Source organism: Trachurus japonicus, chromosome 11 (assembly GCF_045865225.1).
Source record: "Trachurus japonicus isolate A0001 chromosome 11, Traja_1.0".
Classification (NCBI taxonomy): Eukaryota; Metazoa; Chordata; class Actinopteri; order Carangiformes; family Carangidae; genus Trachurus; species Trachurus japonicus.
Window position 1 is genome coordinate 242,097 of NC_140917.1, and position 71,642 is coordinate 313,738.

At 45.2% G+C, this 71,642-nt stretch overlaps 5 protein-coding genes across 6 annotated transcripts in view; 4 read left to right on the forward strand and 1 right to left on the reverse strand.

The window, feature by feature from the left end:
* The first annotated feature begins 6,551 nt into the window (after nt 1-6,551).
* On the forward strand, nt 6,552-14,186 carry LOC146977814 (protein NYNRIN-like). Its single transcript, XM_085790508.1, has 3 exons — nt 6,552-6,683; nt 9,903-11,840; nt 13,956-14,186. Exons 1-3 carry the CDS (start codon nt 6,552-6,554, stop codon nt 14,184-14,186), a joined length of 2,301 nt encoding a protein of 766 aa, XP_085646634.1.
* Nucleotides 14,187-24,312: 10,126 nt separating this feature from the next.
* On the forward strand, nt 24,313-25,569 carry LOC146977815 (uncharacterized). The gene has a single exon (XM_085790273.1). It carries the CDS (start codon nt 24,528-24,530, stop codon nt 25,455-25,457), a length of 930 nt encoding a protein of 309 aa, XP_085646399.1. The 5' UTR covers nt 24,313-24,527; the 3' UTR covers nt 25,458-25,569.
* A 1,726-nt stretch (nt 25,570-27,295) lies between these two features.
* LOC146977816 (uncharacterized) lies at nt 27,296-29,902 on the forward strand. The gene is made up of 5 exons (XM_085790509.1): nt 27,296-27,348; nt 28,705-28,851; nt 28,985-29,258; nt 29,359-29,536; nt 29,817-29,902. Exons 1-5 carry the CDS (start codon nt 27,296-27,298, stop codon nt 29,900-29,902), a joined length of 738 nt encoding a protein of 245 aa, XP_085646635.1.
* Nucleotides 29,903-40,767: 10,865 nt separating this feature from the next.
* Nucleotides 40,768-57,171, reverse strand: meaf6 (MYST/Esa1-associated factor 6). 2 transcript variants are annotated; one of them, XM_085790274.1, is made up of 8 exons: nt 57,001-57,171; nt 50,673-50,788; nt 50,489-50,576; nt 46,754-46,799; nt 46,460-46,652; nt 45,261-45,290; nt 41,245-41,278; nt 40,768-41,054 (listed from the first exon to the last, which is right to left on the reverse strand). In XM_085790274.1, exons 1-8 carry the CDS (start codon nt 57,088-57,090, stop codon nt 41,040-41,042), a joined length of 612 nt encoding a protein of 203 aa, XP_085646400.1. In that variant the 5' UTR covers nt 57,091-57,171; the 3' UTR covers nt 40,768-41,039. The 2 variants fall into 2 exon arrangements, with proteins under 2 accessions (XP_085646400.1, XP_085646401.1); XM_085790275.1 differs by lacking the exon at nt 45,261-45,290 and having other exon boundaries at nt 40,776-41,054.
* A 560-nt stretch (nt 57,172-57,731) lies between these two features.
* stpg1 (sperm-tail PG-rich repeat containing 1) overlaps nt 57,732-71,642 on the forward strand; it is a 14,841-nt gene continuing 930 nt past the window's right edge. Inside the window, exons 1-7 of the mRNA XM_085790510.1 lie at nt 57,732-57,765; nt 57,889-58,001; nt 58,496-58,597; nt 64,725-64,910; nt 65,798-65,909; nt 69,634-69,805; nt 71,243-71,499. Coding sequence (XP_085646636.1) covers nt 57,744-57,765; nt 57,889-58,001; nt 58,496-58,597; nt 64,725-64,910; nt 65,798-65,909; nt 69,634-69,805; nt 71,243-71,499 — 964 coding nt within the window. The 5' untranslated portion in view covers nt 57,732-57,743. The remainder of the gene's footprint in view (nt 57,766-57,888; nt 58,002-58,495; nt 58,598-64,724; nt 64,911-65,797; nt 65,910-69,633; nt 69,806-71,242; nt 71,500-71,642) is intronic.

The window sequence follows — 71,642 nt, forward strand, 5'->3', positions numbered from 1 at the left end:
AATTGTTCTTATTTTGAAACCTGGGAAAATACCGACCGACTGCTCTTCATACAGGCCTATTAGTCTTATGGGAGTAGACACAAAAATATTGAGTAAAATTCTTGCTAAAAGGCTAGATCCACATATCCCTTTTTTGGTACATAGTGATCAGAATGGGTTTGTACAGACTCGTCAGGGATTTCATAACATAAGAAGGGTCCTCAACATAATCCACTCTAAAAATAATACCAGGGATACGGGGAGCATACATCAGTCTGACTGCCCATAAGTCCGACGGCTCATTTCTCCGACTACCCATTCTACGGTGTTAAGGTTAGGTTTAGGGTAAGGTTAAGGGTTAGGGCTACTTAACTCGGAGAAATGGGAGTTCGGACTAATGGACGCAAAAATAAATAAATGTATGGTCGGAGAAATGGGTAGTCGGACGGACGTCATGCGCCCCAGGGATACAGCACTGTTATCTCTAGATGCTAGACAAGCGTTTGATAGAATTGAGTGGCACTATTTGTTCAATTTGTTACCAAGATATGGACTTGGGGAAATTTATGAAATGGATAGAATTATTATATACCAACCCTACAGCACGCATAATGACGCATAACAATTTATCAAGCCTGTTAACGCTAGAGAGGTCAACTCGTCAGGGCTGTCCTCTCTCCCCACTTTTGTTCATTTTAGCCATTGAGCCTTTAGCCATGTCTGTCAGAGCCGAAGCTAATTTGTCAGGAATAACAATCGGAGATCATGAACACAGGATATCGTTATATGCAGACAATGTTATTCTTTTTTTGTCAAATTTATCAAACAGTGTCCAGACATTATTACATTTAATTAATAGATTTGGTCAGTTTTCTGGATATAGTATTAATAATACAAAATCTTCTATACTTTTCCTGAACAAAGATGAAAGAACTAATCCAATCATAACAACACCCTTTTTTAATGCAAGAGAAGGCTTCACCTATCTTGGAATTAAGATTACCCCCCAAATTAATACAGTCGTTCAAGCAAACTATGACCCGTTGATGAGAGAGGTACAAGAATTACTTGAAAAATGGACAACAATGCCAATATCAATGATTGGTCGGATCAATATAATCAAGATGACTATCTTGCCGAAATTCTTATATTTGTTACAGTCACTTCCAATGCCACTGCCAAAATATCTTTTTTTAAGAAATTAATAATGCATTTTGTAGGTTTATCTGGAACAATCGAAAACCTAGATTAAGACTCAGATTATTGTACTTGCCATATGATAGGGGTGGTTTACAGATGCCCAGTTTACAGTGGTATTACTGGGCCGCTCAGCTGCGTAGTGCTATGTTTTATTTTGTCACACATTCTCCTCCAGCATGGGTTCATATTGAACAAGCATCAATATCTAAGCTGCCACTAAGCCTATATTTATATTCAACAGATTTTAAAACTTTGAAGAAAAAAACTACAAATCCCTTCCTTAAGAACTCTATTGATATATGGTTTAAAGCTCATAGACATATTGGTGATACACCTCCCATCTCCCAATTTTCACCTATTTGGAATAATGCACAGTTCACTCCTGGCCGGGCAGATGGTGGTTTTCAAATTTGGGCCAACAGGGGGGTGCAAAAAATTGGAGACTTGTATGTTCAGGGCACTTTACTAACATTTAACGATCTTTGTTTGAAATATTTAATTCCAAAAAAACACTTTTTAAATACTTACAACTGAAGCATTTCATTTCATCAAAGTGTCATCAGGATACACAAGAACCGCCGCTATCCTGCCTTGAGGACATCGTGTTAAAACACATGAATGGGAAACGCCAAATCTCTATACAGTACTTGTCTCACATGATGAGGAATCTAGTCATGACAGAAGGAGGGCATGGAGTTCAGATATTAAGGAAAATATTGAAGAAGCTGAGTGGGCGACAGCTTGTATGAAAGCTCAAACACAAACCATTAATACTCGCATGAAACTGCTGTAACACAAATGGTTAATGAGAACATACATAACCCCTGAGAAACTCAATAAATGGTCCCCTGACACTCCAGATACTTGCGTGAAATGTTTGACTGAGAAAGGTACTTTAATTCATTGTGTATGGGAATGTCCTAAACTGGTAACTTTTTGGAAAACAGTTGTTGTTTTTTTTAAGTAAAATTACAGGTATTCAGGTACCCTGTGTAGCAAAACTTTGTATTTTAGGCATATACCCAGATTGCTTTTCTGTCAACTCGAAGTGTAAGACTGTGATCAGCTTTGGCCTCCTGCAGGCCAGGAGGATGGTTGCTTTGTCTTGGAAAGACACTGAAATATCATCTACACAATCTTGGATTAGAGAGATGTCAATGTATTTTACACTAGAAAAACTATCTTATGTAATCAGGGGTAAAGTATAAGAATCTGAAGAAGTGTGGGCGCCCTTAATGGACTTTCTCAAGCAACAATAGACTATATTTATCTGTAGAGCTATTCTGTGTGTGACAATTTTATTTTATTTTATCTTATTCTATTTTATTTATTTATTATTGTTATTATTTTATGTATGTATGTTTGTGTGTGTGTTTATCTTTTCTGTATGTATGTGTATTGTTGGGACCTCACCCACATGTTCTCAAACAAAGGACCATAAAACCAGCAGGGGACAAGGAATGCGCGACAGCAGACAACGGCCGTTAAATCACATCTAGGTGTGATTCCAGCCAGACGTTCAAACTCTGGCCTCCCATTGGTCAGTACCTGGCGGAAGCCCCGGAAACCCCTGTGACGTCACCGAAGGCTTAAGTGCTGCGGCGACACGCCGCTCCAGGCTTTTTCCCGTGTAACGAAGTACCGCAAGGAGCTCCAGCTTCGCGCAACTAGTTACTCTAAAGGGAGCACATCAAACGTTTGAACTCAAGACCTGGGCCGCCGTTAGCTTGCTGGACGAGCATACTGCCCCAAGTTTCTTCTGAACCACCTGGATCCTGGGGAAGACCTCCGAGCAATCGCCGCTCCCTCTTCCCCACCTCTGCCGCAGTCGTGAGAGCCGCCTTTCTTCACGAGACGACGTCGGACTCCGCCGTCCAGAGTTAACTCCACCGGTCCTCCTCTCTGCCACCCTTCCAGAGGACGACTCGTTTGTTCCGCTGTAGGACGCTACAGCCGCGCCGCACGCCATCAGATCGACGGATCTATCGCGTCGGCAAGCACGCTTCTATCCAAAGTAAGAGAGCTTTTGTCTGGGCAGAGACTAGAACTAGCGTGAATTTGTGTTGCATATCTTTGAGGACCGCCGCGTCCGGTTATGTTGATTATGTTGATTTTGCTGTATGCTTATTTGTTATTGTAACTAGACAGTTAGTCACGTATGAACACAACTCTCCATATCAGCGCCAGAGAATCAGTGAGGACACCTGGGCGTTAGTTCTGTTGCCTTCACTGTAGTGCTGCATGTGGGATTGAGTTCATCTTAGACTAACGTGACCAATCGGTCCACTTTTGCCGTCGTTATCCCCTCTCTCTCTCTCTCCTTTTTCTCTCCCTACTAACTTACACACACGCGCACGTACGCAGATACACCACACACATACGCACACACACACACCCACACACAGATACCCACCTACCTAACACAGCGGGCCTCCTTTAGGGACCCCGCCATAAACACGAGCGTTTCGACACGAGGGTTCGTATTAGAGTGATTTGTGTGGGCGGCGTGGCTGTAGCCATTGTGTATATACCTGAGAAACACGTGGGGACAGCCACACCGTGTCCATTGTCTCACTCAAACGAGCGCGCCACTCGCGACGCCATCCGACGTCACTCGACGCCTCCCCCTCTCCCTCTTAGGCCACACACACACACACACACACACACACACGCCCACATACATATACACACACACATACACACACACACCTAGACCGCACTCACACACACACACACACACACACACACACACCTAGCCTACACACACACATAGCCTACACACACACATCCATACACCTACCATATGCGCCTCCTAAGCCATTGAAAGTGTATATCTGCTGGATTGTGTATTCCTCTGAATTCCTATAACTTGAGTGTGTCCCTCTTAGGCTATACCACACATACATACACACACACACACACACACACACACACACACACACACACACACACGCCCATAGCCTACACATACGCATAAGCCTATACATACGCATAGCCTACACACACACACACACACACACACACACACATACACATACACACACATACACCCACCATATGCTCATTCTAAGTTATTTAGAGTGTATGTCTGGACTGTTTATTGATCTGAATTCCTGTGACTTTGGTGTGTACTATCTATGATTTTCTTTAATAAATACCCTTGAACTAAAGTAGTTGTTCTGTGGTTGTTTGTGTGCATTCTATTGTGACGCTAAAGCTGGTTATCAGGGTTTGTGCTCGACTTCACGCCTTCATATTTAATTGATTTTTCTACTCCATAAGAGAATTCTATAATCGAGACTAATTGTTTGGTCATTGATCCCTGATTTCAGGGTGGTGCCCCGCAGTTATATTATTAATTAATTCACTTTAATTAGTAACATAACTATTCTTCCTTCTAGTAATTATTAGCTAATACCGTTAATCCTAATGTTATTAGTTTCTCTATTGAATTTGATAATTAATACTTAGTTAACCTGCTTATTAATTATTAATGTTTAATAATTATTGTCAATTACCAAACCCTTATGTAAATCCCCTACATAAATGACGCCCCGTGTGAGGCCCTGATAAACCAGCAAAGCTACTTTTGTCACAAATTTTGTACACAAACAACACTGAACTGTACAGTTGAATCTGCTTTGAACAGCATTCTCCAGAGCCCACCTATTAGAGTGGAGGTGTTATAGTACTGCCAAGTAAAGCCAGAGGTAATTGGTAAACAGTTACAGTGTGTGATAAGTAGTAGCATGTTGTCTTTGTGACTACCGCTTGCTAACAGTAGAAGTTATCCAAGTGTGAGGGAAATTAACACGGTAACACGACTAGTGCTCGCTGAGGTGCTAAACCCACCTCACTAACATTTAAGGGTTGTAATTGTGAGCGATTAGTAGAAACCCATAGGTTTGTAAGTCACAGGTTTACTCTCACCTGTGCATCAGCAACAGCCCACAACATAACTCGCCAACACAGTCGACCCACAGGTGTAAATTCTCAGTGCGCAATGAGTGACCAGGGTCCCAGTGCACAAGGAGCAGAAGCTCCCCAAAGTCCATGCGACGCAGCCCTGCAGGATGCGGTCGCAGGACTCATCCGTCTCTCCTTAAATGACAGAGAGACACTGAGTGCCTACCGCCTCGACACGTGCGAGGCAAAGCTCGAGGAGCTGGTCAGCTATGTTAATGACCCCACTGGGAAGCCACCGCGCTCCATCCCAGACATTCTGGGGCAAATTGCCCTGCTCTATCAGCGCAAGGCTGAAATTCAGGCACGAAGAGCCCAAGATGAACTCACTCGGTTGCGAAGTGAGAAAGCCCGCCAGGCACAAGAAGCCCAAGATGAACTCACTCGGTTGCAGAGTGAGACAGCCCGCCAGGCAAAAGAAGCCCGAGAAGAACTCACTTACTGGCAAAGTGAGAAATCCCGCCTGGAACAGGAGCTCCAGGATAAGGAGGACGAGATGATACAGGTAAGTCGTGTGCCAGAACCAGCCCTGAGACCTCCAATAAGCTCACAAGCTTACGCCCCCGAGAGATCTGCTGCGGGGCTGGCAGAGTACTCACTTGGGTACGACTCAGATGCTCCGGCTTATGGTCAAAGATCCAATTGGACCCGCACTCAGGAATATGACCTTGAACCATATAAGCCAGCCCGAGCAAGTAAGCAAACCGCGTCGGACACACGGCGGTGGGAGGATCCCCAGCCATATAGGCCAATCCGATCAGGTAAGCAAACCGCGCTAGACACACGACGGTGGGAGGATTCCCAGCAATGGGAACCATTCACTCCAAACTACACCACTGCCGCAGATCGGAGGAAATTTGGGCCCACTGTGTTGCCTGAGCCGTACCCTGGGGACTACCAATACAGTAGCACCCAGGGATACGCAGCTCCGGTCAACGCAGGAGCTGTGGTGAGCAGCTACCAACAGCCACCAACACTTTTCTATGAGGACTCAGGAGTCCCCCAATACAGCGGTGCCCCCCCCTCTGCACGCATTCGTACTGCTCAGCGCTTTGACGACCCAGTCTCGTCATCACAATGGAGAGAATATTATACTCCGACCCATCGAAATACTCGTGCTTTTGATCCTCGCGATTCCAGCCGTCCTCAGGCCGTTTCTTTCCGACGGTATAGAGATGACCGAGACGTCACCTCAGAAGACTCAGACGACGGCGTCTCAAAAGAACGAGGCCTGAGGACCCGTCAACTTGAATCCCTTGCTAGAGATGTCGAGCGTTTTGACCCGGGAAACCCAGAGGCTAGTGTTGATGACTACCTCCGGGAGGTCGAACGCTGCTTGCTAGATCTCCCTCGCCCCTCCACGCGGGAGAAGCTTAAGCTCATCTGGAAAACCTCATCCAGGAGCGTCCATGTGTTCATGGAATCCCCCTGACACCAGGGATACTTACTCGGCTCTTTGCCAAGCTCTGAGGGAAGAATACTCCCTCTACAATGATCCTACCGCCGCCGCCATGGGCGCCTACGCAGTCACCCAGAAGAAGACAGAACCACCGAGGGAATACTATCGGCGCCTGCAGGTAGCCTTCTTCCAGGGCCGCCACGCACCTGGGTTAGAGGAAGACCAAGCTTTCAAGTCCCTATTTGTCCGTAATCTCCACGAACTGGTAAGGTACGACGTCTCACTGATGTACCGGACCCACAATCCCCCTATGAAAGAAATCCGCAAACATGCGCAAATGGTGTGGGAATTGCGCCAGGAGACAGGTAAGAAACCCGGGGGTGAAGCCAGAGTCCTGGGAATCCAGGCGTCAGAGGATACAGACTTAACCCTTGAGGGCAGTGAAACCCCTCGGGATAGAGCCACCAACCAAGCAGCATCAGATGGCCGCCAGCACCCGAACCAAGGGGGCGGCCGGCAAAACTATAGGAACGATAGGTCAGGTAAGCCAAACCCACGCAACTTCCCCCAGCAAAGGGGGGGGTTCAACAGAAACAACAAACGAGGAGGTAAGTATAACGGTAGGCACCAAGGTCACCAAGGTCACCAAGGTTCCCAAGGTTACCAAGGTTACCAAGGTCACCATGGTCACCAAGGTTACCAAGGTTACCAACGTAATGAGCATCCAGGGTCGGAGATAGCCGAACTCATACAGGCCGTCACTGAAGTAGTGAAGAAGTTCCCCAGCCAAGTGGTAGCTGACCCTCCGCAGGGACCAGCCACAGAACCCTCATCAGCATGACTAAGCCGGGAAAAACCCCCCGCCGCTCAAGAAGTCTACTTCGTGAGCTGGGGGAGGGGACCGGGGGAATCACAGGGATTCCCCAAGATGACCTCCTCCCAACACGCTAACACACCATTCTTGACCTTCTTGGCTGATTTAGTGCGTAAGGGCAACGCCCGGCGCATCTACACCTCAGTTACAGTGGGAGGATGTGTCAAGGCCCTTGCCCTGCTTGACTCCGGGTCAGAGATCAGTCTGATGAACACCCGCATGTTTTCAGAGGTCACCGGAGCTATGCTTTCCCTTGGTAAGCCGCTTCAAATAGAGGCTTGCAACATCAGCATCACGAGCTACACACAGGACCAATCACCGATCACCCAACGTGCCTGGGTTAACATCACCTTTCAGGGGATGTCCCTCATACACCCTGTCTATGTCACCACCATAGATACAGAACCACTGCTTCTTGGTCAGGACCTGCTGGATAGGCTGGCCCCTCTCATCGACTGTCATCGCGGGCACATTTGGGCTCAGATAAGCAGCCCAAAGGCGCATAGCCAAGGAGATGGTCCGTCCACTCCTGGCCCCACGGTCTCTACCATTGAGTCCAAGGCTCCCTTGCCAGCTTTCACATCTCCTCCTGAGCCCGGGTTAAGCTCCGACGGTCCCACGCTCCCCGGTGACCCACAGCTACCAACCACTGGGAATACAAACTTGTTTGAGGGACATGAGTCATTCCTCTGCTCGCTGGAAAACGCGAACCCCTCACTATACAGTCCACACGTCGTCGGAGACGTGTACCTCAATGAAACTCTAGTCCCACAGGCGTTGGTAGCCCTTTGGTCAGAAAAGACCGCAATCCACCAAGATTTGTTTAGAACCTTGTGCCAACAAGACCCGGCCCCAACTTTCATACAACGCAGCCATCGCTTGTTATCTGCAGAGTCCCCGCAGACCCTAATCAAAGCTACCGGTGTATGTGCTCTTTCAATACAGATTAGAAAGAAAAAGGTGGTACACTACTTGAGTGTGGTCCCCGAACTCCAAGTCCCCTGTATCATAGGGGCGGATCTTCTTGTCAGGCTGGGCGTCCAGCTGGATACCATCAACCAGGTCCTGTGGTCCAGGGCAAGTGTTGAGAATCTCCCCCTCATACCAGATGCGGCACACATGGCATCTGGCCAAACCATTCCCCAAGCATGTCAAGTTGCCAGCGAAGTAAGCATAACCATACCAGAACGAACAACGGGCTTCCCCGTCCGTCTGGCACTCCTTAAAGGCCAAAAGATCTCGGCCCAACAAGCTTTCTTCCAACCCTTGTCTTACTTCCAGGAACTCAACTTGACAGTCTGCGGTAACCCCCTCCTTGAACTACAGAATCGGTCGGCATATCTCCTGGTCCAAAACTTGACCCAGGTCCCCATCTCCATCAAAGCAGGACAGCGCCTGGGTATCTTGATAGACAGCTCGTTTCACGACTTTGAGCTGACAGTGCCTGTCATAGGTAACCTCCCCCCATCTTTGATCAAGGACGGTGGATTGGACGACGTCCTGTTCTCCTTCCCACACAAAATGATCGCTACCGCTTGTCATGATATCCTTGGACAGAAATCCATCTGTGGTGCTACTCTGAACAACGAGGGAGACATGCTAGTACATGCTCTCACTGCCCAACCAGTCAACACAGACACGGCGGTTGACACGGCTGTACCCACACCAGGGGAACCCTATCCCGGCTTTGAAGCCGAGATTGATAAGCAGCTTGCAAAAGCAGATGCTCTCACAACCCAAGAGCAGCAAGACGCCCTTAGGGAACTCTTCCGCGAATTCCAATCAATCTTTTCAAGGGACTCACTTGATTGTGGGGTTACCAACCTCCATACGGTACGCATTCCCACTGACCCAAAGGCACCACCTACCTTTGTGCGTCAGTATCGAATCCCACTGGCTGCCTACGAGTCCATACAGGAAATCCTGGACCAACTGCTTGAGAAGAAAATTATCAGGGAGTGCAACTCAACCTACAACTCACCTATCTGGCCAGTCTTGAAACCAACAGGTAAGTGGCGTCTCACCATCGATTACCGACCATTAAACAAGCAGGTCCCACTTTCACGCTGGCCCATGATCCACTTGGATCAGGAACTGGCTAAAGTGAAAGGAGCTCACTTCTTCTCCACAGTGGATGTGTCCAATGGGTTCTGGACCATGAAAGTAGATCCGGCCGACCAGTACAAGCTAGCCTTCTCCTTTTGTAACCGCCAATACACCTGGAACCGATGCCCATTCGGTTACTCGAACTCACCAGCAGAGTTCAATATCTTCCTCCACAAGGCCATGAGCGACGCGGCAGCTCGTGGAAACCTTATCTACGTGGACGACATCCTCATGAGGAGTCGCACTTTCGAAGAACACTTGGCCGAAGTTCGGCATGTGCTCCAGCAACTGTCGGCCGCAGGAGCCAAGCTGGCGCTCGCGAAAGGCCAGTGGTGTCGTACCAAAGTTGAGTACGTCGGACTCACGGTCGGCACTGATGGCATTGAGCCTCAAGCAGCACGTATCCGTGCTATTCAAGACATCACCGCACCGACTAATGTGTCGGAGCTTAGAAGCTTCCTAGGGGTCTGCAACTACTCACGACAGTTCATTGAAGACTATGCTGAGATGGCAAGACCCCTCACAGAGCTGCTCCGCAAGGAGGAGCCCTTTCGATGGGATTCCTGCCAAGAGCAATCCTTTCGCCTCATGAAAGAGAAGCTTTGCACAGCACCTTGTCTGGCCTACCCAGACAAAGACAAAGAGTTCTACCTTGAGGCAAGCTTCTCCCCCCAGTCTCTCAGCGCCGCCCTAGCACAGAAATATGACGCAAACAGGCGAGTTGTCGCCTACGCCAGTCGTCCCCTAAGCAGCGTCGAGGTAAAGTTCTCTGACTGTGAAAAAGCTCTCCTTGCCACAGTGTGGGCAGTGGAGCATTTCCGTAGCTACATCGGAGGCCAGAAGGTAATAATCGAAACTTGTCACCAACCAGTCACTTTCCTTAATAGTCAACGACTTAGAGAAGGACGCGTGTCAAACAGCCGCATTGCCTCTTGGATGATGGCCCTACAGGGGTACGACGTAGAGGTAAAGTATGCGCAGAGTTTTAAAATGCCCCTGGGACGGGGTATCGCTGAATGTCAGCATTGTGACTGTGAAAGCCAGCCAAGTTTCCAGTCCCTCCTGACCACTACACAGACGCTCCCTTCCAACCATCACTACTACGATGAGAATGTCTGCCAAGGCATGATAGAAGTTTTCATTGATGGCTGTTCCTTCCACCACGAAAGCCAGCTCAGAGCTGGGGTGGGCGTTGTCTGGCCCGAATCAACAGTTGACTCACCAAATCATCTCCAGCTCGGCGCCAAAACCAGCCAGTATGCCGAGGTGGCAGCAGTGCTCATTGTGCTCCAGCAAGCTGCCGAAGGCTCGATACTGCAACTTGTGATCTGCTCCGACTCAAATTACGCCCGCCATAGTTTCGTCTCCCACTTCCCTTTGTGGAAGGCAAAGGGGATGAAAAACGCTCGTAACAAAGACGTCAAACACTCAGAACTATTCTTGGCGACCGATCAACTGGTAACAGAGAAGGGGATGGTGGTGTATTGGAGAAAGGTCAAGGGTCACTCTCAAATAGCGGGCCCCGACAAAATTGGTAACGATGAAGCAGACCGCCTAGCGAAGCTAGGAGCAGAACAGGGTACACCTTGGGAGTTCCAGGACAACTGGCTACCCCCTTCAAAGCCTTATGTGGTGAACGCTATCACCCGTCAACAAGCAAAAACACAGCAGAAGGAACCTTGTCAGGAGAGCCAGACTGTGTTCCTGAACCAAAAGCTAGAGGACTCAGACCTGGTCACCATGCAAGAACAGGATTCCACCTTGAAAGTCATCAGAAAACTTGTGGCCAGCCCTCCTCCAGATGGGGTGCCGAAAGCACCAAAGGGGGAGTCAAAGGAACTACAAGGTTTTTACCGAGAACTGCCAAACTTGAGGCTTGAAAAGGGTTTGTTGGTCTACACCAGTAAAGGTCAGGGACCTGTCCGTTGGGTAGTCCCGACGGACCACCGGGGAGTCATGCTGGCCCATGCCCATGACTGCCCTGTGGGCGGTCATCGTGGCTCAAAGGCCACTCTTCAAACCCTCCGAGAGGTGGTATATTGGCCTGCAATGGCCCAAGATACCACACTTTATGTCCAGAGCTGCCTGATCTGCTGTCAATTCCAACCTTCTCGGCCCATAAACCGAGCCCCCCTCCAAAAGAAAGGGGTCACTTTCCCATGGTCCCACCTTCAAGTGGATTGGATTGGGCCTGTCCCGAAATCCTCACGGGGTAATAAATACCTTCTCACCGTTACTTGTTCGTTCACCAAATGGGTTGAGTGCCTTCCCGCTCCCAACGACACCGCCGTCACGACCGCAGTTCTTCTGCTGAACCATGTGTTCAGCCGCTGGGGTCTCCCTCTTTCAGTCGATTCAGACAGAGGTACCCATTTCACGTCCAGTGTCATGACTGCCCTGTACGATATGCTGGGAGTTGAGGTAAAATTCCATGTGGCCTACCACCCCCAATCATCCGGACAGGTGGAAAGGGCCAACCGCACCATCACTCACATGCTCAGGAAGTATGTTGGTAGTGGTGGCAAGGACTGGGACATAAAACTCCCTCTAGTGCTCATGGCCATTAGGTCCACCCCTCATCGTTCCACAGGGGTCACCCCCTTTGAGATGATGACTGGGCGAGAGATGACCTTGCCACTTCACCTCCTATACCATCCTGAGGATGTCAGTGTCGCTACCGCCTACACAGCTCACCAGTATGTGACTGACTTGAAGGAACACCTTCAAACTACTTTCTCCTGGGCCCAAAAGAATTTGGAATCCAGTGCAAAGGGGGCCAAAGCCTATTACGACCGAACCGCGTCCCACCGAGAGTACGAGGTCGGTAATAAGGTATTCTACTTCAAGTTTGCACAGCCGACCGGCGTCTCCAAAAAGTTTCTTCCACACTGGTCGGGCCCGTACGAGATTGTGCACAAGCTATCCCCGGTGGCCTATCAGATCAAGGTCCCGAAGCCTAGGCAGCCCCCCACTTACAAGTGGGTCCACGCGAATCAACCAACCGGCATCGTACTGCAGGGGTCACCAGGACTCCTTCTCACCCACTGTAGTCTCATCACCCATCGTATCTATGTGCGCTTAGATCCTTGGGACGCGTACCGTAACCACATACGCCTCCCCCTGAAGATAACAGAGGGTAGACTCAGCAGGACTCAGATCCACAACACCATAGAACATGCAGAACAAGCAACGGCCCATATTCTGGAACAGTTGGACAAATTCTTGGTAACGGAAAAAGATCTGAGTGAAAAGAAGCGACCAAAACGATTTCTTGGGGCTCTGCTCTCTGCAGCGGCAGGAATCGGCTCTCTGTTTTCCATTGGTCTCTCGGCTGCCAACTCAGTCAGTCTGGGAACACTCCGAAGACATGTGAGTGAACTCGAGGAAGAAATGCCTGAGATTCAAGAGAAGCTCGGCCGCCAACAGGGACAACTGCAAGGTATGGGGAAAACCCTTCAGGGGACTATAGTGAAAGTCAACCTGCACTCAGCTCTACTTAACAACACTTGGCATGCGTTAGATGCGCTAACAACCATCGTCCAGGATGATATAACCCATGTACGCATAGTCAGAGATTTTATGCAAGACCTCCTCAGAGAGATTAGCTCCTCCATAAATAGCCTTAGTGCAGGCAGAATCCCGCCCTACTTGGTCCCGCTGACCACGGTAGAGCAGATTCTTAGGGCTGCCAGTACCACAACCGTGCAGCCCTCCCAAGTACACCTGGCGTATAACCTTGGCAGTGCTATCCCAATCTCAGTCAACCCACAGAGCTTAGAGTTGGGGTTCATTTTAAACTTACCAGTCATTGAGCAGCAGAACATCTACAGATTGAAATCAGTTTTGAATGTTGGGTTCTGGGAAAGAGATACACATGTACACCTTAACACACCACCAATTATTGCCTACCACGATGACAATCCATCACTGTACCTTGTCCCCAATCTAAACATGTGCACAAAAATGAAGGACATCCACTGGGTTTGCCCTAGCAACCCTTTTATCAGAGATGTCACCAACTACCTGTGTGGGCTCAGACCCGACGCCCCGGAGCAAAAGTGTCAAGGCAGCATGTCTACCAGAGACAATGGTGCCGAAACTAGAGTAGAGAGAGCCGGTAATAAATGGCTCATCAGTACACCCGCCTCCCAGGTGGTGGTCTCTTATGACCGTCACAATACGGCCACTAAGTTAACTCTGCCAAACCAAACAGTATTCCTAACTGTCCCAGAGGGAGCCACAGTACACATTGACGATATAATTCTCCATCATCTCAGTCCAGACAGATACGACACTGAAATTGAAATCATGGATGCATTTGTCGGACACAATTTGACCATCGGTGACATCCTCCAACATGAGCTACTGACCGAAGGCACCAAACTGATAAAATTCAACTTAAAACCTGAAGGGCTCACGGCCATGTTGCCTAAGCATTTGCCTGGGCGATCTTACCAAGATCACCCAATCAGTATGGTGGCTTTGGTGCTTCTGCTTAGTGGGTGGATTATCACCGCGGTGATCGCACACATCATGTACAAATACATCCAGAAGCTACAGGCCAGATTAGATTCTATTCTAGTGGTGTCACCTCGCTTTACCAACCACACCCTAAATACACCACTGGCCAACCCAACCCCAAGGGGTGAAGGAGAAGCCTACTAACCCTTTCATTAACAAACATTCTCTATTCTCCTCTTTTCAATTCTTAGATGTGTTTTGTTTTGTGTTCTTTCATTTTCATTTTTTTTTTTTTTTCTTACTGTTATTACATGATAGAAGTGATGATGTGTTGTAGCATGTGATAGCATAGTGTTATTAGTTAAGACGTCCTGCCCAGACGAGCCTCTGCATAAATGCCCAGACACTAGCCTCTTGACCGGTGCTATATGAACTGTTTGAACTGTTGGACTGTTGAGGACTTTCTCCACGCAGGAAACATGCGGATTATTCAGCCCTTCTGTTGCTCCAAAGACTGGACTCTAACCCACTCTTCGGACCAAAGGGGGGATGTTGGGACCTCACCCACATGTTCTCAAACAAAGGACCATAAAACCAGCAGGGGACAAGGAATGCGCGACAGCAGACAACGGCCGTTAAATCACATCTAGGTGTGATTCCAGCCAGACGTTCAAACTCTGGCCTCCCATTGGTCAGTACCTGGCGGAAGCCCCGGAAACCCCTGTGACGTCACCGAAGGCTTAAGTGCTGCGGCGACGCGCCGCTCCAGGCTTTTTCCCGTGTAACGAAGTACCGCAAGGAGCTCCAGCTTCGCGCAACTAGTTACTCTAAAGGGAGCACATCAAACGTTTGAACTCAAGACCTGGGCCGCCGTTAGCTTGCTGGACGAGCATACTGCCCCAAGTTTCTTCTGAACCACCTGGATCCTGGGGAAGACCTCCGAGCAATCGCCGCTCCCTCTTCCCCACCTCTGCCGCAGTCGTGAGAGCCGCCTTTCTTCACGAGACGACGTCGGACTCCGCCGTCCAGAGTTAACTCCACCGGTCCTCCTCTCTGCCACCCTTCCAGAGGACGACTCGTTTGTTCCGCTGTAGGACGCTACAGCCGCGCCGCACGCCATCAGATCGACGGATCTATCGCGTCGGCAAGCACGCTTCTATCCAAAGTAAGAGAGCTTTTGTCTGGGCAGAGACTAGAACTAGCGTGAATTTGTGTTGCATATCTTTGAGGACCGCCGCGTCCGGTTATGTTGATTATGTTGATTTTGCTGTATGCTTATTTGTTATTGTAACTAGACAGTTAGTCACGTATGAACACAACTCTCCATATCAGCGCCAGAGAATCAGTGAGGACACCTGGGCGTTAGTTCTGTTGCCTTCACTGTAGTGCTGCATGTGGGATTGAGTTCATCTTAGACTAACGTGACCAATCGGTCCACTTTTGCCGTCGTTATCCCCTCTCTCTCTCTCTCCTTTTTCTCTCCCTACTAACTTACACACACGCGCACGTACGCAGATACACCACACACATACGCACACACACACACCCACACACAGATACCCACCTACCTAACACAGCGGGCCTCCTTTAGGGACCCCGCCATAAACACGAGCGTTTCGACACAAGGGTTCGTATTAGAGTGATTTGTGTGGGCGGCGTGGCTGTAGCCATTGTGTATATACCTGAGAAACACGTGGGGACAGCCACACCGTGTCCATTGTCTCACTCAAACGAGCGCGCCACTCGCGACGCCATCCGACGTCACTCGACGCCTCCCCCTCTCCCTCTTAGGCCACACACACACACACACACACACACACACACACACACGCCCACATACATATACACACACACATACACACACACACACCTAGACCACACTCACACACACACACACACACACACACCTAGCCTACACACACACATAGCCTACACACACACATCCATACACCTACCATATGCACCTCCTAAGCCATTGAAAGTGTATATCTGCTGGATTGTGTATTCCTCTGAATTCCTATAACTTGAGTGTGTCCCTCTTAGGCTATACCACACATACATACACACACACACACACACACACACACACACACACGCCCATAGCCTACACATACGCATAAGCCTATACATACGCATAGCCTACACACACACACACACACACACACACACACACATACACATACACACACATACACCCACCATATGCTCATTCTAAGTTATTTAGAGTGTATGTCTGGACTGTTTATTGATCTGAATTCCTGTGACTTTGGTGTGTACTATCTATGATTTTCTTTAATAAATACCCTTGAACTAAAGTAGTTGTTCTGTGGTTGTTTGTGTGCATTCTATTGTGACGCTAAAGCTGGTTATCAGGGTTTGTGCTCGACTTCACGCCTTCATATTTAATTGATTTTTCTACTCCATAAGAGAATTCTATAATCGAGACTAATTGTTTGGTCATTGATCCCTGATTTCAGGGTGGTGCCCCGCAGTTATATTATTAATTAATTCACTTTAATTAATAACATAACTATTCTTCCTTCTAGTAATTATTAGCTAATACCGTTAATCCTAATGTTATTAGTTTCTCTATTGAATTTGATAATTAAGACTTAGTTAACCTGCTTATTAATTATTAATGTTTAATAATTATTGTCAATTACCAAACCCTTATGTAAATCCCCTACAGTATGCAGCGAGGTTCACCTGCATCTCATTGTGCAACTTGTGTGGCATATGTCAATGTGCTTTGTATGTTCTTATTGAAAGTTAATAAAAACATTGTTAGAAAAAAAAAAAAAAGAATCGTAATTATCTGATGGGTGGTTGAGGATTATAATCTACAGTTACCAGGAAAGTACATGGTAATATCATTGAAACAAACCACGCTTCCTTTTACAGTACAATTCCACCTTTCTTACAGGGTAATTCACAAGGTTTTACCTGGTAACTACCTGTAATTAGAAAGTAATTACTTGGTAAATAGTTGCAAATTATACCCTCACTGGCACCACACAGGTTGACTGGTAATAAATAATCTATAATTCCTGGAGAAGTACCTGGTAGTTTTCAGTATATTTCTAGTAAATACTAGGTAACTAGTTGGTATTTACATATACATACTAGTTAACTACCACGTAAATAAGTGGTAGTTACAGGTAAATATGGGAAAAAAAAAAAATCCATTCAAATCAAGTGTGTTACTAATCAGCGCCCTCGTGTGGAAGGACAGGGTCTCTATGTAAACAAGGATTTTTAAACTATTACTTTGGTCCTTACTTCAAACAGACACCTGGATCAGAGTGAATTAGAAGTAAAGTCGCTCACGGGAGCAGTCTTGTTGAGGGGTGTGTGTGTGTGTGTGTGTGTGTGTGTGTGTGCGCGCGTGTGCGTGCGTGCCTGTGTGTCTGAGGCCACCTTATCTATATATATATATATACATATATGAGATTTAGAGTATTTTTATGTCACTATTTCCTCATTAACAGTCAATGGGGAAATAGTCGTCAATTCGCTTTTCTTTTAATCTGACATTACCAAGAAACTAAAAATTCCCCCAAATCAGTATTATTGCTAATCAATGACATGTCCAAGCCTGGTAAAATCCCCGCCCAACAAGTCCAGCTTGCATTCAGTATTTTGAAAATACCCCCCTTCCTGGAGAAGTACCTGGTAGTTTTCAGTATATTTCTAGTAAATACTAGGTAACTAGTTGGTATTTACATATACATACTAGTTAACTACCACGTAAATAAGTGGTAGTTACAGGTAAATATGTGATAATTTTTGAGTAAATACCTGGTAATTAGCAGGTAAATATCTAAGTTATTATCGCCCATTCAGTGGGTTTACAGTCTACAATTTGCAATTGCAGGATATCTACCTGGTAATTATTGGGTAAATACCAGGTAACTTGTTGGTATTTACCAGATAAATATCAGGTAAATATTTTTAACTACCGGGTTTAAAATCTACAATATACAATTACTATGTATCTACCAGGAAATTATTGGGTAAATATCTGGTAGTAGTCAGGAAAAATACCTTGTAAATACTGGGTAATTACCTTGTAATTACCTGGTAAGTACTTAGTAACTACACGGTAATTCAATTTAATTACCTGGTTATTACCTAGAAAATACATCTTATTACCAGGTATTTACCCAATAATTACCGTACTGTAAAAGGAAGGGTTACCAAATGGGTAATGGGATTTAATTTTATTAAATCCACCTCGGGGCACCAGACAGCCAATGTACCAAAATCAGTCTCATAAGGGTGTGCTAACTATTACTATAGAACCTTGTTTAATGATTAAATTAATAATTATAAACAAATTAACATTATCAATAGCTGCAAAGTTGAAGGATTTAGAAGTTCTACTGCGTAGAGGTTGGCATACTCACTATTGTACAACATTAACAGACAAGCAAAGTTTCAAGGAAGTTTATTGGACACATCTAGAGAATGGAATAACAAAACATGAAACTAAGACAAGCTACATACACTATGTACACGTGTGTGTGTGTGTGTGTGTGTGTGTGTGTGTGTGTGTGTGTGTGTGTGTAGTGTGTGTGTGTGTGTGTGTGTGTGTGTGTGTGTTGGTGAGAGTGTGACTAAGTGTGGGTGACCATGTGTCTGTGAGGTGTGAAGTGTGACCTCAGACAATGGAAAAGATGGAGGATGGTTGCCTTGTCCTGAGACAAAGGGGGTTACAACCAAATGGCCTCCAAGATCAACTACATGAGATGTGGGGGAGGTGAACAAAGGTGTGTCCTTTGTTCAACATTCAAGTTGCATGTTAAACATAGGTTAACTAAATATGAGACTATAGCTGACAACAACAAAGCAACAACAACAAAGCATGGTTGAAGTACTCTATGCTTAGTCAAGGTGCAAGGTAATCCTAACTAGGCCCAGTTACGTTACCAAGTCACATGAAGGCGAGAAGATCCCGGTGCTGGTGGGGATTCCTGCGGTTGCAGGGTTGCCGGTCCTGTTGCGGTTTGTCAAGTCCAGTGATTGTGTCTTTGTCCAGTGAACTACAGCCGTCCTGGCTGTGTAGTTTGAGTTCTGTTGAGGAGAGTCCTTCTCCTTGCAGAGTTGGTTGGTTGTTCTGCTTGGCGTTGTGGCTCCGTTCCTTGTTGACTCAACTAGCAGACCTTGTGTCGTGCTAGTTGGTTCTGTTCTTTAATCCGTTGGTAGGCGCTCGCGGCGCTACCAGTAGAGGCGTCTGCCTTGTGCAGGCCTCATGGAGGATGGAGAGCTGTAGCAGTAGCTCCAGGTGAGGAGCTGAGAGGAGCGGCAGCTCCTTCTGAAGAGCGGGCAAGAGAAGAGGGCGAAGAGAGGGGCACCTTCTCCTTTTATATGGCCTGTGACCTCACAGGTCCTGGGGCCATACCTGACCAATAGGGGGTCAGTAATGGAGGTTTCACACCTAGGTGCGAAGAAGTGAAGGATTGAGTTCAATGGTTTCCCTTTGTCTGAGAGACAAAGAAGCCATGCGGCCTTGTCCTCCATTTTGACTGGGCTGAGTCCCAACACTAGTTTCGTGGCACGGCGCAGGGTGGCAAGTGCAAGTTTTTGATCAGCGCAGCCCGGTGCACGGTCAATTTGCCAGTTTGGTAGACAGCACTGGCCCGAGATGGGTGTGGCAGCGCAGCAGGGGGAAGTGTCACACATTCAGCCGCAGTGGAAGTTTCGTGCCAAAAAGCCACGCCGAGGGTGCACTGAAAGCCCGCCAGCTCCAACCTGGTCTACTCTCAGCGCAAGGCGAAGTGCAGCCGGTGCAGTGGTAGATTGGTTCACCGGCGCAGTGCACACACGTCACCAAGACCTCACAGGCAGGTTTCCACAGTTCCAGGCACATTTAGATGCAATAAATAATTACAACCAGTGGCGACTGGTCATTAGGTGCAGGTGGGGCAGTCCCCCACCAGTCGTCACGAGTGGAAAAATGTGCCGGTAACACTTTATTTTAAGGGGTCCCTGTTCCTGTGTATCTACCTAATTAATTACAGTGTAATTACCTATGTAACCGTATGTAATAACATGTACTTACATTGTAAATACACAGTGTATTTTGGTGTACTTACAGGTCCTTGTTACACTTGTAATAAGAAATGCTTGTTACAATACCTGGTCAAAGTGGCCTCTCACTTTGGGGAAGGGGTACACCTGCAAGAAAAATGGGTGAAACCACAACCCATGTTGCCTGGGCAACCTTTTCCATCAATCTTCCTCCTGCCTCTTGAGTCTTGGAACATGTGTGCTGTTTCACAACTTAGTATATGTAACAGTTGTGTTAATACACCGTTGTTACACTTTGATACAGTGGAATGAGCACATTAAAATAAAGTGTACCTGCTGGGATATCACAGTTCTTACACATTAACTGCAATAATCAGTGTCTTCGATAGTGTACCACGTGTGCTGTTACACAACTTAGTATATGTAACAGTTGTGTTAGTACACACTAGTTACTCTTTGATACAGTGTAATAAGCACATTAAAATAAAGTGTACCTGGGTCGGGATACCTCAACTCTTATAAATTAACTGCGATAACCAGTGTCTTTGTACTACTGTCTTTGAGGGTTAAAAAAGTTAAAATGTTAAATTAAAGTTCATAAGTTGATAATTAAGCAGGTTTAAAAAGTATATGTGCTTTTGTTCAAAGAAACCACGTCCGAGTGAGTGGTCTTCTCTTTGGTTCAGAGAAACCGCGTCGAAGTGAGCGCTCGGCTCGTCAAGTCCAGCTATGTTGTGTTTTTTCTGTTGCATGCTCACTTCTCATGCTCGGGTGTAAAAGTGAGCACAGACGGCTAAACAGACTGCTAAATAATATTGTTGGACGCTTTTGCCTTGGGGAATGTCTATCTGTGAGTATAATATGTGAATAGTGTTACATGATTGTATATTTTTGTAATTAACACATGATTAGTTATGTTTTCGGTAAATATACCTTGCTAGTTTTCAGTCTATGCTAACTCTTGGATGCTAATTGAAGTGTAGGCCTATTCATGCAATGCTACTGTAAGTAGGCTACTGTAAGTAAATTGTGTTTCTGTGATAATTTCAGTTTTACGGAGGAGAAATAGAGGACTCCACTAAAGGACAGGAAAAGATCAAGCCTTGTGGTTTTTTGGGGAGTTTCTATACATTTTGTTGACTGACTGTGTAGCTTTGCAGGGCAGTACAGTCTTCTTTTTCCTATGGGCTACATGTGGTGAGCTTGAACAACAGGGCTACGTGTCAATTTACAGTGAAATTACTCTTTAAGTTACTTGCCTATTTTTCAATTTATGTTTGATGCAGTTCCATGCAGGCAAATTGCTGCACAGCATAACACAAGTTGGGCAGATGTGGTACTGATAATAACAATATTGTTCAAAATGCACAATAAAGGAACACTGGAATGCATTTTTTTGAGTGTGTGGTTCATGCATACAGATTGCTGATGATGTTTTCAGTTCCATATGAACTGAGTTATCCAGCATTGTCTCATTTTCTGAAAAAATGCATTCAACATGTTTATTCATTTTATTCAAACGGAACAATATTGTTATAGATTTAAAGCAGCGGGATAATTCACGTTTGTAATTAATTGAAATAGAAATCTATTGTTATTGTTGTGTTGGATCTCTATAGATGGTGAAGATTGTCATAAGGTTGTTGTTGTTTTTGTTGTCGTCATAAGGTTGTTGTCATAGAATGGATCTGTTCCCTAATAGTCGTGTGTGTCTCCCTTGTGGCCTTCAGTATGGAGCTCATTGCTGCTCCCTCCTTGTTCTCTCATTTGCTCTGAGTTTGGTTTTGTCACCTTATGATGTGGAATCTTAGCTTGTATTCTTCATTTTGACTTGTGTGATTGCTACAATGCACAGATCCCTGATAAACACATCACTAACAATAGAAAACAAATGTTTTTTCTGGTGTGCAGCCTTTCTATGAAATGGTGGTGCCCCACCACTTTTTTACATATAAAAACGCCACTGATTACAACAAACACTATTTAATGCAACTAACGGAATCAACAGGTGAATTCATATCTACGTATATAGATTGTCCCGTCACATCTTACGTCAGATCAAAGGCTGTTTGGTTGGGCTTAGGCAATGAAGAAAGGAGTTGGTTAAGATTAATAATAATAATAATAATAATAATAATAATAATAATAATTCATTAGACTTGTATAGCGCTTTTCAGGAACTCAAAGATGCTTACAGAGAAACAAGAAGGGGGGGGGGGGGACAAGCAAAAAGACAACACAACACTAACAGGTACAACAATGGTCACAGGTGATGCGGAGGGTTGGGAGGAGAGTATGGGGGGTGGGGTGATTAGGGATAGGAGAGGTTGTAGGCTTGTGAGAAGAGGTAGGTTTTCAGATGGGATTTGAATATGAGGAGCGTGGGAGAGTCGAGGAGGATCGGACTGCTCGGGAGGGGCGGTGGGGGATGAGGAGGTCAGACAGGTGGGGGGGGGGGGGGCAGGTGGTGGAGGGCTTTGAAGGTGAGGAGGATTTGATGGGGAGCCAGTGGAGGGAGTGGAGGACGGGAGTGATGTGTTCACGGGACCGGGTGTGGGTGAGGAGGCGGGCAGCAGAGTTCTGGACCATTTGAAGTCTATGGAGGGAATGGGAAGTGATGCCGGTGAGGAGGGAGTTAAGTGCCGAGTTGCATTGCACAATGTCATAAATGAACATTTATCTAAAGTGCCAGATAGTATTGCACCAGGCCTTTAAGTGCACATTAGTTTAAAGTGCCAGATTGTATTTCACGATGGCCAGCACACCCAGTTGCACATGCAGGAGTATGTAGATATCAGGGGCAGAGCAGGGCACCAAGATCAACCGGGAAAATTCTGACCGCACCGGCCCACCATCGGCCCAACCCGACCCCGACAGCCCCCCCTCCCAACACACACACACACACACACACACACACACACACACACACACACACACACGTCACTGTGCTAGTACTTACTTATGGAATAGAAGCTGACCACATCACAGTTCTTCCTCAGAACCATGTCTTGTCTGATCACTCCTTAAAGCAGAACTATGCAAGTCGGCCGGAAATAGCTCGCTCCTTCGTTGGTTTCTCTTTTTTTCCCTCTCCGGAGCTCCCCCACAATTCTGGGAGGCACATGTCACTGTCGTAAAAAAAAAAAAAAACTCGCCACTGCCACCTCCTCCACCCCCCCTACACGTGCTTGTGTTTACTGCTGTTTGCTAAGCCCTGCTAACACCGAGCTAACGCTAACACGGAGCTAATGCTAACACGGAGCTAACGCTAACACCGAGCTAACGCTAACACCGAGCTAACGCTATGCTAACACGGAGCTAACGCTAACACGGAGCTAACGCTAATACAGCCACACACAGGCACAAAGACACAGACATACACACACAGGAATAAAGGTTCCAAAACACGAAGGTGTGTGTGTGTGTGTGTCATGATGTATTACATTATCTTATAAAAGACCCATGGTGTGTGTATCTGTGTTAGCATTAGCTCCCCGTTAGCCACAAGCTGAACTTCATCAGTAAACATTTCATGTTTCCATGGTTTCCTCCGACTTTCCGAACTCAAACCAATCACGATTCGTGACATCATGACGTCATCTGCGTTCTTATCTCGTACTGCCGTAAGGCAGTTTCTCGCGATACTTCTATCCATTGACGAGATTTGTAACACCGAGACGGACGACTGATCTTGCAAGTGCGGTTTTCAGCCAGTGGGGGGGGGGTGAGCGCATTGGCCTAGACCCCATTCACTTCATAACAGGTCACTCAACCATCACAGTGACTCTGAGCCACAATAATTACAGCCCAAATCCTGCATAGTTCTGCTTTAAAGCAGAAGTAAGCGATCCGGTCGTTTTGGCTAATGCTGCATTCCAGGCAGGCTTTTGAAACCGCTTCAAGTCACGACTTACAACTTCGTAGTGTTCCAGGCAACCCGTAACTAGTGTTTTTCCGACCTGTTGCCTGTGAAAGTCACTATAACGGCCACTCGTAACTTCCGACCCGTGAACTCGTACCAGATCGAACTGGTACGACTTCACAGGTCGGAAAAACAGAATTCAAAATGTTCTAGAAAATTCTGTTTTTGAGATAAAATTCTGATATTTACCAAACTTCATCAACCATGACTCCAGAATATTCTCATTTTTTTCAGGAAGATTGAAAATGTATTTATCAAGAATTTGATGGTATATGTTTACAGTACTGTTTACAGCCAAACGTTTTCATGCACTGTACGGACGGGACTCCTCGAGACTTACGGTGAGCGTGTTACGTCATTTCCTGCCTGTACCTGCTGCACTGTTGCTGTGTTGTGTTAGACTTTCTCAATCCTCCGTCTAGTGTTCTGCTAATTTAATCACTTTAAGCACCAGTGTGCACCACGTTTTGCTACATTACACAACTTTCTGTCACTTGAGTCTTTAACAGGACTTTCTTTGTATTTCCCCATTCAACTTGTATTTGCCACAGGTCCGCTAGTTTAGCTTAGCAAACTAGCTTAGCATACTAGCTATGGCTTCCCCTCCCTCCTCTGTGTCCTTCTCCTGCTCTGAGTGTCAGATGTTTAGCTACTCCTCTGCCTCCTTTAGTGGTAATGGTATGTGTAATAAGTGTAGCTTGTTTGTAGCCCTGGAGGCGAGGCTCAGCGAGTTAGAGTCCCGGCTCCGCACCATGGAGGCTAGTCCAGCTATAGTAGCTTCACAGTCCAGCTTAGCCGGTGCGGAGCCACCTAGCCTAGCCGCCGCTAGCAGTTCCCTCCCAGCCCCCGTGCAGCCGGGAACTAGTCAGTCCGGCTGGGTGACAACAAACCGAGGGAAACATAGACGCAATAAGCCCGTGTTGGCCCACCAACCCCTTCACGTCTCCAACAGCTTTTCCCCACTCAGCGACACACCCGCTGAGAACGTAACTCAACATGTCGACTCTGTTGCTCACAGCCCCGCTGTGAAGTCGGCATTAGTCATTGGCAGCTCCATTTTACGGTACGTGAAGGTAGAGAAACCAGCGAGCATAAAGTGCATCCCAGGGGCCAGAGCGGGCGACGTTGAGGCTAATCTGAAGCTGCTGGCATGTAAACGTAAGGTTAAATACAGTAAGATTGTAATCCATGTCGGCGGTAATGACACCCGGCTTCGCCAGTCGGAGTTAACTAAGGTTAATATGGCTTCGGTGTGCAACTTTGCAAAGACAATGTCGGACTCCGTAATTTTCTCTGGCCCGCTGCCCAACCTAGTGAGTGACGATATGTTTAGTCGCATGCGTTCATTCCATCGCTGGATGTCTAGGTGGTGCTTAGATAACGACGTGGCTTACATAGATAACTGGACCTCCTTCTGGGGAAAGACTGGTCTGATTGGGAGAGATGGCGTCCATCCTACTCTGGATGGCGCATCCCTCCTATCTAGGAATATAGGGAACTTTATTAGCCGTGCTAATCCCTGACAAGCACCCAGAGTTCAGACCAGCAGGCAGAGCCGCAGTTTAACACGCCCCTCTGCTGGGTCCTTCGTGTTGTCACCCACCCAGCCTATAGAAACTGTGTCTGCCTCGAGGCTGTCTAAGCCTAAACCCCAATCTAGAGGAGTTGTTTACAGCAACTTAGTTAAAATCAAAACCACTGCTCCAGCAAGCCAAACTAATAGAACTATTAAATGTGGTTTGCTCAACATTCGTTCTCTCCCATCCAAGTCTCTCCTAGTGAATGACTTAATTACAAGTCACCATGTTGACATATTAACACTCACTGAGACCTGGTTGCAGCAAGATGAATATGTTAGTTTGAATGAATCTACCCCTCCTAGTTACATTAACTGTCATGTGCCTCGTAACACAGGCCGAGGAGGAGGAGTGGCTGCTATTTATCAGTCAAATCTGATTATCAACCCTAGACATAATAGTTCATATAATACATTTGAAAGCCTTACTGTCAGCCTCTCTCACCCAGACTGGAAAGCAGAAAAACCACTCTTACTTGCTGTAGTGTATCGTCCTCCTGCACCTTATTCTGAGTTTCTAGAAGAATTCCCTGACTTTCTGTCAAATTTAGCAATGAGCTCAGACAAAGTCATTATAGTAGGTGACTTTAACATTCATGTGGACGTCGATGATGATTGTCTGGCTACTGCATTCAAGTCACTTTTGGATTCAGTCGGCTTCTCTCAGAGGGTAAACAAACCCACTCACACTTTTAATCATATCCTTGACTTAGTACTTACTTATGGAATAGAAGCTGACCATGTCACAGTTCTTCCTCAGAACCCCGTCTTGTCTGACCATTCTTTAATAACATTTGAATTTACTTTAACAAATTATATCCTACCTGGGAAAAAATCCCGCTACAGTAGATGTCTATCTGACACTGCTGTTTCTAGATTTAAAGAGCTTATTCCAGCAGAGCTTGCTGCCACATCCTGTAACCATATTATGGGCAGTGATGCTGACTTCACCACATTCTGTAACCATACTATGGGCAGTGATGCTGGTTTCACCCCCACACAGGTGGACTATCTTGTGGATAGCACTGCAGCAGCACTCCTTGGAACACTTGATGCTGTAGCTCCCCTCAAAAAGAAAGTTATCAATCAGAAAAGAATAGCTCCCTGGTACAGCCCAAACCTGCGCGCTTTGAAACAGAAGACCAGACAGCTGGAAAGGAAAACACATTCCAGCCAACATGAGGAAGACCGTCAAACCTGGAAGGATAGTTTATTAAAGGAGACATATTATGCTGTTCCCTATTTCAGATCATGTGTACAATGTTATAATGCCGTATGTCTATGCTGAACCTCTGTGAAGTTGCACAACATGAGCTGTAGGGGTCCTGCTGTAATCCCCCAACGAGATTTCACCTGCTCTTCAGTCTCCCTGTATCCTTGGTAACGATATCTCCGCGAGATTTGTGCAAAACCTGACGTAAGGTTTTACCGTCCAATCAGGACTAATGTCCGAACTGCCAGGGTTCTGACCAGGTTCTGACCAAAACAAACCCACGACGCCCGCCCCCAGCCGGCATCTCTCCCTGCTTCTTCAAAGAAATTTTGAAAAAAGAAAAAGGATGTCTCGCCGAACAGTCCGTTATTGTTTTTTGGGTTGTGAAGGACATTCACAGCTGTTTTCCTTGCCCAAAGACAACAAAAGTAGAAAGCTCTGGGAAGGATTTGTTTTTGTTGACCAACGGCCTCAGCCAAATGTCGTGGTTTGTGATCGTCACTTCAGCGCTGACAGCTTTCTCAACAAGGGTCAGTATGACACCGGGTTTGTGAAACAGCTGATTCTGAAACATGGATCTGTCCCGTCAATTAAAGGCGTCAACGGAGGCTCGGAGCCACAAGCAGTAAGTGATAATAAACAGATACAAATCTGTTAATATACGTTACCCTGATATTAACATTATGGAATGTAATTATGTCTATGTCTAACTGACGGACGTTAAGATACCAAGTTAGCGACCCATCATTAGCACTAACAAGTGGCCATAAAACGTTTTCTGATAAACATAAATTGCTGTTGTTTCACGTGTGATGGGGTTTATTTATTTTGATGCAACCTGTTAATACAACACAGGCAGATAAGCACACTGGTGAAGTTGTAACGAGTAGCCTGTTAAACTGTAGCGACTTTGACCGGACTTCCTCTGGACAACAGTGGTCGCCATGACAACGGGACAAGCCGGTTACCGGGTGTGCTCAGGCTGCGAGATCGGCTCGGGAACCTGCACAAACACACACAGACAAACTCCCCCTGGTACAGACACTTCCGTGTCTTCTCAAAGTACTTTCCAAGCTACAACTATGTATTATATCAATATCTTCATCCATGGCTACAGCCTGCGGCCTCGTGCCTACGACCGAATCACACCCGTGCTGATATACAGTACAACAGCACTCCCTCCCGAGCCGATCTGGCGTGAATCCGAGCACATCTGTTACCTACAACCGTCACTCTACCGGGTTGCTACTGCCATCTATTGTTGTAAATAAGCAACTACTCTAGTTCAGTCTGAAATCAGGTGTGTCTACACAAGCAATAAGAGTAATCAGAAAAATTAAGGGGGGTGGCCCAGTTAATAACATAAATAATACCACTAAAACATCCAGGGTGCCACATTAACAGTACAATATCACTTTACCGTTAAATGTTTTATTTTGTATAGGAACACATGTTTGTAGTGTTACATGAGTATGAATTGTCTCTATTAGGCTACTTAAGACTAATGTTACTTTTCACCATAACAGGCTACCTCTGCCAGTGTTTGCACACATGTGCCTGTAGGGAAAGTCAGCGTCTCTACCCAGACACTCACCAGCATGGCATCCATAGGCACCCAGTGTAATCTGTCAGGTCTCACAGGACACAGATCCGTAGCCACTCAGTTGGCTTATGGAACATTAAAACATCACGTGAGAAGTAAAGCTATGTTTGGTGGGAACTAAAGAAAAATGTTTTTTGTTGTTAAATGTATGAGCAATGTTAGTAACGTACAAAAACATAATAACATCATAATATTGGCAGATTGCTACTGTTGAATTAACTTGTATACAACTACTAACTGTTGTTGGGTCTGTGTTCTATCAGGTACCCAGGCCACTGTGTCCTCTTTTAGTAGGGCCACAGAAACAGACTCCCACCCCCCATGGATGCAGCTAACATCTACCCCTGTAAAAAAGTCTGATGATTTATCTTGGAGCAGACCTGCAAAGAGGCCTCGCTTGGAGTTTCTGGAGGAGGAGGACAATGAAGAAGAAGAGACAGCAGAGGACAGTCTATCAGAAATTCAACAGACACTCGACTCCACATACCAGCCTGGGGAGTCTTTGTCAGGCACATCTAAAATGAGGTAAAATCACAGTTTGAGTCTGTGAAGCACATCATGTCTGAAAGAGGCTTTACTGAAATTTCCTACAATGTATAGTGTTTTGTGTTGCGTGTGTTGCGTTGAATGAGAACTGATTTTTTTTCTTTACATACAGTGAGACAGAATCTGCTGTACATCACCAGCCTAAATTCATTGTCTTCGAGAGCTGTCTCAGAGAGCTTTTTGAAACCTGCCCATTGTGTAAATGGAAGTGTGATCTGCAGCAACGTAAAATAGGCACCTATGTTGCCTTCCATCAACACTGCCCCAACTGCCAGTACACACGAAAATGGCAGAGTCAGCCAGTGAAGGGGAGCACACCAGTTGGTAACTTGGAGGTGTCTGCAGGTGTCTACTTCACTGGGGCATCCTTCTTTCAATTTGAAAATGTAGTATGAACATTTAGAATTTTGTATGAGACGACTTCCTCTCTCTGGTCCATAAATCCCCAAAACAAGAATGTCAATATCAACTCTGTTTTATTTTCAGATCTGCAAGGCCATCAATATGCAGCTTTTCAAATATGACACCTTCAGAAGACATGCAAGGACATATCTGGAACCTGCTATAAACCACAAGTGGAAGCAAGATCAAGACATCATACTCCAAAACTTAAAACTACAAGGCAAGCTGGCACTGGGTGGAGACATGAGGGCAGACTCACCAGGTAGGAAATGAAACCTGACAGAATCACATAACTACTTTTATCATGTCAAAACATTGTAATTTACAACAAACATTAAGCCTATAGATATTTATTTTTATGTAAAATATAATATGGCCATTAACATGTATTCTTTTTTTATTTTTTTATATAACACTTGTTAAAAATGTTTTTTGTGTTCATCTTTTTTGTGTCATTGTTGTGTGAGCTACTGGACTAACTTGAATTTCCCTGCTAGGGATGAATAAAGTATTCTCTTTCTATCTATCTTATTCTGTATTAGGTCACTCAGCCAAATTTGGAAGTTACACCCTTGTGAGTCTGGAACGCAACCAAATAATAGATATTCAGCTGGTGCAGGTACAGTAAATCTCTTCTTTGAACATAATGTTAATAGGATGCATTCTTATACATGTATCCCTTCTTTGCTACAGAGTAATGAAGTTGGTGGCAGTGTCCATATGTGTGGCGGCCTGGGAAAACCCGTCGGATGTCGCGGACGTTCGATTGTGGCAAATAGCCAAAATAGGTGGAAAAGTACTATTTCCACGCTTTTGATATTTTGTGTGATTCTGGTACTTTGAACTCCCTACTACATCGTGGTGAATAAATATTTTAAGAAAACAAAACGTTAAGTACTTATTTTTATGTTTTTGTGGCGAGTAAAGCGTTTCATTTTCACCTGAGACACAGAACAGCTGATCTGCAGCAGCAGCGCTAGAGGAGACAGGCAAGGCAAGGCAAGGCAATTTTATTTGTATAGCCCGTTTTTACAAACAGTTTGTCTCAAAGGGCTTTACATCCCATCATAACAACATCCTCTGTCCTTAGACCCTCACATCCACTGAGGAAAAACTCCATGGAAAACCCTTTTAACAGGGAAAAATCGGAGAAACCTCAGGGTGAGCAACAGAGGAGGGATCATCACCCAGGACGGACAGACGTGCAATAGATGTTGTTACAGACAAGAAAACAGTTTACAGTTTGTCACAGAATGTGCGAAATATGGAAATGTTAGCAGGAGTTGATGAAGGCAGTCTCTGGTGAGGGGGGGGGGGGGGGGGGGTGGGGCAGGGAGAGCTGGCCAGCTCGATGGGAGGACTGGGTGGCAGACTGGTCCATGGGAAGGAAGGGGAGGCCGGTCTAACAGCAGGGGAAGAGGTGGGAGGGGGGCGATGCAGGCGGCGGCTGGTGCAGAGAGATGGAGCTCCGGTGGATCTGAGGAAACACAGAGAGAGTGCGAGACACCAAGGCCAAACTACAAAGTACAACAGAAAATGACAGTTCAAAAATATACTGAGGAGAGGAGAGGGGAGGAGAGGGGAGGGGAGGGGAGGGGAGGGGAGGAGAGGAGAGGAGAGGAGAGGGGAAAGGAGAGGAGAGGAGAGGGGAGGGGAGGGGAGGGGAGAGGAGAGGAGAGGAGAGGAGAGGAGAGGAGAGGAGAGGAGAGGAGAGGGGAAAGGAGAGGAGAGGAGAGGAGAGGAGAGGAGAGGAGAGGAGAGGAGAGGGGAAAGGAGAGGAGAGGAGAGGGGAGGGGAGGGGAGGGGAGGGGAGGGGAGAGGAGAGGAGAGGAGGAGGAGAAAGGAGAGGAGAGGAGAGGAGAGGAGAGGAGAGGAGAGGAGAGGAGAGGAGGAGAAAGGAGAGGGCTCTGTGTAACCAGATGTGTCCCCAGCAGTCTAAGCCTATAGCAGCGTAGCTATAAAATGGTTCAGAGCTACCTGAACCAGCCCTAACTAAAAGCCCTGTCATAAAGGAAGGTCTTAAGTCTAGACTTAAATGTAGTTAGAGTGTCTGCCTCTTTGACCCATGGAGAGAGCTGGTTCCACAGTAAAGGAGCCCGGTAACTGAAGGCTCTACCTCCCAGTCTGTTTTTAGAGATACTGGGAGTCACTAACAGACCTGCGTTCTGGGAGCGGAGTGCTCTGGTAGGACAGTAAGGAATGATTAGTTCTTTCAGATAGGTTGGAGCTTTATCATTAAGAGCCTTATAAGTCAGCAGAAGGATTTTGAAGTCTATTCTAAATCCTACAGGAAGCCAGTGGAGAGAAGCTAAGGTGGGAGAGATGTGCTCTCTCTTCCTAACTCCTGATGATCCCTCCTCTGTTGCTCACCCTGAGGTTTCTCCTGGTTTTCCCTGTTAAAAGGGTTTTCCATGGAGTTTTTCCTCAGTGGATGTGAGGGTCTAAGGACAGAGGATGTTGTTATGATGCCATGTAAAGCCCTTTGAGACAAACTGTTTGTAAAAACGGACTATACAAATAAAATTGCCTTGCCTTGCCTTTATCTCCTATAATATTAACCAGTCCACCTGGACTTATTTTGTTTCTTTAGCTGTAAAAGTGTCATACAGTCTGCTATGAGTCTGTGCTTTTGTCCCTTTTTTCAGGACAACTTCTTCTTTCAACATCTGGCAGTTGTTTTTCTCTACTGTGTGATGTTTGCTTTTTCCACCAGCCTAGAGTGACAGGCAGAGGAGGGGGGCTCGCTGTTATCCATAGAAGTGCATTCAACTGCTCCCCCATCTCGCTGGGCTCCTTCTCCAGCTTTGAGTGTCTCAGCTTCTTTTTAAAAAATGAACTCCCAATGTTATGTGTCTTAATCTACAGCCCCCCCCCCCCCCCCAAATCCACTGCTGGTTTTTTACAGGAATTTTCGGATCTGTTATTTCTCATTATGTCACAACACGACAGAGTTCTGATTTTAGGGGATTTTAATATTCACGTCTGCTGTCCATCTGCCTCCTCGTTCACCTCTGATTTTATTACTCTTATAAACTCTTTTAATTTGACTCAATCGGTAAAGCAACCAAGCCATGTTAAAGGTCACACCCTGGATCTTGTCCTCTCCCACGGGTTCTGTCTGGATGGTGTTTCTCTGACTGACTTTGTGGCCTCTGATCACAAAGCAGTTCTTTTCCAGGTCCCCCACCTCTCTCCAGTCCCTAAACCCACCTCATATATCCGCTCTCGTCCTCTTAGCTCACTCTCTGCTCCAACCTTCTGCCATGCCTTTACTTCAATGCGTGGCAACCATCTACAACCCCCTCTCTCTGTAGATAAACTGGTCAGTGATTTCAACAACTCCTGCACTACTATTCTAGATTCCTTTGCACCCGTAAGAAATAAAAAGAGGACTACCTCTTCATGCCCATGGTTGAGTGAAGATCTCAAGCCTTTAAAGAGACAGTGCAGGAAGGCAGAGCGGCACAGTGGCTCCCTCATCTCCCTTAAAGGTCTCATGTCCTCATATCAGTGTGCTGTCAAAGTGGCTAGGAACTCGTATTTTGCTAATTTGATTGCCAGTCAGGGCCATAATCCCAGGGTACTTTTTAAAACCATTCACTCTGTGACCCAACCTGCACCCAGCCAGTTTCCTGATCCCTCCCCAGAGAAGTGTGAGGAATTTCTTCATCATTTTGTAAATAAGGTCGTACAGACCCGAGAGCAGTTTGACACCACTCTTTTACCATACGAGCCTGACCGCTGCCTGAGATCCGCCGGTGCTGCCCTGCTTACGGTTCCAAGGTCCCGTCTTGTCACCAAAGGTGACCGGGCCTTTGCTGTCCGTGCTCCACAGCTGTGGAACACCCTGCCCGGCCATCTCAGTGGCTTCTTTTAAATCTCTTCTTAAAACTCACTTCTGCCTTCTCTTAATTTTGTTTTCATTTTGTTTTATCATTATTGTATGATTACTTTGTTGTGGGTGGGTGGGTGATTTTATAATTTTAAGTCCAATTTTATTTCTCAGGTGGTTTTATTATGTTGTTGCCAGGAAATTGTATTTGACCTGTTTTATTTCTGTTGTTATTGTACAGCACCTTGTAACTTGTTTTTGAAAGGTGCTATATAATGCTATATAAATAAAGTTGTTATTATTATTATTATTATTATAAGTGTTATAACAGGTTGTAATAACAAACAAACAAATTGAATTTTTAGTGGTTTTTACTCAATAAGGCACTGAGAATATACATGGATAAAATAATTTGAATGTGCGAAATGAACTTTGAACTATAATACACTAGAAACAACAATTATGTCAATTTTGAACCAGTAGTTGTTTGTTTTAGGTCTCATTTTTGTGAGGTCCAGGCGTTTTTGGCCCTGCTGGTAACTTACTGCAAACAGCAATGCCTGTCCAGCTGTAAGCAGAGACCTACACTGCACTGCTGACATTTCCATTGAGTGTTTCTTTTGTAGACAGTGTACTGCCTTCTCCATCTCTCCAGTACAAGTAGGGACAGGGAAACAGCTGGCAAAGACTTGTAGTGTTGTTGATGGCTGTTCTTCAGAAGACATCCTAAAAGTAAAAGAAAATCAGATCAGAATCATCTCAAAGAACATTTTTGATATCAGCAATAGAATACAAAAAAGTAATACACATGGCAGCAGTGTCTAGAATCACAATAAGTAAGACACCTTCAGTAAAATAAATAAAACAATAAGATGCTATTCCACATTACATTGTTTGAAACTAGCAGGATAATATTGAAACAGCCACTAAGAAGAATATTGAAATTAAGTGTTTAGTGAAGCAGCAGAGATATAGCCTATATATATATATATATATATATATATATATATATATATATATATATATATATATATATATATATAAAAACAAAGAAAGAAACAGAAATTGAAACAGCAAAACATGATCAATCTTTACTACTCACCCAAATTCAGATGAATTTCCTCCATCTCTGAACGTGCTGGATATTATTATCTTCCCGGACGACCTCCGGAGTGACAGAAAAAATATATAGAAAAACACGGCGAAAAAAAACGAGCAAACACGGTAAAAACACGGTTCAAAAAGGCAAACCCATGGAAAATAACACAGCAAGAACACACGGATACAACACACGGTGAAAAACACACTAAAATACACGTAAAGTGCACTGAAGTCAAGCCAGCCCACACTTTGAAATCCTTGGTCACGCGTGCGATAAATAATAAAGTGCGATAAAATCTCACTTGTCAACACAGCTCCGTCACATTCAGTCACTCTCTCCTTCCTCATTCAAACCTCGGCTTTCCCGGGGCTGCTGTGGCGCTGTGCCTGGGATTACCGTAATGACCAGTATATCAGATGTCTGCTTTCAGAAACTGGTTTCCTTTCTTTTTGATTGCGCGAACCATCTAAGATTTACGGTAATTTAAAAAAACGTTGTAGAAACCTGTCACCGGCGGCAGTGATTGACATTACAGGACAGGACAGGACAATGACCACTGGGGGGGGGCACACGGGGTGGCCAATCAGATTGCAGGGGTGGCATGTGCTCCCCCCGCCTCTGCCGATGAGAGGAGGTGTGGCTGCTTTCCTCCAATCAACAGGTGACGTCAGGTGACTCACCTCTTTAAAAAAAAACACCGGTGCTGTGGTAAAGCTCAGAGAGAGCAGACAGACAACTACAGACTGATTTAATAATCCAAAACTATCATCACAGCTCAAGTTCCTTTCACAAATGAACAGTTGTGCACTTTGCCTTAATGATGAGCAGTGGAAGTTGATTCATTGTACAAATTCCTTATAATCTGAAGTACATAACGAGTAATACAAGTTCATACAACAAAAGTGTCCAAAAGTGCAACAGGTGAAAATGAATGAAACATAAGAACATTATGCAGTCTGCTGCTTCAATAAACTGCTGATAACAATGTTCAGATTATTTGGAAGGTGTCTTCTCACACTCACTCAATTTCATTCTTGTTTTCTTACCTTAACCAATGTTAAAGCCAATATATTTTGTAACATATTTTATCAAAATAAAAATAAATCTATTGCCATTTTTTCTCCATTGCTTTTTTATGAGGCAGCGCTGGCTGATGCAAAGATTCAGTGTGAAAAGAACATGAATAGGCCTAATTGTGAAGAAAAAAAACCTGATAAATATTGTAAATGTTTCATGTTGTTTGATTATTGTGAATGTATTTAGTTTGTTTATAAATCAGGCCAATATGTACATAAGAACATGGAATAAATGTATGAAACACGTTGATTTCTGATCAGAGTGACTGACTTCAGAATCAACTGACTGGTGCATTCATCACTTCTAGGCTACTGCAACTCTCTCCTGTCAGGATGTCTGAAAAACTCTCTAAAGAGTCTCCAGCTGGTCCAGAATGCTGCAGCGAGGGTTTTGACAGGAGTTAGTGTGGTATATTGATGTGTTGATGAAAAGAAGGGATCACCGCCGACACGTCTTACCTTGTATTTAAAAAGAAGTTTATTAACAACAAGAAGAACAGTGGACAAAAAATGCCGAATCCTGAAGCATCTCTGGTGCCAAAGTGAGATCTTCCTCCTATGGCTCAACACCATGATCATATACTTTCTAACTCCAAAACTCCACCTTCTCCCAACATAAGGATATATCTTACCATAATAGGCATTAAGTGTTCAACATTAACATGAACAATCCATGTATCTGTTAATCTAAACAATTGTGTTTAACAAACACAGTTCATGTTTTGCGTCTATGAACATGAGAGGATCTATAGAGTTTTACGACCTTGCATTCATACTCCGGACGAGGCTAAGACATAAACTTAAGCAAGGCTCTCACAGGAAACATGTGAACAACAGGAAAGACATTCTCCTAGGGTGCATTTCACATTTCACTACTCATTATCTAATCTATTACTGTTACTAAAAAACTAATGCAACATCTTTATAAATGTATGTGCGTCTTTCTCTCTTATAACATCTGCCTTCGATTTGTTTACTTCTAAGCAAAACATGTCCATGAAGTAAAGCACCAATTCACACTTTCCTTCAATTCCCAAAAAAGGGCACACATACAAAGAATAAACATAATACATGATGTGTAGCATACCCTCCGACAGATTGTGGACCCGACTGATGATTTTCTCAAACTGTCTTTATTTTCACAAACAGCTCCATAAACCACTTTGTAGAAAACCAACGTGAGAACTGAAGAAAACACAAAAAGCACAATTACATTTATGTTTCTACTCTGCGCTGTACAATACACCGTAGCTTCACCGCAGGGGAGCGAGAATTAGCTTAGCTTTAGCATAGTAACATAACGTAAATATGACTGTAACACACACACTAACCTTATACCTCCTGGGGGGTAGCTAATACCGTCTTTGGTGTTTTATTCTTGAGTTACCGTTGCTTTATCTCCTTATTTTCCTTAGTTCACCTTAAAACCTTTTACTTTTACCGTCAGCTCATTCATACTGTTCCTTGTTTATACCGGAAGACACAATACAGCCAGGAAGTGACAAGGTATGTTAGCGGTCTCTTCAAAATAAAAGCTCATTACAAATATAACCTTCAAAACGGACAATATGCACATAAAAACCAGATGAATGACATTTTACTATAATGCACTCAAATCATGAAATATATTTATGTAACGAAATCATGTCACAATGCATTTAAAGTAACTTAACCTTTAGTTTTTAAAGATTTTAACTTATTTAACCATTTGAGCAATACAAGGCTGCCCTCTTGTGGACAAAATGAGTAACAGCAATACATAAAACCAAAAAGTGGTCTGCTACATGATGTTAAAGCTAAAAGTTCAGGTGGATAATACACTACATTAGGAAGAGAGAACTGACGTATAAGGCTCTTAATGATAAAGCTCCATCCTATCTGAAAGAACTCATTAGGGCCACGGGCACTGGCCCCTACAGCTATGAAACAGCACATTAGAGGATGTTGTTATGATGGGATGTGAAGCCCTTTGAGACAAACTGTTGGTAAAAACGGGCTATACAAATAAAACTGCCTTGCCTTCCCATCAAACCACGATCAAGACAAAATAAAGTAAAATAAAAACCTTAATGTGGATTTTACACCATTCCTTTCCACTATTTTGAAAGAAGACATGTTTAGGAAGCAAAATGAAAAAACAATGTTTTTGCCTGTTGGTGTCAGATGAAGACAGACAACCCCTAGTTGATGTTTCCCTTAGAGCTCTAACTCCATCATTTCTCTACTTCCTGTCAGTTTTTTAGTATTTGTCCAGATTTCTTTAGCGTTTCCTCTTGCGGTTTTTTTGTTTTCTAAGTATTTTTTGGGGCATTGGCCTTTAATTGAAAGCACAGTTGAGAGAGAGACAGGAAATGGGGAAGCGGGGGGGGGGGGGGGGGGGGGGGGGGGGCTTGTTTGTCAGTAGATTTCTCCTAATAAACTCACCAGGAGTTAGTCTAAGCCATGTCATGTCAGGTGTCATTGTGAAGCTCTCTCTCTCCTGAACAATGATGTCATTTCCTTTGTATCATAGCAACAAATCCTAACAGTAGGATTGACAATAACAATCTCTGTAGTTTCACAGTCCAAGTCTTTAAAGAGTTTGTTCAGACTCAGACTCTGAGCTAGAAATCTCCACTTCAGCAGCTTCCAGACACCAAACCTTCCACTTTGATCCCTTTCTATATTCTGAAGGTTTTTACAGAGGGGATTGTTGATATATCATTCACAGCCTCATTTAGACAACATTTTATTACTACAAACATGGAGACATTAGATGTTTTAAAGGGCTGGTGACAGTATTTTCTCATTTACAGAGTGATAGAAAGAGATATCCACAATCCTCCTCTGGAAAAACTAAAGACTCTAATATGTCAACGAGATAAAACAAGGAAGCTTTATCCATTGTTCAGGTTTCTGTTCTGGAAATGTATGCAAATTAGTGCATATTTCATTAGATATTGACTCATTTACATATTCAAACATAAAACTTGACAACACTTTGTCTTAATGTGAGTGATAAACTTGTGATCTGTTAAACTTTTCCCCTATTGACCTGCAGTGTCTCACCATAAATGTTTAATATCATCAAACTAATTTTAATATTAGACAAAGATAAGCCAAGTAAATATAAAATCTAGTTTTTAAATGATGATTTAATTTATTAAGGGGAGAAATCTCTCCAAACATCTGGCCCTGTGGAAAAGCAAAACATTTCTGTCTGTGCGACGTTGTGCGATCACGGAATAATTTATCATCTTTGACCCAAAACAGGTTTAGTTTCCTCAGATGAGGATTTTAAAGAATGTGAGAGGAATGTTTGAGCTCAGTGTGACGGTCGTCGCTCTCCCTACACCTGCATGAGATCCTTGCTCCGCCTCCCACCCAGTCTCACCACAGTAATGTAAGGCATTACTATTTTTGACAGTGTAATATATTACTTTTTTGAGTAACAAGCCCCAACACTGGTTGTTATGACGCCATGTGAAGCCCTTTGAGACAAACTGCTTGTAAAAACGGGCTCAAAGACATCCTGAGTCGGGGGCCGACCCCTGCAGCAGACAAAGGGATGTGGAATATACCTGGGGGGGCGTTCCTCAGGTATAATAATAATAATAATAATTCATTTAATTTATATAGCGCTTTTCAATAACCCAAAGACGCTTACAAGGACACAAAAGAAACAGGGTAGAGACATACAGGGGGTATAAATGTATAAATGTATATATACATGTTTATGTCATCCCATTGTCTTTGTCTTTTCTTTACCATCACCCACTTTCATTCATTCATTTCATTCTTCACCAGCTACAGAGAATTTCCACAACAAGGTCTCTGGCTCCACCTAGTGGAAAGACAAAGACACTGCATGGTGGATTTACAGAGGAACAGAAGTTACTTCTGCAGGAACTGACTTCTGCTTCCACCGCACAAAATGTGACAATTGACTCAAAACAAAGTGATGTTGAGGCTCCTGAGGTTGAATCCATGTGGTTTACCAGCTGTTCCCTCAGCCTGGTGAGCAGTGGCTCATTAGCATTTAAAGGGACAGTGACACTCAGTACGTTTACATGCAGAGCTTCATCCAGCTCGGCTCAAAATTCGATTTTGGCGTCAAGTCGGACTTCTGTCCTTGTCTCAGTTTACATGCAACTGAGAAAATGTAATAACTGACGGGTCCATCGCCCCCTCATGGTGTCACCTGTTGTTTCAGCGGGTTAATACGCCCCCCTGTCCTGTTGACTTCTCTGTCACAGAGTAAAAAACTGAACATAAACAACTTATAAGCTTAATAATAATAAATTCTCAACTGCAGTTCCTGACCAGACGCGTCAGTCTGGGCCGGATTCACGCTGAGAATAGGATACGGGCTTCCTTTCTCTCTCTCTCTATCTTTTTTTAATAAAACCCTCTTGCTGGTGGCGCTGTGTGAAATGCATTGACTCGGTGCTGACGTTGGGTTTTTTTCTTTACTTTGCCGGGTTCAGGCGGCTTCTCTGCTCCACTTGGTGCCGTCTCTACGGTTGTGGAGCAGCGCTCATGAATTGTCCAGCTTCAGTCCGACTAAGGTGTTCTTACTGATGTGTTTATTGTTGTTTATTTTGTGCTTTTTAATGTTGTTTATTCCGTGCTGTGTGTTTTGTTTTGGTATTATTTATTGATGATTTATTCTGTGTTTTTTGATGATTTTAACTGCTGTAAAGTGTCCTTGAGTGGCGTGAAAGGCGCTTTCTAAATAAAATTTATTATTATTATTATTATTTACATGACGGAGAAAATCTAATTCCAATCACATTATCTGGGTTTCAGTCAGTCAGATTTCAGTCGGACTAAGGTGTTTACCTGCACTTCAGTCGTCCAGTTCTAGTCGGATTAAGGCAATAATTTGGTTTTTTCAAGTGTCATGTAAACGTACTGACTGAAACCAGCCGTTCTGAACAGAGAGCTGGGATGTTTGACCGCTCCACCGCTCCATGGGTTGACTTCTCACCGTCGTTGAGGAGGGTTAGAGACACCACACCTGGAGAGGACAGGGTTAAATCTACTTCTTAAAATAATCTATATATAATATTTCAATGTGTGACTCAGAGGAACAGACACAAACATGTTGTTCAAGTTACTGGTATTTTATTTTTTTTTGCAAAACAAAAGATGTAATAAAAGACTTTGGGGTCGTCATGACTTACACAAGTATGTGATGCTCGACAAAATCCAAAACGTTCTGACAATGAAAACAACAAAACGAGCTACATAATAAATACAGTCTTTTTAAACACTATACAAGGTCGTGTGACTGGAGGTGGGGAGGTGGCCCCTTCCAGAGCAGCTCGGGTCTAAACCCCTTCCAGATCAGCTCGAGTCTAAACGGCAGGTGGCCCCTTCCAGAGCAGCTCGAGTCTAAACCCCTTCCAGAGCAGCTCGAGTCTAAACGGCAGGTGGCCCCTTCCAGAGCAGCTCGAGTCTAAACCCCTTCCAGAGCAGCTCGAGTCTAAACCCCTTCCAGATCAGCTCGGGTCTAAACGGCAGGTGGCCCCTTCCAGAGCAGCTCGAGTCTAAACCCCTTCCAGAGCAGCTCGGGTCTAAACCCCTTCCAGAGCAGCTCGAGTCTAAACGGCAGGTCAAAAAGGTCGGAGGGGAATGTTTCAACGCACACAGTACAGGCTGAAATATGACAAAAATTTAAAAATAAAAAATAAGAAAAGGCCTATAAATCCAAAGTCCAGAAAATTGTGTTTCTCTAACGTATCCGTGTGTCCAGGTTTTCCAGTCCAGTCCTTTAAGTCGAATAATCCTGCAGAAGACCAGGACACAGAGAGGCACCGATGAGATCACGGTTACTATGGCAACATTTGCTTTAGAGATTAAGATGTCTGCAATATTAAAGCTGCTATAATTATCCATCAGATCACATCGAGCTCTGTGTCGATGAGTGAGGTTACAACTGAACATGTTAATGATCTTCTGTCGATGGAGAAACTTACAGCTCGTGGTTTCTTGTTCACCTTCATGTCAAACCTGCAGCAGAGAGAAGAAGCTGGTGAGAAGAGATCGAGTTAGGGGGTAGGGGGTAGGGAAGAGGGGTTTAGGGGTTAGGGGGGTAGGGAAGAGGGGGTAGGGGGTTAGGGGGTAGGGGGTTAGGGGTTAGGGGGTTAGGGTTTAGGGGGTTAGGGAAGAGGGGTTAAGGGGTAGGGGGTAGGGAAGAGGGGGTAGGGGGGTTGGGGGGGTTTAGGGGGTTAGGGGTTAGGGGTTAGGGGGTAGGGGTTAGGGAGTTAGTGGTTAGGGAAGAGGGGGTAGGGGGGTTGGGGGGGGTTAGGGGGTAGGGAAGAGGGGGTCGGGGGGTTGGGGGGGGTTAGGGGGTAGGGAAGAGGGGGTAGGGGGGTTGGGGGGGTTAGGGGGTAGGGGGTTAGGGGGTTAGAGGGTTAGGGGGTTAGGGTTTGGGGGTAGGGTTAGGGGGTTAGAGGGTTAGGGGGTTAGGGAAGAGGGGTTAGGGGTTAGGGAAGAGGGAAGAGGGAGGAGGGGGTAGAGGTTAGGGGTTACTCTGACGGGTGTTCAGGTGAAAAGCAGTGAAACTACTGAATGAAGACGTCTAAAGAAAAGCTTCAAAACAAGAACGGGTTCAATGACCACGTGTCTGTTCTTGTTTCTGCACAAATATAAAGCCAACGCAACTTCTGACAGAACCAGCAGCTCTACTGGACCAGCAGCTCTACCGGACCAGCAGCTCTACCAGCAGCTCTACCGGACCAGCAGCTCTACTGGACCAGCAGCTCTACTGGACCAGCAGCTCTACTGGACCAGCAGCTCTACTGAACCAGCAGCTCTACCGAACCAGCAGCTCTACTGGACCAGCAGCTCTACTGAACCAGCAGCTCTACTGAACCAGCAGCTCTACTGAACCAGCAGCTCTACCAGCAGCTCTACCAGCAGCTCTACTGAACCAGCAGCTCTACTGAACCAGCAGCTCTACTGAACCAGCAGCTCTACTGGACCAGCAGCTCTACCAGCAGCTCTACTGAACCAGCAGCTCTACTGAACCAGCAGCTCTACCAGCAGCTCTACTGGACCAGCAGCTCTACTGGACCAGCAGCTCTACTGAACCAGCAGCTCTACCGAACCAGCAGCTCTACTGAACCAGCAGCTCTACTGAACCAGCAGCTCTACCAGCAGCTCTACCAGCAGCTCTACTGAACCAGCAGCTCTACTGAACCAGCAGCTCTACCAGCAGCTCTACTGGACCAGCAGCTCTACTGGACCAGCAGCTCTACTGAACCAGCAGCTCTACCGAACCAGCAGCTCTACTGGACCAGCAGCTCTACTGAACCAGCAGCTCTACTGAACCAGCAGCTCTACCAGCAGCTCTACTGGACCAGCAGCTCTACTGGACCAGCAGCTCTACTGGACCAGCAGCTCTACCAGCAGCTCTACTGGACCAGCAGCTCTACCGGACCAGCAGCTCTACTGGACCAGCAGCTCTACCGGACCAGCAGCTCTACTGGACCAGCAGCTCTACCGGACCAGCAGCTCTACTGGACCAGCAGCTCTACCGGACCAGCAGCTCTACTGGACCAGCAGCTCTACTGGACCAGCAGCTCTACCAGCAGCTCTACTGGACCAGCAGCTCTACTGGACCAGCAGCTCTACTGAACCAGCAGCTCTACCGGACCAGCAGCTCTACCAGCAGCTCTACCGGACCAGCAGCTCTACCAGCAGCTCTACCGGACCAGCAGCTCTACTGGACCAGCAGCTCTACCGGACCAGCAGCTCTACTGAACCAGCAGCTCTACCAGCAGCTCTACCGGACCAGCAGCTCTACCAGCAGCTCTACCGGACCAGCAGCTCTACCAGCAGCTCTACCGGACCAGCAGCTCTACTGGACCAGCAGCTCTACTGAACCAGCAGCTCTACTGAACCAGCAGCTCTACTGGACCAGCAGCTCTACTGAACCAGCAGCTCTACCAGCAGCTCTACTGGACCAGCAGCTCTACTGGACCAGCAGCTCTACTGGACCAGCAGCTCTACTGGACCAGCAGCTCTACTGGACCAGCAGCTCTACTGGACCAGCAGCTCTACTGAACCAGCAGCTCTACCAGCAGCTCTACTGGACCAGCAGCTCTACTGGACCAGCAGCTCTACCGGACCAGCAGCTCTACTGGACCAGCAGCTCTACTGGACCAGCAGCTCTACCAGCAGCTCTACTGGACCAGCAGCTCTACTGGACCAGCAGCTCTACTGGACCAGCAGCTCTACTGGACCAGCAGCTCTACTGAACCAGCAGCTCTACTGGACCAGCAGCTCTACTGGACCAGCAGCTCTACTGGACCAGCAGCTCTACTGGACCAGCAGCTCTACCGGACCAGCAGCTCTACCGGACCAGCAGCTCTACTGGACCAGCAGCTCTACTGGACCAGCAGCTCTACCGGACCAGCAGCTCTACTGGACCAGCAGCTCTACCAGCAGCTCTACTGGACCAGCAGCTCTACTGAACCAGCAGCTCCAGCAGCTCTACTGAACCAGCAGCTCTACCAGCAGCTCTACCGGACCAGCAGCTCTACTGAACCAGCAGCTCTACCAGCAGCTCTACTGGACCAGCAGCTCTACTGGACCAGCAGCTCTACCAGCAGCTCTACTGGACCAGCAGCTCTACTGGACCAGCAGCTCTACCAGCAGCTCTACCAGCAGCTCTACCAGCAGCTCTACCAGCAGCTCTACCGGACCAGCAGCTCTACCAGCAGCTCTACTGGACCAGCAGCTCTACTGGACCAGCAGCTCTACCAGCAGCTCTACTGAACCAGCAGCTCTACTGAACCAGCAGCTCTACTGAACCAGCAGCTCTACTGAACCAGCAGCTCTACTGGACCAGCAGCTCTACTGGACCAGCAGCTCTACTGAACCAGCAGCTCTACTGGACCAGCAGCTCTACCAGACCAGCGGTGTTGGTACCAGATCGGTTCGGGGTAGCTAGCTCGGGGTAGCTAGTTTGGGGTAGCTAGCTCGGGGTAGCTAGCTCGGGGTAGCTAGTTCGGGGTAGCTAGCCTACTGCACTGGCCGATGACATCACACATCGTGTCACAAATCGTGATTGGTTGAAGCTCGGAGAGTTGGAGGAAACCATGGAAACACAAAATGTTCGGCAAAATCGGCTCGTGGTCGGAGAGCGGTGGTTGCTAAGCGCTGCTAACGTTGGGCTAGTGCTAACACGGAGCTAACGCTAACACACACACACACACATAAATGATTAACCACGAAGAACAAGGGTAGGACGGTGTGTGTGTGTGTGTGTGTGTGTGTGTCTGTGCGTGTGTGTGTGTGTGTAGCGTTAGCTTCGTGCTAGCCACGAGCATACATAGATATATATATACAACGAGCATAGACACGAGCCGAACTTTTCTAACTTTATTAAACACTGTTCAGCAGTACTACAAACATTTTGTGTTTCCATGGTTTCCTCCAACTTTCCGAGCTTCAACCAATCACGATTTGTGACGTGTGTGATGTCATCTGCCAGTGCAGTAGGCTAGCTACCCCGAGCTAGCTACCCCGAGCTAGCTACCCCGAGCTAGCTACCCCGAGCCGATCTGGTGCTACACCGGGACCAGCAGCTCTACAGAACCACTGGAACAGAAAGACATGAATGAAAACAGCCCATAATAAACAAGCAACAAAGGCAACGGAGTTCAGAGTACAGGTACAGGTACAGGTACAGGTACAGGTACAGGTACATGTACAGGTATATGTACAGGTGTAAAGGTACAAGTACAGGTGTACATTGGTAGTAGTTGGACATGCAGCACGATGAAGAACTACGGCTTCAACACAAACTACATGAACATGAGCAGGATGAGTGGACAGCAGGCAGGAAGTGACATCACAGAGCAGGAAGTGACATCACAGAGCAGGAAGTGACATCACAGAGCAGGAAGTGACATCACAGAGCAGGAAGTGACATCACAGGAGCAGGAAGTGACATCACAGAGCAGGAAGTAAAAGTCAGACTTACTCAAAGTCATAATCAAACATGGCAGAAGGGCTGGGGGGGGGGGGCAGCATTAGGGGGGAGAGAGCAGCAGCTGTTAGTTCACCAACCTAACACCTACAACTACAACTAACTAACTATAACTATAACTAATTAACTCATTAACTAATTAACTATAACTAACTAGTTAAAGCAGAAGTCAGGTGAATGTTTGTGTTAATCTAAGTCTTAAATAGTTGTATCTTCCCACAGCAATCACTTCTATAGAGTGTTTGGTCTGAAACACGGGTCTGTCAGTCACTCTGCTCTGCTCTGAGCCCAGGAGAAAACTTTCCTTGTATCCTACAACCTTTATCCAATGAGGAGAGAGAACGGCATAAAGGGGCAGTCCTCTCTGTGTGTGCAGCCAAGGGATGCGCCTGAATGTGGTGACGTAGGGACGAGGACCAATAGATCCATGACGAGGGCGGGGGCTGCTAACTCCGTCGGCTGACAAGACGTTATGGTGCGTTCAAGGCAACTCGTAACTGGTGTTTTTCCGACCTGTGAAGTGGTACCAGTTCGATCTGGTACGAGTTCACGGGTCAGAAGTTACGAGTGGCCGTTATAGTGACTTTCACCGGTAAAACAGGTCGGAGAAACACGAGTGGGTTGCCTGGAACGCTACAAAGTCCTAAGTTGTGACTTGAAGCTGTAATTTACGGTTTCAAAAGCCTGCCTGGAACGCAGCATTAGCCAAAACCACCGGATCGCTTACTTCTGCTTTAACTATAACTATAACTATAACTATAACTATAACTATAACTATTACTAACTAATTAACTATAACTATAACTAACTAACTAACTAACTATAACTAACTAACTAACTAACTAACTATATCTATAACTAACTAACTAACTATAACTATAACTAACTAACTATAACTAACTAACTATAACTATAACTATAACTAACTAACTATAACTAACTAACTATAACTATAACTATAACTATAACTATAACTAACTAATTAACTATAACTAACTAATTAACTATATCTATAACACCTGTAAACACTGACTGGCCCTGACAGGTACAGGTGTGTTACCAGTATCTGAGCATTCACCTTTATTTTGGTGCACATCTGCCAATAAGGTTCCAATATCAAAGTTATGTGAAAGTAACGGTAACGGCGTTGCCACGGCGGCGTTGCCACGGCGGCGTTGCCACGGCTACGGTACCTGTGTCTGTTCTTGTTCTTCCTCTTCTTGTGGCCGGCGTGGTGGCTGCTGGACGAGGACGAGGACGCGGCCTTCTGCGGCTTCAGGTCCTGCAGCGCCGCGTCGCCGTCCTCGCCGTCCTCCTGACTCGGCTCGTTCTCCTGGTTCTGCAGGTCGGGGGAGGCGTCGCTCTCCGTGCCGCTGCCCGCCTCGCCTGGCCAATCAGCACACAGCGTCAGAAACACAGCGTCAAACACACACACACCGACCGACCGCAGCAGCAGAAACTTCTCTAACGCTGAGAACAATACTCACGTTTCTCATTCATGTGGTCGGGGATTCCTCCGAGAGCGCACACCGCCTGTCAACACAACAACACAACAACACAACACAGAGTCAGAGTTAGTTTCAACACACACACAAGGAGGCGGGAAGGAAGCGCGTCACTGCCCGTACTTCGCTGTGATTGGTCGTTCAGGTTGATGATGTAACACGTCTGGTGTGTCGGTGCATCAACGTAGAACTGCAACTTCTAGAAGGAGCTCAGACGATGCTACGATCTGTCGACACCATCGACACCATCTACACCATCTACACCATCGACACCATCGACACCAGGGGTTCAAAGTGTGAGAGAGTGACCCCCCCCTGAATGAAAAACCTTTAGGAGCGGTATGCGGGAGGACACGCGGTGCTACAGCTGATCCAATGTATTTACTGAGCTTGGTCAGTGTGAGGCACCGGGCCGCTCTGAGCTGCTTCATATGAAGTTAGACCTGACGCTCTTCTCCACAGCCGACGCAGCTACTGTAGCGCTACTTTCAGCCGAGGCAGCTGAGCTCTGCTCTCCCTGATCAACACAGACCACTTTGCTCTGAGCGTCACATGTCGCCGCCGAGGGGATTGCATGGGGGGGGGCACCTTGGGCGTCAGTGCACAAGGCCAAAGGGCCCTGACCATTGAGACCAAGCGTCAGTTTATGACGCGTCGGGGGTGGGACTGTGTGTTGCTCCCTGACACATCAGTCGAGCATCATCGCAGCCTGTGTAGATCGTGTTTTATCATATCGCAGTATAATAATAATATATATAATTGCAAACTATAGGCTACTGCAAAAACATGAATCATTTAGCCCTCTGTGCAAGTGACATGTAACTCGTCTTTTGTTTGAATGTTTTCAGTTGTTCTTTTTCTCATGTCGCGCCCCCCCTCAAGCTCTCTGGCGCCCCCCAGGGGAGGCGCGCCTCACACTTTGAAAACCCCTGTTCTACACCACACATGGGCATTTTACGGCATGCCGTCTCAATCCGGCCCGCGAGCCGAAGTGCTATTATGATCACTGTTCCCTCTCAGGTGTTTTACTGCTCCACCTCTTTGCCCAGAAGACAAAAAAGTTGCACACTCAAACATCCCCGACTAGTTTAGTGTTTATTTCTCCCTCATGTGGCTTTGAACTGTGAAATGTAGCTATGACCTTAACTATGGTCTGTAGTGCAACTATGATTGAAGTTTTTGCTTGAGAATTATTATTACTGTTCATATCAAGATGCTTCTGTGCCAAGAGTTGATGACACCAACTTTCATATTGTTCATATGGCAATAAATGCAAAATCTATTTTGCCAAAACAATATTGTATTTTGTTACTGACCTAGATATGGAGCAGCCTAGGTGATGTTGTCAAAATAATCTGTTATTAATCATTATAGTAAAAGCCAATAGTATTGATATGTGGAGTTGGACAGAGGCCAGAGCACCAGCATATGGACGTAGCTACTGTGTTCGCTTAAGCTGTCGCTCACAGTCGCTCCAGCAGCTCAGGGGAGTTGAATTTCTGCTCAGGAGTTTTGAAAATTAGAGGGAACATTGATTATGACCCGATTGCTTTTATTACGTTGATGCGCACTAATCAGCTGTTTGAAACAGTGACAGCCCTGTTAGAGCAGCAGCTGCACATCGCAGACAGAAAGCAACAACGAAACCTCCTCCAGGTAGAAGACAGACGGCTGCTCGGTCTCTTTCTCTGTCTGTCTGACCATTTCTCCACAGCAACACAGAGTTTCTGACCAAGTTGTAACACCTGGTAAAAGGTAGAACCAGTTATTAATGTAAAGTAAATAAAATGAAAACTTAGATGTGGGCCAGTACTCAGAAGATTAGATTCGCTCTGGAGAAATGGGTGTGAGTAGAAAAGAAAACAACAAGAGGTCACTGTCATATGTTTAAAAAAAGTAAATAATCAAATTTATTCCAATGTGAATCGATTCTCTTCTTCTTTTCTTTCTTTTTCTTTCTCTTCTCTTTCTTTCAGAATCACATATAACAACAACAATAACACATATGACAAAATCGAAATACACCAACTATTCCCTCTTTTCCCTTACGAATCCACCTGTCAGGTAAGTATAATTTGATGTCTAATTCTTAGTTTAGTGCTAACTTAGTTATTATTTTAATTGTCTAATTTATTTCTAATTCTGTATTTTGAATCTATTTTATTGCGGATCTTGCTGACAGGTGGTTTCCTTAACTTATCCCTCTCTCAACCGGTCGACCTGTCAGCGGCAGCCTAGACCGCGGGACCGGGCCGGTGTTTCTCAACCCTCCGTCAGCCCAATCAGAACAGCTGACGGTTACAAAGCCCCATCACGGCACATAATTATTATTTCCCAAACACTAATTATTAGCAAACTGTGATTAAAAGAGCATTTTATGAGATGGCTGGGTTTTCTGACGTGATCGACCATGTGACTGATTGTAGCCACGTGCGTCTGAAGCCTCCATCCACCAACGGCTACGCTTGTAATCAAATCAGTCTTTTCTTCATGTTGGTGCTGTTAGGCAGCAGCAAAGGAGTGTTGTGTTTCTTCATAAATAAAAGGTGGTTCTTACAAAAAATATCTTATAAAATATAAAAAGCAAAAATGTCTCTTATGCTCTGCCCCTTTAATTAGTGCATACAAAATAATTTAACTTTAGCCGACAACTTTTACAACCACATTAGTTACCAGCAACATAAAGTGAAACAGAGGCAGAGGTGTCCTGCCACAGTCTGGTTTGGGCTCGGCTCTCTATGAACAACACTAACCCGTGTTGGGGCGGGATTCGAACCGCCAACCCTCTGATCATTGGACGACCCGCTCTACCACCTGAGCCACTGCCGCCCCCCTTAACCCACTGACAACCTTTAACCTTAACGACTCTGACGACCTTTAACCCACTGATGAAACTAACTCTGTGACTCAGTGTTGATGAAACTAACCCGTGTTGGGGCTGGGCGATATGACGATATGACATCGTGGAGGATTAGAGCGTGTAGCCCAGAGGTGGGTGATTACTTTTTCCAGAGGGCCACACTGACTCCGATAAAGTGAGTAAAGGGCCACACGATTCAAAATCAAATTGAAACATCAAATATGTATTGCTGAATTATATATAATTATATATTAGCCTATATAACTACATATATTTGTGGTCAAAGGTCGTCAGAGTCGTTAAGGTTAAAGGTCATCGGGGTCAGAGAGTTAGGTTCATCAGTGGGTTAAGGTTAAAGGTCGTCAGAGTCGTTAAGGTTAAAGGTCGTCAGAGTCGTTAAGGTTAAAGGTCAAAGGTCGTCAGAGTCGTTAAGGTTAAAGGTCGTCAGTGGGTTAAGGTTAAAGGTCGTCAGAGTCGTTAAGGTTAAAGGTCGTCAGAGTCGTTAAGGTTAAAGGTCAAAGGTCGTCAGAGTCGTTAAGGTTAAAGGTCGTCAGAGTCGTTAAGGTTAAAGGTCGTCAGTGGGTTAAGGTTAAAGGTCATCAGTGGGTTAAGGTTAAAGGTCGTCAGTGGGTTAAGGTTAAAGGTCATCAGTGGGTTAAGGTTAAAGGTCGTCAGAGTCGTTAAGGTTAAAGGTCGTCAGAGTCGTTAAGGTTAAAGGTCATCAGTGGGTTAAGGTTAAAGGTTAAAGGTTAAAGGTCATCGGGGTCAGACAGTTAGGTTCATCAGTGGGTTAAAGGTCGTCAGTGGGTTAAGGTTAAAGGTTAAAGGTCATCGGGGTCAGACAGTGGACGACTTACTGCGACCGACGTGACTGAAGACTTGCTGAACAGACGCTCTGCTTCCTTGAACTTCCTGTTCCTTCTGTCCGTCTTGCTGTTGGAGTTTCTATGGAAACACAAACATCAGTGTTCATAGTTTCTAGGCTCCGCCCCCTAAAGGAAAGAAACGTCCGGTCGGTCCGACGTGAGGGAAGTCTCTTACTTCTGGTTGGTGAGGTAGCGGTCCCAGCCGCGGATGATGTTGCCGTACATCTGCGTGTCTTCTAGGTAGCTGCCTTCGAAGGCGTAGATCTGTCTCTCCAGGTTCACCAGCGTCTCCTAGGAGACAGAGTTACAGAGTTACAGATGTAACAGAGATGTAACAGTGATGTAACAGAGAGAGAGGATAGATCTGTCTCTCCAGGTTCACCAGCGTTTCCTAGGAAACAGAGATGTAACAGTGATGTAACAGTGATGTAACAGTGATGTTAGATAAATGACTTGTAACAGAGAGGATAGATCTGTCTCTCCAGGTTCACCAGCGTTTCCTAGGAAACAGAGATGTAACAGAGATGTAACAGTGATGTAACAGTGATGTAACAGAGAGAGAGGATAGATCTGTCTCTCCAGGTTCACCAGCGTCTCCTAGGAAACAGTGATGTAACAGTGATGTAACAGTGATGTAACAGTGATGTAACAGTGATGTTAGATAAATGACTTGTAACAGAGAGGATAGATCTGTCTCTCCAGGTTCACCAGCGTCTCCTAGGAGACACAGATGTAACGGTGATGTAACAGTGATGTAACAGAGAGAGAGGATAGATCTGTCTCTCCAGGTTCACCAGCGTCTCCTAGGAAACAGTGATGTAACAGTGATGTAACAGTGATGTAACAGTGATGTAACAGTGATGTTAGATAAATGACTTGTAACAGAGAGGATAGATCTGTCTCTCCAGGTTCACCAGCGTCTCCTAGGAGACAGAGTTACAGAGTTACAGATGTAACAGAGATGTAACAGAGATGTAACAGAGAGAGAGGATAGATCTGTCTCTCCAGGTTCACCAGCGTCTCCTAGGAAACAGTGATGTAACAGTGATGTAACAGTGATGTAACAGTGATGTAACAGTGATGTTAGATAAATGACTTGTAACAGAGAGGATAGATCTGTCTCTCCAGGTTCACCAGCGTCTCCTAGGAGACACAGATGTAACGGTGATGTAACAGAGATGTAACAGAGATGTAACAGAGAGAGAGGATAGATCTGTCTCTCCAGGTTCACCAGCGTTTCCTAGGAAACAGAGATGTAACAGTGATGTAACAGTGATGTAACAGAGATGTAACAGAGATGTAACAGAGATGTAACAGAGATGTAACAGAGAGAGAGGATAGATCTGTCTCTCCAGGTTCACCAGCGTCTCCTAGGAGACAGAGATGTAACAGTGATGTAACAGTGATGTAACAGTGATGTAACAGAGATGTAACAGAGATGTAACAGAGAGAGAGGATAGATCTGTCTCTCCAGGTTCACCAGCGTCTCCTAGGAGACAGAGATGTAACAGTGATGTAACAGTGATGTAACAGTGATGTAACAGAGATGTAACAGAGATGTAACAGAGATGTAACAGAGATGTAACAGAGAGAGAGGATAGATCTGTCTCTCCAGGTTCACCAGCGTCTCCTAGGAGACAGAGATGTAACAGTGATGTAACAGTGATGTAACAGTGATGTAACAGAGATGTAACAGAGATGTAACAGAGATGTAACAGAGATGTAACAGAGAGAGAGGATAGATCTGTCTCTCCAGGTTCACCAGCGTCTCCTAGGAGACAGAGATGTAACAGTGATGTAACAGTGATGTAACAGAGAGAGAGGATAGATCTGTCTCTCCAGGTTCACCAGCGTCTCCTAGGAGACAGAGATGTAACAGTGATGTAACAGAGATGTAACAGAGAGAGAGGATAGATCTGTCTCTCCAGGTTCACCAGCGTCTCCTAGGAGACAGAGGACAGAGGAGGGGTCAGCGGACTGACACACACTTCTTTGTTTTGTTTTGTTTTTCCACTAGTACTCCAGCTCTACGTCCGACACGAGGATCAAACCTGCTGGTTTTAAAAACACCCCGGCGACAGCGACCACTGATCTGTAGAGACGCCGGTCGTCATCGAGCTGCTCTGCTCGACAACGCTAGAAGAGGGGAACTCATTTTTTGTCAAAAATGAGATTTAGTCATTTTTGGGACATTAAAGGTTCTGCTACATCATGTGGATAAATATCTGGACTCAACGTGACCTTATTGGGGATGTATTGGAGGTTTTCACAGTAACTCCCCAAAACTGTGGTGAAACCAGAGAGAACACAGTAACTAGAGTAACATGAGTTACCTTCTTCTCTCTGTGTGTAGATGATCAACACTCTCTACTGTAGCCTACAACAGACTGCTGCTGTACAACAGGCTGCTACCATTATGAACCAATAGGAGTTAGTTTCCTCTTTCTTGTGTTGTATGTCCAGCTTATATTTAGCCTCAGTGCACAGACAGACAGAGGAAACTCTGAAATAAGGGTAAAATGTTAAGTTTGAGTTAAATATTTTTACACAGCTAGAATACTACTGGTTAAAACAAGGATTTGACCAATTGTCAGAATCCTAAATTCAATACAGTTGACTGGACAACAACAAGACGAGGTGCAACGAGGAGATACTGAGCTGACAGTTCTCTGTAGTTTACTGTAGTTAATCTGTAGTTTAGCGTAGTTATTCTGTAGTTTACTGTAGTTATTCTGTAGTCTAGCGTAGTTATTCTGTAGTTTGCTGTAGTTAATCTGTAGTTTACTGTAGTTATTCTGTAGTTTACTGTAGTTAATCTGTAGTTTACTGTAGTTATTCTGTAGTTTACTGTAGTTAATCTGTAGTTTAGCGTAGTTATTCTGTAGTTTACTGTAGTTAATCTGTAGTTAATCTGTAGGTAATCTGTAGTTTAGCGTAGTTCATCTGTAGTTTAGCGTAGTTAATCTGTAGTTTAGCGTAGTTAATCTGTAGTTTACTGTAGTTAATCTGTAGTTTAGCGTAGTTAATCTGTAGTTTACTGTAGTTAATCTGTAGTTCAGCGTAGTTAATCTGTAGTTTAGGGTAGTTAATCTGTAGTTCAGCGTAGTTAATCTGTAGTTTAGCGTAGTTAATCTGTAGTTTAGGGTAGTACCGAGCTGCAGACGAGGTGCAACGAGTAGATACTGAGCTGACAGTTCTCTGTAGTTTAGCGTAGTTAATCTGTAGTTTAGCGTAGTTAATCTGTAGTTTACTGTAGTTAATCTGTAGTTTAGCGTAGTTAATCTGTAGTTTACTGTAGTTAATCTGTAGTTCAGCGTAGTTAATCTGTAGTTTAGGGTAGTTAATCTGTAGTTCAGCGTAGTTAATCTGTAGTTTAGCGTAGTTAATCTGTAGTTTAGGGTAGTACCGAGCTGCAGACGAGGTGCAACGAGTAGATACTGAGCTGACAGTTCTCTGTAGTTTACTGTAGCTAATCTGTAGTTTACTGTAGTTAATCTGTAGTTTAGCGTAGTTAATCTGTAGTTTACTGTAGTTAATCTGTAGTTCAGCGTAGTTAATCTGTAGTTTAGGGTAGTTAATCTGTAGTTCAGCGTAGTTAATCTGTAGTTTAGCGTAGTTAATCTGTAGTTTAGGGTAGTACCGAGCTGCAGACGAGGTGCAACGAGTAGATACTGAGCTGACAGTTCTCTGTAGTTTAGCGTAGTTAATCTGTAGTTTACTGTAGTTAATCTGTAGTTTAGCGTAGTTAATCTGTAGTTTACTGTAGTTAATCTGTAGTTCAGCGTAGTTAATCTGTAGTTTAGGGTAGTTAATCTGTAGTTCAGCGTAGTTAATCTGTAGTTTAGCGTAGTTAATCTGTAGTTTAGGGTAGTACCGAGCTGCAGACGAGGTGCAACGAGTAGATACTGAGCTGACAGTTCTCTGTAGTTTACTGTAGTTAATCTGTAGTTTACTGTAGTTAATCTGTAGTTTAGCGTAGTTAATCTGTAGTTTAGCGTAGTTAATCTGTAGTTTACTGTAGTTAATCTGTAGTTTAGCGTAGTTAATCTGTAGTTTACTGTAGTTAATCTGTAGTTTAGCGTAGTTAATCTGTAGTTTACTGTAGTTAATCTGTAGTTTAGCGTAGGACTGGCGAGCTGCAGTGCAGGACTCTGCTGTGGCGCTGGTGGATTTACGACAATTAAAAAAAAAAAGAGAGATAAATTTGGAGGAGCGGCAGCTGGGATTATGGGATGGCCGCGGGCCGCCACTTCCTAAATGAACGTAGAGGAAACACTGTTGGTGTCGGCACGTTGCCAGGTCTGAATCCTGCTACTGAGACAGGAAGGCAGAAACTTATGTCCACAGAGGGTCAGCGGTCAGACACAGACCTGGCAACCCAGAGAGGGTCAGCGGTCAGACACAGACCTGGCAACCCAGAGAGGGTCAGCGGTCAGACACAGACCTGGCAACCCAGAGAGGGTCAGCGGTCAGACACAGACCTGGCAACCCAGAGAGGGTCAGACACAGACCTGGCAACCCAGAGAGGGTCAGAGGTCAGACACAGACCTGGCAACCCAGAGAGGGTCAGCGGTCAGACACAGACCTGGCAACCCAGAGAGGGTCAGCGGTCAGACACAGACCTGGCAACTAGGGATGTGCACGGTTACCCGGGTACTCGAGTACTCGAGTAGCAATCTGCTACTCGGGTATGAATTTATTACTCGGGTACCCGAGGATTAAAAAAAACGGCACGTCAGAGCGCAATCTAGTGTCGGATCAGACTACATTATCATGCCATGGTTCGGCTTTTTGTAGTGTTAAACAGTTTCGATCAAGCAACGTGATTTTCTGCTGTGTAAAAGCGTTTTTGGATCGAGCCTCGGACTTTCAAACCTTTTACAATAATTCTCCCTCCCTCCCTCGGCGACGTACGCTGTCGGGAGGGAGACGACAGGTCTCAAGTCTGGTAGAAAATATACTTTCACTTTACAAACACTCTGAAACCTTCCCAGTTATTTCCTGAAACGATGCGAGGCAGAGAGGACCGAAGGCACCAACATGTGTAGTGTGGACTAATAAATAAGCACCGCTAATGATTTAAAAAAGAAAAGAAAAAAAAAGTTTTCTCCTCCGTGGCAGCCGCGGCATAAATGCGCTGCACTCAGCGCTGCACTCAGCGCTCAGAGCGCATGCAGCGCATTTATTCCCCGGCATAAAGATGCACATCTGCCTCGTGTGTGCATCTTAAACTCCAGTCTCTACTCTTATTATCCACCTGACATTGTGTGTGACGACGCTGTGTGTCAGTAATGCGGACTGTCTGACGGACAGAGCGCATTTATGCACCGGCTGCGCTCTGTCCGTCAGACATGACGTCATTTTATTTTTTATTACAGTACTCGATTACCCGATTAGTACCAGCTTCGGTTACTCGATTAGTAAATTAGTCGAAATGCCCATCCCTACTGGCAACCCAGAGAGGGTCAGAGGTCAGACACATCCAGCAGCCATTAACAACTGTTAGTTTTCTAATCACATCTTTATTCATCGCTGCAGCAGCAACGTCACTAAGAACAACTGTTTGTTTGGAGCTGCTCCCCTTCTTAGAAAGCATATGATTTAAGAGGGAACTGTACCTTTAAACAAACTACCATCCATTCTACCCTGAAAAGTTTTAGCATCTATTTTTGTGGTGTAAAAATGTGGAATAGACTAGATGAGGATATAAAAATGTGCAATAACTTATAATTAACTTACTTAACAATTTAAAAGTAAGTACAAACACACACTCTTGGACAGCTATAAAGAACTGGACAGATAATTCTACTCTTTTTATTTATAATTATGGCCTTATTTCATATTAAAGCAATATGTTTTTAATCTTCTGAATGGTATGGAACTACAGATGTATGACATGAATCACAGTGTAACTTGATGAGCTTTGCTTCCTTCAGCTTCTTCTCAAACTGCACAGGATCATTATTGTTTCTATTTCTTGTTACATCGACTGTTTGTCTTCTGATCTGCTTGTTTGAGACAAATAAAAATCTAATCAAATCAAATCCTCCTCCGGTGCCGCCGAAACAACGCGAGAGCTCAGCTGAAACAACGCGAGAGCTCAGCTGAAACAACGCGAGAGCTCCTCTCCACACCGGGCGGTTGTTAGCATGTAGCATGTAGCTGCTAACAGCTGCTAACCCAACTCTCAGTGTTTCATCACGTCACCGCTTCACTGACGCAACAACACAACGACCATGACGTAATTCTGTCCCAAACTCCCGCCACTCACTCCGCCGTTAACGTTCAGAAACCAACCGACACATTTATTTCCTATTGTTAGCATCGTTAGCTTAGCACTTAGCTTAGCAGTTAGCCGCGAGGCCTCGGCTAGCGGGAAGCAGCCGCTCTGTTGTCGGTTGAACTGCGGCCGTTAACGGGGGTTAGTGACCGTTAGGACCGTGTTGAGCTAACCCCCGTTAACGGCCCGTTAGTGACCGTTAGTGACCGTTACACCGACTCACCGCGAGCTCCTGCTTCCTCTTCACCAGCTCCGCGAGCTCCCGGCGCGTGTCGGGGATCTGCGGAGGAGTCGCCTTCGCGTGCATCGCCATGGCGGCCAGAGTCAGGTTGGGTGGTTATAGAGTCTATGAGCTGTGGAGAGAAGCACCGCAGCTACAGACCAGCAGCGGAGGAAGCGGCGCAGAGTGGCCGGCAGAGGGCGCTGCTTCCCGGCACAGCGCGATCAGAGCAGCCGCCGAGGAGCCGCGGGTTGCCAGGTCTGTCGGTCTGAATCCGCGTCTTCATTGATCCTGTTGGCTCAGATCAGGAGGAATCATAGATATATCTATGAGGAGGAATAATGGCCACAACATAACACACCACATGCTACGAGAGGACCAGGGCATCCTTTGTGATCTAGAGCTCTACAACGAAGCCCTGAAGGTTGTCCAGGACTTCCTTTGGAAGTGGCTGCAAGTGGATGAGGGCTGAGTCTGATGACTGTTCACAGAAACTGTTTTTGTGTCTAAATTCTGTTTAGAGTATATAAATATATACAATATAAATATAAATGTGTTATGTAATAATCTTTGCTATAAAAATAACCCTCTTAAAGTGTATAGTGTGTCAGGTTTGGGTCAGTTAGTTAGTAACTTCCGTTTAAATGTCCGACCTGGCAACACCAGCCGCTGCATTGTTTTGAGGCAGGTCGCCATGGCAACGTCACGTGTATTAAACTTCCTTCAGACGAAGCAACGAGAGCAACATGAACCTGGGATCCAATAACAGTGAGTCTGCAGCGGCAAATATCAATAAAAATAGAAAAACTGAATCAGTTTGATCCGTTTTATAATAAATATAGAAAAATAATCAGAGATCATTTTTATCTTTCTTTCTTTATCTTTGATCAGATTTGATCCAAACTTCGTTCAAAACAACAGAAAACCACAAAGTGCTGAGAACAAACCACGAGAAAAAGGGATTTTCATCTCAAGCAAAGAGGTTTCCCTCACATGCTGCTGTGGTAGGACAAGACCACACACACACACACACACACACACACACACTCACACACACACACACACACACACACACACACACACACACACACACACACACACACACACACACACACACACACACACACACACACACAGACACACTCACACACACACACACACACACACACACACACACACACACACACACACTCACACACACACACACACACACACACACACACACACACACACACACACACACACACACACACACACACACACACACAGACACACTCACACACACACACACACACACACACACACACACACACACAGACACACTCTGACACACACACACACAGACACACACACACACACACACACACACACACACACACACACACACACACACACTCTGACACACAGACACACTCTGACACACACACACACACACACACACACACACACACACACACACACACACACACACTCTCTCTGACAGGTGTGTGTGTTTCAGGTGGGACCGGGACCAGGAAGCTACGACTCAGTTCTCTCTGAAGCTGTGAGCCCGAGTCCCTCGTTCTCCAAGAGAGGAACGTCTGGATTCATCAGCTCACAGGTCAGAATAATGATAATAATAATAATAATAATAATAATAATAATAATAATAATAATAATAATAATAATAATACCTGTTCATCAGCTCACAGGTCAGACTGTAACAGTTTATAGTTTTTAGTTTAGTTTAGTTTATTTAGATCCCATTAGCTTTAGCCACGCAGCAGCAGCAGCTTCTTCCTGGGGTCTTTTCATCAGAATAAATAACAAATACAAACCATTAACACACAACACATTAATACATAAAACAAAAATAAAATACATACAGAAAACACACACTCAAAACAAAAACAAAACATCCAAGACAAACACTTAACATACATTACCCGCTCCTACGTTGAATCACTACACAACAAGGAGACCAGGACCCAATTTACAAATATAGGCTACTAATGGTCACAATAATAATCTCTTAGTTTCATTTTAAAACGAACCATGTTTCTTTGTTGTATAACATAATTCTAAAGGGCATTCCACTCCTTCATAGCTCGATATAATACTGTACCTTGAGAGAGTGCCCTGGGTAAAATAAAATAACCTCCAGCAGCATGTCCAGTTGAGTAATTATGTAGGCTATATATATATTAGGGCTGTCACAGTTAACCGTTAATCGCGATGCGATTAATTAAAAAAATTAACGCGATTAAACTTTTTAATGGCTGTTAATCGCGGCCCATTTTGTCCTCTGTCTGCTGGACTGGAGGACTGGAGTGTGGGACCTCCAGTCCAGTAGGTGGCGGTAAGCCACCTTCAGGTTGGTTGCTACACAAATATACACAGTCTAACATATATCCACAGCTCCATCCATTGATTTTTTGACGGCTTTGTTGTCAACAAATGCACGTGGCCAGGCAGAGGCGTAGCAAAGTAAAGGGCAATTTCCACTGGATGCAATTCGTTTCAATTCTAATAATAATAATAATAATAAATTTTATTTGTAACGCACTTTATATTTACTAAAAAATCTCAAAGTGCTACAACAGCAACCAAAAAAGAAAAATAGGTTAACAAGAGTTAAAAACAGTTGTCTTGAGCGAGCAGTTACAGATTAAAAGATTTTTTAAAAAGGTACGTTTTTAGGCCCTTTTTAAAGGATCATAGGGCAGGATTAATGAGAACGGCCAGTGACGCGACGGCCGCTGCGCGTAACTACAGCAACCAGCGAAGCCACCGGCACGGGAGCGCGCACAGACTTTTCACTGTTTACTTTACTCTTTACAGTCTTTCCTATCTGGGGAGGGAGGGGGGGTATTTTACTGTAGGTTCTCGCTCTCACAGACAGACAGACAGACAGACAGACACACACACACACACACACACACACACACACACACACACACACACACACACACACACACACACACCTTCACTGTGCTGCAGCAGGGGGCTGCTTGTCTGTTCCTCTGAGCTCCTCTGCATGGATCTGTATGGGCTCCTACTCCTACAGGCCGGTACTGAGAATTAACGCGCCGGGTCCGGGTGTCGGACCGCATCTGTCAGGGTCCGCGGTCCCATGAAAACCAATCAACACCGGACATATTCATGATTTCATAAAAATAAAATAAAAAAACGGACGCGTCGCGGACACGCCGGCCAGGACGTGAAAAGTGGACGTGTCCGGGCAAAAGAGGACGTTTGTCCACCTGCCTGATAACGTTGTTAAAGTTATAACGTCGGCTTTTAACCGCTAGCTGCGGCTAACGGCTAATAATAAGACAGTAGTGAAGAGGGAGAGGGTGTGTAAGTTAGTGACCTGCTGCTGCTGTGTGTGTGAAGGGAGGGGGGGAGAGAGTGGCGGTGGGGGGGGGGGGGGTTAACAGGGCTTTCAGTTGTGCTGGGTGGTTTGCTGGCAGTAACAGTAGCCTAATCTGGATCCACCGTGGTTCAGAGCGATTGATATAACAGGGAGTGTCGCCACTCTGTTACTGTATCAGTCGCTCTGCCGCGGTTGCCCTCTTCATGTCTCCATTCCATTGATCCATTCGAAGGCAGTCGTGGACGCGCTGACGTCAGGTCCGCCGGCCAGCGCGCGAAATTCACCCCCTGAATTGCAGCGCATTTTGCAGCACAGACCCCGTTCAGGGCAATGGAGAGATACGCGGGTGGGCTCGTTCTTTTTGGTTTTGAACGCTTCCTCACCCATTATTATTTAAAAAACGTAAAACGCATGGGTATTTTCCGGTATTTTCTCACAAATCCTGCCCTATGATCCTTTAAAGCAATCGATGGACTGTGGAACCCTCAGGTGTTCAGGGAGGGTGTTCCACAGTCGTGGAGCAGAGGAGCAGAAGGCTCGGTCTCCCAGTGTGCGGCTCTTAGTCCTTGGGGGGAGAAGTCTGTGGCTGTTGGTGGAGCGGAGTGAGCGTGCTGAGGTCTGGGGGGTGAGGAGTTCTTTAAGGTACTGGGGGGCGTTGCCATGGATGCACTGGAATGTGAGGAGGGAGACTTTGTAGTTGATCCGAGCGGAGATGGGTAGCCAGTGAAGTGAGTGAAGAATGGGTGTGATGTGCTCATATTTGCGTACTCTCAGCAGGATTCTGGCGGCGCTGTTTTGGATGTGTTGTAGTTTCTGTATGCTCTTGTTGGGAATCCCGCTGAGAAGTGCGTTGCAGTAATCGAGTCTGGAGGAGACAAAGGCGTGGACGAGCTTCTCAGCATCTCTCAAGGTGAGTGTGGGACGGAGTCTGGCTATGTTCCTTAGATGGAAAAATGATATTTTGCAGAGGTGGTTGATGTGGGCCTCAAAGGTTAAATGGGGGTCGAACCTGACACCAAGGTTAGTGACTGTTGATGATAGTGGGATGTCCTTGCCAGAGAAGGTGATGCAGGTTATGGGGGAGTTTCGAATCTGATGGGGGGAACCGATGAGGATGGCTTCAGTTTTTGAGCTGTTCAGCTGGAGAAAATTATGTCTCATCCACGCCTTTATCTCCTCCAGACACGCAGTGAGCGTGGAGAGAGGTGATGTTGCTGATGGTGGTGAATGAGTGTCCGTCCTGATGTATAATTGTGTGTCATCTGCGTAGCAGTGGAAAGATATCCCGAAGCGCCTGATGACTTTACCGAGGGGGAGCATGTAGAGGACAAACAGGATGGGTCCAAGCACCGACCCTTGCGGAACCCCGCAGCCAACAGCATGTGACCGAGACCTTGACCCTCCCATGGCAACGTGTTCTGACCTGCCAGTGAGGTAGGACTCAAACCAGCTCAGTGCTGTGCCACTGAGTCCAACAGAGTCGTGTAGACGCTGGAGCAGTATGTGGTGGTCGACCGTATCAAATGCTGCAGATAGGTCGAGGAGGATGAGGAGGGATGGTGAACCAGAATCAGCAGTCATCAGCAGGTCATTTGTGACTCTCAACAAAGCTGTTTCCGTGCTGTGGGCGGAGCGGAAGCCAGATTGAAACTTTTCAAAGATGTTGTTGTGTTGGAGATGATCCTGTAGGTGGCCGGCAACTACTTTCTCAAGAACCTTTGAGAGAAATGGCAAATTGGATATGGGCCTGTAGTTTGCAAGTACCTGAGGGTCGAGGGTGGGTTTCTTGAGAAGTGGTTTGATAATGGCTGTTTTTAGTGCAGATGGTAGATGGCCAGTCTGAAGAGATTGGTTTATGACTGTGGTAATCAGAGGACAGAGGGCAGAGCTGTGTGCTTTCACCAGGGCAGTGGGAAAGGGGTCGAGAGCACAGGTGGAGGGTTTCATCCCTTTAATGGTGTCTTGCACCTCAAGTGGAGTGATTTCTGGAAAGGAGCAGAGGGGTGACGTGATATCAGTCTGGGGGTTGGCAGCTGGAACAGACAGGGGGGAAGGAACAGAGAGGGATGAGCGGATAGTATCAATTTTGGTTGTGAAAAAGTCCATGAAGTTATTGCAGTGATCATCTGTAGTTCCTATAAGTGGAGGGTTTTGAGGTTGAAGGAGGTGGCTTATGGTGGAGAACAGCTGCTTGGAATTTCCAGGACTGCTTTGGATGATGTTAGAGTAGAACTGTGACCGAGCGTCATGAAGGGACTTGGAGTAAGTCGTTTGGTGGTCCCGATATGCCTGCTTGTGGACAGTAAGTCCAGAAGCCATGTATCGGCGCTCAAGGGCACGTCCAGCTGCCTTCATTTTCCGCAGCTCGCTTGTGTACCAGGGAGCAGAGCAGGAGAAAGTTGCTGACCTGACTTTGATGGGTGCATGGAGATCCAGAATGTTTCTCAGGGCTGTATTGTAAAAGTCCACAGTTTCAGTGACTGATGACATGGGCACAGGGTGGAGGTGTTTGAGGTCGGAAGCCAAACTTTTTGTGTCGATGTTTTTCAGGTTCCTGAAACAGATTTCACGCTTGGGCTTGGTGTATGATGACAGAAAATGTAATTCCACAGAGATTACCTTATGGTCAGACACACCCATATCATACACTGATGGTGCACTTACAGGGGCAGAGTCAGTGATGACGAGATCCAGGATGTTCCCCTTGATGTGTGTGGGAGAGTCAACATGTTGCCTGAGGTTTAAAACAGTCCAGTAGTTGTAGGAACTCAGAGGCAAGGTGGCAGGAGGGGGTGTTGACATGGATGTTAAAATCTCCAAGAATTATGATGTTGGGGGAAGTTGGACAGAAGGTGGAAAGAAGATTGTACATCTCTGGGATGAAACGTGGATTTGGTTTAGGTGGCCGGTAGATTAAAAGAACAGTCATGGGGAGAGGATGCTTGCTATTGAATGCAAGACATTCAAACGAGGACAGTTCAGGGAGGGGCAGGGGAGACAGGGTCAAGTGGTTGCGGTAGATGACAGCCAAGCCACCACCACGACCAGAGCTGCGGGCTTGTTGGAGGTAACAGTAGCCAGGAGGACAGGTCTCATTTAAAACAGAAAATACATCCGGTTGATGCCAGGTTTCTGTTAGGCACATTATGTCCAGACACTTGTCCTGTATGTGATCATGTATGAGGCATGATTTATTTGTGAGGGATTGGACATTGAAAAGTTCGATTTTAATGTTGGATGAAGTAGTGAGTCTCTGTACTCGTTTAAGTAGACTGAGATTCACCCCGCGGTTACTGACTGTGTCCATGCGTGGCGCTGTTGCAGCCACTCCAGTGTCACTGCTACTAATCCATGTAGTGACAGCGCTCTGATGACGAGGGAGAGATGCGACAGGGCGCACAGCTGACCAGACAGTGGGAATGGCGTCATCAGACCGGGAGAAAACAAACTTTCTTCGGGAACTTCTATGGATGTACCGGGGCCGACGTAGGAGACAAAGTTCTTTTATGACCGACAAACAGGCAGGAGTATTGTGGTTGTTTAGCTTCATCAGTTGAGCAGCCGAGAAGTTCATTTTGCCGGGCGTTTGGGCTCCGCGTCCGTTGTTAGCCGTCAGCCACAGAGGTAACACACACAGGAGGAGAAACACTCGGGGGCGAGCCACTCTGCACAGATGGTACATCAGGGACATGGCCGGTGAAGTCGAGATCGGGGAGTATGAAGCGTGCCGGGCGTCCAAGGAGCCAAAAGCAGGAGGTACGGGCAGGATTGAAAATGCCGAGGCCGGTTAGCTGTCCTGCTAACCACCGGTGCCTGCTCGTTGACACTTGCTACCAGCCGCAGGATGGATGGAGAAATCGCACAGGTCGGTAAGATCCGTGCATCAACCTGGCAGTTCCACCGATGAATCGCTCACAGATAGTGGCACAAATAGTCCGTTTTGCGACTTTTATCAGTAGTTCTCGCTCAAGACTTAAAACTAAAACTTAAGCTTGAGGGGAGAAGCGGCGAACAGACAGCGCCAGCGTCCTCTCCGCCTCAGCAGAGCATCAACATTGTGTGTGCATTGTGAATTCTGTGTGAGTTTCATGCATCATGTGTTCTGATTAGGTAGGCCTGCTAGGTCTGGTCTAAAAGTTGTTTGTCTAGAGATTATAACACTTTGGAGTGTTGAAAGTCCAAAGCGCCATATATAATGTTTTTAATAGAGATTAATCGCGAGTTAACTATGGGAAAAATGCGATTAATCGCGATTAGAAAAATTAATCATTTGACAGCCCTAATATATATATATATATAAGTTTAATGTGACTGTGTTGTGTCTGCAGGTTGCCCGTGGTTACAGAGACCATAGTAACAGTTGTGTGTGCAGGTTGCCCGTGGTTACAGAGACCCAGCCAGGTGGTTACCAGGACCAGACTGCTACAACCTGCAGCGCTCCGTCGTCCAGCGTTCTGACTTCAGCTCTGGACCGTCGCGTGTGTTCAGACCGCCGGTCGCCGGGCGGCTGCACACGGCCCCGAGTCCTGCTCCGAGTCCTGCTCCCAACCAATACGACGTGTGTGTCTGTGTGGTGGTGTGTTGTGTTGTGTTGTGTTGTGTTGTGTTGTGTTGTGTTGTGTTGTGTTGTGTTGTGTTGTGTTGTGTTGTGTTGTGTTGTGTTGTGTTGTGTTGTGTTGTGTTGTGTTGTGTGTGTAGGGATGGGAATCGAAAACCGGTTCTTGTTGAGAATCGGTTCCCAGTGTTTCAATTCCTTGGAATCGTTTGACAATTTTGCAAACGATTCCCTTAAACGATTCCCTTAAACGATTCCCTTAAACGATTCCCTTTAACGATTCCCTTTAACGATTCCCTTAAACGATTCCCTTAAACGATTCCCTTAAACGATTCCCTTTAACGATTCCCTTTAATCAATTCCAGTCAGTTCCAGTTTTTTTTCGCTCTGAATGAATGCTGGTGAGTCCAACAGGGCGGTGGGGTTTAACTACAGACAGTGTCCCGGTAGCTGAGGTGAGCCCTTCAACCTTTCACATGGTTCAGTCATACTGATTTTGACTTAATTTTGAGAAGCCACGCCTCCAAATTTTGGAATTTAGGTCAACTACTGACTTTTTGGTCGGTGATGCTCGGTCGACTATTTGGGGGCAGCCCTGGTACAAACGTAAACAAAGTTTGTTGTCCTTTTTTTTCCAAATGAGAATCGATAAAGAATCAAATCGTTGAGCAGAATCGAAAATGGAATTGGAATCGTAAAAATCGTATAAATTCCCATCCCTATGTGTGTGTGTGTGTTGTGTCGTGTTGTGTTGTGTTGTGTTGTGTTGTGTTGTGTTGTGTGTTGTTGTGTTGTGTTGTGTTGTTGTGTGTTGTTGTGTTGTGTTGTGTCGTGTTGTGTGTTGTTGTGTGTTGTTGTGTGTGCAGCTCATCAGTGTGTGTGTGTTTCAGCTCCGTTGTCGTGGCGACAGAAACAGAATCTGCTTCGTAGCTGGAACTTCTTCCTTCGTCTCCAAAACGTCACGAGACTCGTTCAACACCAACACAGACGTCCCGTCGCCATGTAAACACCTTTATTTATTATATATTTATTATATATTCATTAGGGCCGGGACTCGATTAAAAAAATTAATCGAATTAATCAGAGGCTTTGTAATTAATTAATCGCAAGTCATCGCATTTTAATCGCATATAAATATTTGACCTGAGAACAGTGAGAACATGGATTTTAGTACCATTGAATGACTGAATACATAAGCTTAAGCATTCAAGGTGGTACTTAACCAAGACCAACAGACTAGGGATGCTAATTATCCATTAATTCATTAATGGATATTTGATACATACAGATTAAATGGTCTTTCCTTCCAATACACTATGATGATTACTGTAGTATTTAACTAGGCTACTTAAATCACAGTAGCATAAACTGATTAGTTGAACTCAGCCTGATGTAAACATTAATAAAACTCAGTAACCAATCACACAGCAGCTCCATGTTGTCCCTGTGTGATGTTCAGGGACAGGTCAGGACAGTCTGAAGACAGAGCTCTGAGGGTGAAGTCCTGTCATAATGAGATGAGCTGCACCTGTGACAGTGACAGGTCATAGATGTAGCGCTGCAGCTGAGCAGTTAGCGCTATATAGCGCATTTAGCGTGCGCCGTGTCTGTGTGTCTATGTGCAGGCAGAGATCAGAGATGGTGTTTTAAATAACCATGCTAGCGTTTCACCAGCTCTCATCTCTGCCAGTCAGCCTCTCTTGTGTGCCGGCGCACCGCACGTAGACACACGTGAGGAAATGCGTTCATTTTTTTAACGCGTTAATTTTTGTGTAATTAATTAACCCTAATTAACGCGTTAAAGTCCCGGCCCTAATATTTATCTATTATATATTTATCTATTATATATTTATCTATTATCTATCATATATGTATATATGTATATATGTATATATTTATGTATATATCAGGTCAGTACGAGGTGAACCACCTCTCCATCCAGTGCAGCTATATATTTATATATGTATATATGTATATATTTATGTATATATCAGGTCAGTACGAGGTGAACCACCTCTCCATCCAGTGCAGCTATATATTTATATATTTATATATGTATATATGTATATATTTATGTATATATCAGGTCAGTACGAGGTGAACCACCTCTCCATCCAGTGCAGCTATATATTTATATATTTATATATGTATATATGTATATATTTATGTATATATCAGGTCAGTACGAGGTGAACCACCTCTCCATCCAGTGCAGCTATATATTTATATATTTATATATGTATATATGTATATATTTATGTATATATCAGGTCAGTACGAGGTGAACCACCTCTCCATCCAGTGCAGCTATATATTTATATATGTATATATGTATATATTTATGTATATATCAGGTCAGTACGAGGTGAACCACCTCTCCATCCAGTGCAGCTATATATTTATATATTTATATATGTATATATGTATATATTTATGTATATATCAGGTCAGTACGAGGTGAACCACCTCTCCATCCAGTGCAGCTATATATTTATATATTTATATATGTATATATGTATATATTTATGTATATATCAGGTCAGTACGAGGTGAACCACCTCTCCATCCAGCGCAGCTATATATTTATATATGTATATATGTATATATTTATGTATATATCAGGTCAGTACGAGGTGAACCACCTCTCCATCCAGTGCAGCTATATATTTATATATTTATATATGTATATATGTATATATTTATGTATATATCAGGTCAGTACGAGGTGAACCACCTCTCCATCCAGTGCAGCTATATATTTATATATTTATATATGTATATATGTATATATTTATGTATATATTACTCAGGTCAGTACGAGGTGAACCACCTCTCCATCCAGTGCAGCTATATATTTATATATTTATATATGTATATATGTATATATTTATGTATATATCAGGTCAGTACGAGGTGAACCACCTCTCCATCCAGTGCAGCTATATATTTATATATTTATATATGTATATATGTATATATTTATGTATATATCAGGTCAGTACGAGGTGAACCACCTCTCCATCCAGTGCAGCTATATATTTATATATTTATATATGTATATATGTATATATTTATGTATATATCAGGTCAGTACGAGGTGAACCACCTCTCCATCCAGTGCAGCTATATATTTATATATTTATATATGTATATATGTATATATTTATGTATATATTACTCAGGTCAGTACGAGGTGAACCACCTCTCCATCCAGTGCAGCTATATATTTATATATTTATATATGTATATATGTATATATTTATGTATATATCAGGTCAGTACGAGGTGAACCACCTCTCCATCCAGTGCAGCTATATATTTATATATTTATATATGTATATATGTATATATTTATGTATATATCAGGTCAGTACGAGGTGAACCACCTCTCCATCCAGCGCAGCTATATATTTATATATTTATATATGTATATATGTATATATTTATGTATATATCAGGTCAGTACGAGGTGAACCACCTCTCCATCCAGCGCAGCTATATATTTATATATGTATATATGTATATATGTATATATTTATGTATATATCAGGTCAGTACGAGGTGAACCACCTCTCCATCCAGCGCAGCTATATATTTATATATGTATATATGTATATATTTATGTATATATCAGGTCAGTACGAGGTGAACCACCTCTCCATCCAGCGCAGCTATATATTTATATATTTATATATTTATATATGTATATATTTATGTATATATCAGGTCAGTACGAGGTGAACCACCTCTCCATCCAGTGCAGCTATATATTTATATATTTATATATGTATATATGTATATATTTATGTATATATCAGGTCAGTACGAGGTGAACCACCTCTCCATCCAGCGCAGCTATATATTTATATATTTATATATGTATATATTTATGTATATATCAGGTCAGTACGAGGTGAACCACCTCTCCATCCAGTGCAGCTATATATTTATATATGTATATATGTATATATTTATGTATATATCAGGTCAGTACGAGGTGAACCACCTCTCCATCCAGCGCAGCTATATATTTATATATTTATATATGTATATATGTATATATTTATGTATATATCAGGTCAGTACGAGGTGAACCACCTCTCCATCCAGCGCAGCTATATATTTATATATTTATATATGTATATATGTATATATTTATGTATATATCAGGTCAGTACGAGGTGAACCACCTCTCCATCCAGCGCAGCTATATATTTATATATTTATATATGTATATATGTATATATTTATGTATATATCAGGTCAGTACGAGGTGAACCACCTCTCCATCCAGTGCAGCTATATATTTATATATTTATATATGTATATATGTATATATTTATGTATATATCAGGTCAGTACGAGGTGAACCACCTCTCCATCCAGTGCAGCTATATATTTATATATTTATATATGTATATATGTATATATTTATGTATATATCAGGTCAGTACGAGGTGAACCACCTCTCCATCCAGTGCAGCTATATATTTATATATTTATATATGTATATATGTATATATTTATGTATATATCAGGTCAGTACGAGGTGAACCACCTCTCCATCCAGTGCAGCTATATATTTATATATTTATATATGTATATATGTATATATTTATGTATATATCAGGTCAGTACGAGGTGAACCACCTCTCCATCCAGTGCAGCTATATATTTATATATTTATATATGTATATATGTATATATTTATGTATATATTACTCAGGTCAGTACGAGGTGAACCACCTCTCCATCCAGTGCAGCTCCAACGTCGTCCTGTCGCCCTTCAAGTCCAAGACCAGCAGAGTCCCTGTTGCCGTGGACAACCACATCCCAGGTCCAGGGGCCTACAGCCCCCACCAGGCCGCCCCCCCGGCCCCGAGGACGCTGTTACCGTGGTAACACACACACACACACACACTACACACACACAGCTGTTATCTGGGGGCACTAAAATCCACAATAAAAATGTTTTTATTTGGGGGGGGTCAGATGCACCTGGACCGCCTGCATGTTGCAGCATATAGACGACGTGCAGCATATATGTCTGCATGTTGCTGCGTGTAGCTGCGTGTTGCTGCGTGTTGCTGCGTGTTGCTGCGTGTTGCTGCGTGTTGCTGCGTGTTGCTGCGTGTAGCTGCGTGTAGCTGCGTGTAGCTGCGTGTAGCTGCGTGTAGCTGCGTGTAGCTGCGTGTAGCTGCGTGTTGCTGCGTGTAGCTGCGTGTTGCTGCGTGTAGCTGCGTGTAGCTGCGTGTTGCTGCGTGTAGCTGCGTGTTGCTGCGTGTTGCTGCGTGTAGCTGCGTGTTGCTGCGTGTAGCTGCGTGTAGCTGCGTGTTGCTGCGTGTAGCTGCGTGTTGCTGCGTGTAGCTGCGTGTAGCTGCGTGTAGCTGCGTGTAGCTGCGTGTTGCTGCGTGTTGCTGCGTGTAGCTGCGTGTTGCTGCGTGTAGCTGCGTGTTGCTGCGTGTTGCTGCGTGTTGCTGCGTGTTGCTGCGTGTTGCTGCGTGTAGCTGCGTGTTGCTGCGTGTAGCTGCGTGTTGCTGCGTGTTGCTGCGTGTAGCTGCGTGTTGCTGCGTGTAGCTGCATGTTGCTGCGTGTTGCTGCATGGTGCTGCATGGTGCTGCGTGTAGCTGCATGTTGCTGCATGTTGCTGCGTGTTGCTGCGTGTTGCTGCGTGTAGCTGCGTGTTGCTGCGTGTTGCTGCGTGATAGAAGCGTGTAGCTGCATGTTGCTGCGTGTTGCTGCGTGTTGCTGCGTGTTGCTGCGTGTAGCTGCGTGTTGCTGCGTGTAGCTGCGTGTAGCTGCGTGTAGCTGCGTGTTGCTGCGTGTTGCTGCGTGTTGCTGCGTGATAGAAGCGTGTGAACATGGAGCCGTTCAGATGGAGCGTCTTCCACCTGCTCTACTGTCATCGTAGACGACGCTCGCCTCCATGTAGAATGTGTTTTATAGAAGAGAAACAGCCGGAGGAACATGAAAGTATAAATCAAAATATTCAAACTTTATTGAAATTTTTTCCCCATAGGAATACATTGAAAACGTCTTCAAACTCTTCAAATCTTCTCCTTCTTTGAACTTCAACTGCTTCAACATACTTTCACCTACAGACTTCATTCCACCTTTAAAACGTTCACAAAACTTTCAAGTATTCACCGTAAATTCAACTTTTTCATATCTTCTACCATTATTGATCAGTACCCTTCAACTGTTCATGATAATTTTGACTAAATTCAGATTTAACATGGGAGTCAATGGCACGGAATGTTCAGAGCTAGAGTGGTGACGTTGTCAGAGTGACAGAGGGTCTGAAAATCCTCTCACACTTTATATCTGTGTCTCAGGAGAGGTTTTTATCTGGCGCGAGCAGCTCCTCCTCTGATTGGCTGTAAGGATCGGCCTCTGATTGGCTGTAAGGCTCCTCCTCTGATTGGCTGTAAGGATCGGCCTCTGATTGGCTGTAAGGATCGGCCCTCTCCGGGACCGGGCCACTACGACGTCGGGAGTCAGGACGGATTCAAACGTCCTGTTCCCAGCGCAGCGTTCGCTTCCACAACCAAGAGATCAGTACAACAACCAGACCACCACACACCAGGACCAGGTGACACACACACACAGACAACTAGACACACACAGACACACAGACACACACACACACACACACACACACACACACACACACACAGACACACAGACACACACACACACAGACACACACACACACAGACACAGAGACACACACAC

Excerpts from the sequence above, each read along its gene's own strand:
- LOC146977814 (XM_085790508.1), top strand. The coding sequence starts at position 6,552 with ATGTGTTCATGGAATCCCCCTGACACCAGGGATACTTACTCGGCTCTT. Across the intron at positions 6,684-9,902 it reads ACGCAGTCACCCAGAAGAAG|ATTGAGCCTCAAGCAGCACG; the intron begins ACAGAACCACCG and ends GGCACTGATGGC. Across the intron at positions 11,841-13,955 it reads CAGTTCTTCTGCTGAACCAT|CATTTGCCTGGGCGATCTTA; the intron begins GTGTTCAGCCGC and ends ATGTTGCCTAAG.
- LOC146977815 (XM_085790273.1), top strand. The coding sequence starts at position 24,528 with ATGGCTTCCCCTCCCTCCTCTGTGTCCTTCTCCTGCTCTGAGTGTCAG.
- meaf6 (XM_085790274.1), bottom strand. The coding sequence starts at position 57,090 with ATGGCGATGCACGCGAAGGCGACTCCTCCGCAGATCCCCGACACGCGC. Across the intron at positions 50,577-50,672 it reads CGCTACCTCACCAACCAGAA|AAACTCCAACAGCAAGACGG; the intron begins GTAAGAGACTTC and ends GTGTTTCCATAG. Across the intron at positions 41,279-45,260 it reads ATGTTTGATTATGACTTTGA|GTTTGACATGAAGGTGAACA; the intron begins GTAAGTCTGACT and ends TCTCTGCTGCAG.
- LOC146977816 (XM_085790509.1), top strand. The coding sequence starts at position 27,296 with ATGGATCTGTCCCGTCAATTAAAGGCGTCAACGGAGGCTCGGAGCCAC. Across the intron at positions 28,852-28,984 it reads TCAGGCACATCTAAAATGAG|TGAGACAGAATCTGCTGTAC; the intron begins GTAAAATCACAG and ends CTTTACATACAG. Across the intron at positions 29,259-29,358 it reads CCTTCTTTCAATTTGAAAAT|ATCTGCAAGGCCATCAATAT; the intron begins GTAGTATGAACA and ends TTTTATTTTCAG.